Below are 71,691 nucleotides of genomic sequence, written 5' to 3'. Positions count from 1 at the left end.
CGTTCTGTGCCAAAATTTAAATCAATGTTCAGACACAAAATGCTGGAGTAACTCAGCGGGACAGGCAGCATCTCTGGGTAGAAGGAATGGGTGACGTTTCGGGTCGAGACCCTTCTTCAGACTTTACACCAGGTAGCGCCAAGGGGACCAGAATTCAGGATGTGGTGTGACAGAGGTTTAGCATTACAGTTTCAGAGAACGTCCAGATAAGAAAAAGTGTAGAGGGCAGAAGAGACACTTGGTGTGAGATTAGTGTTATTGCTCGTCAAATGGCTGGAGCAAATTTGGTCCCCGTTTCCTTGTTGTTTTCTCTACAACTCGAGCGTTGCTGTATGAGTCAAGATCATCACGTTGATGTCTCAGGTGAGATTAGTTATGAGAATCTCAGGACTAAACTTCCTCCACGTTGCGAAACACTTCGTGGAGAGAGAGAGAGACAGAGAGAGAGAGAGAGACACACACACACAGGTGGGGGGAGTGAGAGAGGTGGGATAGGATTAGGGGTCGCCAACTTCCTCACTCCCAAATAAGGGACAAAGGGTGACGTCACCGCCTGCCCGCGCCCCACGTGACCTCACCCGGCCAGCGGCCACGTGCTCCCGCTCCACCAATGGCGGCCGCCCGGGCCTGGGGGCGAGTTGCTATGCAACCTCCGTTAGGCGAACACACTCGGCCCCGCTCCCCGATCATACTATGTTGGCCTACACTGCTTGGGCCTACAGCGGCCCCCGGGCCTACACTGTCTGGGCCCAAAGGTGTTGGGGCCTACACTGTCTGGGCCTACTGCTGCCCCCGGCCTACAGTGTCCAGGCCCAAAAGTGTCGGGGCCTATAGCACCCCCCGGGCCTAATACGGGACAAGGGCGGTCCCCTACAGGACAAACCAATTTGGCCCAATATAAGGGATGTCCCGGTTAATACGGGACAGGTGACAACGCTAGATAGGGTAAAGATGGGGGAGAGAGCCCCAGACAGAGGTGGGGTAAACACACACATACACGCACACACATATACACACACACATACACACACACATACACACAGAGGTGGGGAGAGAGAGGGAGACAGGTGGGGAGAGAGAGACACAGAGGTGGGGGGAGAAACACACACATACACAGGTGGGAGAGAGAGAGAGAGTGGTGGGGGGGGAGAGAGAGAGGTGGGGTAGATACACACACATAAAGGTGGGTAGAGAGAGAGGGTAGGGGAAGATAAATGGCGGGAGTGAGGGAGTGATGCAGAGTCGTGTGGAGGGGGGAGGACGTGAAGAAGCGGTGTGGGGCGGTAATTAAAGAGGGAAGGCGCTTTGGGAGGGAGGAGAGTGAATGAAGGGAGGGAGCGAGAGGAAGAGGGGATAGCGAAACTTGTTGAGAGGAGGGGAGCGTAAAGACAAAGTAAAGAGTCGGCCCTCAGGATCGGCCACGGTGAAAGGCCTGGTGCTAGAGTGGATGTGGAGAGGATGTTTCCACTAGTGGGAGAGTCTATGACCAGAGGGCACAGCCTCAGAATGAAAGAGTGAAGTCAAGAGTGTTTTATTGTCATACGTCCCAGATAGAACAATGAAATTCTTCCTTGCAGCAGCACGACAGAATGTGTAAACATAGTGCACCGTGAACAACATAATAAACGAGAAGAAAAAAGTTCAATGTGTGTGTACATTGCACGGTGGCGCAGCGGTAGAGTTGCTGCCTCACAGCGAATGCAGCGCCGGAGACCCGGGTTCCATCCCGACTACGGGTGCTGTCTGTACGGAGTTTGTACGTTCTCCCCGTGGCCTGCGTGGGTTTTCTCCCAGATCTTCGGTTTCCTCCCACACTCCAAAGACATACAGGTTTGTAGGTTAATTGGCTGGGTAAATGTAAAAATTCTCCCCAGTGGGTGTAGGATAGTGTTAGTGTGCGGGGATCGCTGGGCGGCGCGGACTCGGTGGGCCGAAAGGGCCTGTTTCCGCGCTGTATCTCTAAACTAAATTAAAAACTAAACTCATATACAGTACCTAACCATACCTCCACGCACCTAACCATATTCCCCGCTAACAACTGCCAGCAGCAGAGCTAGTCTGTTTGCAATCTTAACGTGGTCATTCGTTAATGGGTACATAAACAGTTTCCTCAGTTATTATTCCAACTTCCACCACTAACTTCCCCAATTTTGCCCGTACCTCAGTTCATCTGCTGGGCCATTCTTAGTCACATGAGTGACCAAAAATTGTGGAATACATCTCTTCGAATTAAACAGGAACTAGGTGCAGGAGGAGGCCATTCGGCCCTTCGAGCACAATTCGGCCCAATTCTGAAAGCATTACAGTTATATTGTTTTGTACTGTATACGTATGACTCATATATGCCGAGATTTATCGAGTGGAATGTTTATATGTTATGCTGACAATGTTTGTTTAGGATCAGAGGTCAAATATGACTCACACGGAAGCTTTTTTTAAATCTCAGTTTTATCTTGCAAACTCTGCGAATTTAAAAAAAGCTAGAACGTTCATATCTTTAACAGACGTGCATTATAATTCTGCAGGTAGGAAAATAGCAATGAATAAGATTAATCTCTTGCAAGATTTTTTAAATGTATTGCTTTATGTGAAGACATCTGGTCACATGTGTGACATTTTGGTTCACCTTCCAAAGGTGGAAACCCATATCTAGGCTGTTACGGCTAGACTTGGGAAGTGGTACAATCAATAAAAATTTACAACTTAAGGGCCTGTCCCAGTTACGCAATCTTTAAGGCGACCGTCAAAGTCGTAGCAGATCGCCAAAATTTTATTTTACCCTATGACAATGACCGCGACAATGACCGCGACAATGACCACGACAATGACCACGACAATGACCATGACAATGACAACGACAATGACCACGACAGTGACCACGACAATGACCGCGACAATGACCACGACAATGACCACGACAATGACCACGACAATGACCACGACAATGACCACGACAATGACCACGACAATGACCACGACAATGACCACGACAATGACCACGACAATGACCACGACAATGACCACGACAATGACAACGACAATGACCACGACAGTGACCACGACAATGACAATGACCACGACAGTGACCGCGACAATGACCATGACAATGACCACGACAATGACCAAGACAATGACCGCGACAATGACCACGACAATGACCACGACAATGACCACGACAATGACCACGACAATGACCACGACAATGCCGAGTCAGGTCGATACAAGTTTTACTTTTTTTGTGAAACTAGCACCTGGCTAAGAGATGGCACCGTCTTCGGAAACATCGCAAAATCCCCACGCTTACCTGACCGTCAAACTGCCGCCTCCAATCTACCCGTCAAATGTCCTGATGGTAAATAAATTGGTTAAACAAAACTATCTTCTGGTATCTTCAAATGCTTTTTCTTAATTTAATATCATGTGCTTCTAAACACATCTGCGACAACCTAGCAAACCTGGGGACAGCGTGCGACAGACAGCGCCCGCAATAAGCTACGATACCTGGCGACAAGCCGGCTGTCGCCGAGAAATTTCTATCTGGAAATTTTTTCCGCGACGCGCCGAGATCCGCTACGATTCATTGCAGACTCCTCACGATCACGCCCGCGCGCGACACCCCGGCCAACGTTCGACAACAGCCTAGTCACCGGCAGTCGCCTTAAAATCGCCTAAGTGGGACAGGCCCTTTAAAGTTAGTGTTGGAATCACAGTCTTGGAGGGAGAAGATAGGGCCGAAATGGGTGCTGGTCATCTTAGACAGAGGTTTTAAAGGTGAGCAAAACATATTTCTGCCAGATACGCAGGTCGGGGAGCCATTTTGTGGAGCGGGAGCGCGTGGCCGCTGGCTGGGTGAGGTCACGTGGGGGCGCGGGGCGGTGACGTCACCCTTTGTCCCTTATTTGGGAGTGAGGGAGTTGGCAACCCTACTGATACGGGACAAGGGCGGTCCCGTACGGGACATACTAGTTTAGCCCAAAATACGGGTAATACAGGACAGTTGGCAACCCTAAATATTCCCCTCGTAAGATTCGACCAAACGCTCCCGGGAAGAGCCTAGTGAATTGTCGATGTTTGGAAGCTGTTCTGCTGTGCAAGAGGACACGAAGTGCCGGAGTAACTCAGCGGGTCAGGCAGCAACTCCGGACTACATGGGCAGGTGACGTTTCTGGTGTGGGTGGGGGGGACAACCCTTCTTCAGAAGATGTCGTCATCACCTCAACTCCATGAGTGAAATACACAGTGCTGTCTTTGAAGGTTCAGTTTAGCATAGACATACAGGTTTAGAGAAACCTTCGGCCCATCATGTGCAGGCTGAGCAGTGATCGCCCGTACATTAGTTCTATCCCACACACCAGGGACAATTTACAGAAGCCAATTAGCCTACACACCTGCACGTCTTTGGAGTGTGGGAGGAAACCGGAGCACCTGGGAAAAACCCACGCGGGTCACGGGGAGAACGTACAAACTCCGTACAGACAGCACCCGTAGTCGGGATCGAGCCCGGGTCTCTGGCGCTGTAGGGCGGCAACTCTACCACTGCGCCACCGTGATGCCCTTCCACGGCCTGCACAAGGTCTTCCATGCAGTAACGGCGAGAGACTCTGGTTCAATCTTCTGCATTTTCTCTGGTCCAATCTTCTGCAGGAACACTCGAGTTGGGGAGAGGAGCTGTTGCTTTTGCCACATCCGCCACAGGTGGTGCCGCGGTGCCAGTTTCCTGGCCCTGCCGATCCAAAATGTCACCCATTCCTTCTCTCCAGAGATGCTGCCTGCCCCTAGGGTTGCCAACTGTCCCGTATTAGCCAGGACATCCTGTACTTTGGGCTAAATTGGTTTGTCCCGTACGGGACTGCCCTTGTCCCATATTAGGTCCGGGGGGCGCTGTCGGCCCAGACGCTGTAGGCCCCGACAGTTTAGGTCCCAACAGTCTAGGTTTCCGACATTTTAGTTCCGGACAGTCTAGGTCCGGAGGCCCGGGCGCCGCCTAACGGAGGTTGCGTGGCAACCCGCCTCCCGGCCCAGGCGGCTGCCATTGGTGGAGCGGCAGCACGTGCCCGCTGGCTGGGAGAGGTCACGCGGGGCGCAGGGCGGTGACGTCACCTTGTCCCTTATTTGGGAGTGAGATAGTTGGCAACCCTACCTGTCCCGCTGATTTACTCCAGCATTTTGTGTCTCTCTTCAGTGTAAGCCAGCGTCTGCAGTTCCTTCCAACACATTTTGGCCCTGATCAATGGTCATTTTTGGAACTCAAGGGGATTGGAGTTCTGGTGACTCAGATACTGCCCGTGGTGGTAAATGGCTCCATAGCTCTAGGTCTACTTTCTAATTTACAATTTATTTTTAAAATACAGTTAATTCACAACATCACAATGGACAATAGGTGCAGGAGGAGGCCATTCGGCCCTTCGAGCCAGCACCGCCATTCAATGTGATCATGGCTGATCATTCTCAATCAGTACCCCGTTCCTGCCTTCCCCCCATACCCCCTGACTCCGCTGTCCTTAAGAGCTCTATCTAGCTCTCTCTTGAATGCATTCGTCACGGGGAGTGATGAAATGGATGATGCCTAAAATGTGGTGACTCTTGTGTACTTTACTTGTATTTTAGGATAGTTACTGGAGTAACCTTTGACTTGGCCTCCACAACCATCTGTGGCAATGAATTCCACAGATTCATCACCCTCTGACTATAGAAATTCCTCCTCATCTCCTTCCTAACGGTACGTCCTTTAATTCTGAGGCTGTGGTCTCTGATCCTAGGCCCTCCCACCAGTGGAAACATCCTCTCCACATCCACCCTATCAAGGCCTCTTTATAATCTCCCGGTCGGGCAATTCCCTCAGTCCCATTTCCTTGCTCTTTCCCCAAGAGCCTTGCTAAGTATTCTCTCTCTCGAGTGCGAGTCTACCTTCCTCTGGAACTTACCGATTACTTCTGTTTATACAAGCAGTGTATTTTATATCCTACCTTCCGAGTGCATAGAATAGAGATTCTTAATCCCTCTTATAAGTTCTGCCCCAAATTTAAATCAATGTTCAGACGCAAAATGCTGGAGTAACTCAGCGGGACAGGCAGTATCTCTGGGTGGAAGGCATGGGTGACGTTTCGGGTCGAGACCCTTCTTCAGACTGAGCGTCAGGGGAGAGGGAGACAGAGAGATAAGGAAGTGTAAGAGATCAAAAGGGAATGCAGATCAAGGAAAATGTAGAATAGACCATTGTTGAGTTTAGTTTAGAGATACAGCGAGGAAACAGGCCCTTCGTCCCATCGAGTCCGCACCGACCTGCGATCCCCGCACACTAGCACTATCCCACGGGATAATTTACAAAATATATCAAGCCAATTAACCCACAAACCTGCACGTCCAGAAGGTCCAATATGGAGGAGGCTTCCTTGCCCACATTTGACCAGAAGCCTTGAGAATTAATGAGGTCCAACCTCATGTAGAGGACCTCCGGGGCAGTGCCTCCTGTAGTTCATGCCTCTAGTAGAAACGTATAAAATGGTAAAAGGACTGGACAAGCTAGATAATTGAGATTATTAATCCCTCTTATACGAGCTGTGCCAAAATTTAAATCAATGTTCAGACACAAAATGCTGGAGTAACTCAGCGGGACAGGCAGCATCTCTGGGTAGAAGGAATGGGTGACGTTTCGGGCCGAGACCCTTCTTCAGACTTTACACCAGGTAGCGCCAAGGGGACCAGAATTCAGGATGTGGTGTGACAGAGGTTTAGCATTACAGTTTCAGAGAACGTCCAGATAAGAAAAAGTGTAGAGGGCAGAAGAGACACTTGGTGTGAGATTAGTGTTATTGCTCGTCAAATGGCTGGAGCAAATTTGGTCCCCGTTTCCTTGTTGTTTCTTCTACAACTGGAGCGTTGCTGTATGAGTCAAGATCATCACGTTGATGTCTCAGGTGAGATTAGTTATGGGAATCTCAGGACTAAACTTCCTCCACGTTGCGAAACACTTCGTAGAGAGAGAGAGACACACACACACAGGTGGGGGGAGTGAGAGAGGTGGGATAGGATTTGGGGTCGCCAACTTCCTCACTCCCAAATAAGGGACAAAGGGTGACGTCACCGCCTGCCCGCGCCCCACGTGACCTCACCCGGCCAGCGGCCACGTGCTCCCGCTCCACCAATGGCGGCCGCCCGGGCCTGGGGGCGAGTTGCTATGCAACCTCCGTTAGGCGAACACACTCGGCCCCGCTCCCCGATCATACTATGTTGGCCTACACTGCTTGGGCCTACAGCGGCCCCCGGGCCTACACTGTCTGGGCCCAAAGGTGTCGGGGCCTACACTGTCTGGGCCTACTGCTGCCCCCGGCCTACAGTGTCCAGGCCCAAAAGTGTCGGGGCCTATAGCACCCCCCGGGCCTAATACGGGACAAGGGCGGTCCCCTACAGGACAAACCAATTTGGCCCAATATAAGGGATGTCCCGGTTAATACGGGACAGGTGACAACGCTAGATAGGGTAAAGATGGGGGAGAGAGCCCCAGACAGAGGTGGGGTAAACACACACATACACGCACACACATATACACACACACATACACACACACATACACACAGAGGTGGGGAGAGAGAGGGAGACAGGTGGGGAGAGAGAGAGAGTGGTGGGGGGGGGAGAGAGAGAGGTGGGGTAGATACACACACATAAAGGTGGGTAGAGAGAGAGGGTAGGGGAAGATAAATGGCGGGAGTGAGGGAGTGATGCAGAGTCGTGTGGAGGGGGGGAGGACGTGAAGAAGCGGTGTGGGGCGGTAATTAAAGAGGGAAGGCGCTTTGAGAGGGAGGAGAGTGAATGAGGGGAGGGAGCGAGAGGAAGAGGGGATAGCGAAACTTGTTGAGAGGAGGGGAGCGTAAAGACAAAGTAAAGAGCCGGCCCTCAGGATCGGCCACGGTGAAAGGCCTGGTGCTAGAGTGGATGTGGAGAGGATGTTTCCACTAGTGGGAGAGTCTACGACCAGAGGGCACAGCCTCAGAATGAAAGAGTGAAGTCAAGAGTGTTTTATTGTCGTACGTCCCAGATAGAACAATGAAATTCTTCCTTGCAGCAGCACGACAGAATGTGTAAACATAGTGCACCGTGAACAACATAATAAACGAGAAGAAAAAAGTTCAATGTGTGTGTACATTGCACGGTGGCACAGCGGTAGAGTTGCTGCCTCACAGCGAATGCAGCGCCGGAGACCCGGGTTCCATCCCGACTACGGGTGCTGTCTGTACGGAGTTTGTACGTTCTCCCCGTGGCCTGCGTGGGTTTTCTCCCAGATCTTCGGTTTCCTCCCACACTCCAAAGACGTGCAGGTTTGTAGGTTAATTGGCTCGGTAAATGTAAAAATTCTCCCCAGTGGGTGTAGGATAGTGTTAGTGTGCGGGGATCGCTGGGCGGCGCGGACCCGGTGGGCCGTAAGGGCCTGTTTCCGCGCTGTATCTCTAAACTAAATGAAAAACTAAACTCATATACAATACCTAACCATACCTCCACGCACCTAACCATATTCCCCGCTAACAACTGCCAGCAGCAGAGCTAGTCTGTTTGCAATCTTAACGTGGTCATTCGTTAATGGGTACATAAACAGTTTCCTCAGTTATTATTCCAACTTCCACCACTAACTTCCCCAATTTTGCCCGCACCTCAGTTCATCTGCTGGGCCATTCTTAGTCACATGAGTGACCAAAAACTGTGGAATACATCTCTTCGAATTAAACAGGAACTAGGTGCAGGAGGAGGCCATTCGGCCCTTCGAGCACAATTCGGCCCAATTCTGAAAGCATTACAGGTATATTGTTTTGTACTGTATACGTATGACTCATATATGTCGAGATTTATCGAGTGAAATGTTTATATGTTATGCTGACAATGTTTGTTTAGGATCAGAGGTCAAATATGACTCACACGGAAGCTTTTTTTAAATCTCAGTTTTATCTTGCAAACTCTGCGAATTTAAAAAAAAGCTAGAACGTTCATATCTTTAACAGACGTGCTTTATAGTTCTGCAGGTAGGAACATAGCAACGAATAAGATTAATCTCTTGCAAGATTTGTTTAATGTATTTTTATGTGAAGACATCTGGTCACATGTGTGACATTTTGGTTCACCTTCCAAAGGTGGAAACCCATATCTAGGTTGTTACGGCTAGACAATAGACAATTCAATGTGATCATGGCTGATCATTCTCAATCAGTACCCCATTCCTGCTTTCTCCCCATACCCCCTGACTCCGCTATCCTTAAGAGCTTTATCTAGCTCTCTCTTGAATGTATTCAGAGAATTGGCCTCCACTGCCTTCTGAGGCAGAGAATTCCACAGATTCACAACTCTCTGACTAAAAAAGTTTTTCCTCATCTCTGTTCTAAATGGCCCTACCCCTTATTCTTAAACTGTGGCCCCTGGTTCTGGACTCCCCCAACATTGGGAACATGTTTCCTGCCTCTAACATGTCCAACCCCTTAATAATTTTATACGTTTCGATAAGATCCCCTCTCATCCTTCTAAATTCCAGTGTATACAAACCTAGTCGCTCCAGTCTTTCAACATATGACAGTCCCGCCATTCCGGGAATTAACCTAGTAAACCTAGGCTGCACGCTAGACTTGGGAAGTGGTACAATCAATAAAGATTTACAACTTAAGGGCCTGTCCCAGTTACGTGATCTTTAAGGCGACTCCCGGCGACTGCCAAACACGTAGCAGATCGCCGAAAATTTTCTTTTACCCGACGGCAATGACCACGACAATGACCACGACAATGACCACGACAATGACCACGACAATGACCGCGACAATGACCGCGACAATGACCACGACAATGACCACGACAATGACCACGATAATGACCACGACAATGACCACGACAATGACCACGACAATGACCATGACAATGACCACGACAATGGCCACGACAATGACCGTGACAATGACCACGACAATGACCACGACAATGACCGTGACAATGACCACGACAATGACCACGACAATGGCCACGACAATGCCGAGTCAGCTCGATACAAGTTTTACTTTTTTTGTGAAACTAGCACCTGGCTAAGAGAATACACCGTCTTCGGAAACATCGCAAAATCCCCACTCTTACCTGACCATCAAACTGCCGCCTCCAATCTACCCGTCAAATGTCCTGACGGTAAATAAATTGGTTAAACAAAACGATCTTCTGGTATCTTCAAATGCCTTTTCTTAATTTAATATTACGTGCTTCTAAACGCATCTGCGACAACCTAGCAAAGCTGGGGACAGCGTGCGACAGACAGCGCCCGCAATAAGCTACGGTACCTGGCGACAAGCCGGCTGTCGCCGAGAAATTTCTATCTGGAAATTTTTTCCGCGACGCGCCGAGATCCGCTACGATTCATTGAAGACACCTCACGATCACGCCCACCCGCGACACCCCGGCCAACGTTCGACAACAGCCTAGTCACCGGCAGTCGCCTTAAAATCGCCTAAGTAGGACAGGCCCTTTAAAGTTAGTGTTGGAATCACAGTCTTGGAGGGAGAAGATAGGGCCGAAATGGGTGCTGGTCAACTTAGACAGAGGTTTTAAAGGTGAGCAAAACATATTTCTGCCAGATACGCAGGTCGGGGAGCCATTTGGTGGAGCGGGTGCGCGTGGCCGCTGGCTGTGTGAGGTCACGTGGGGGCGCGGGGCGGTGATGTCACCCTTTGTCCCTTATTTGGGAGTGAGGTTGGGAGTGAGGGAGTTGGCAACCCTACTGATACGGGACAAGGGCGGTCCCGTATGGGACATACTAGTTTAGCTCAAAATACGGGTAATACGGGACAGTTGGCAACCCTAAATATTCCCCTCGTAAGATTCAACCAAACGCTCCCGGGAAGAGCCTTGTGAATTGTTGATGTTTGGAAGCTGTGCCGGAGTAACTCAGCGGGTCAGGCAGCAACTCCGGACTACATGGGTAGGTGACGTTTCTGGTGTGGGTGGGGGGACAACCCTTCTTCAGAAGATGTAGTCGTCACCTCAACTCCATGAGTGAAATACACAGTGCTGCCTTTGAAGGTTCAGTTTAGCATAGACATACAGGTTTAGAGAAACCTTCGGCCCATCATGTGCAGGCTGAGCAGCGATCACCCGTACATTAGTTCTATCTCACACACCAGGGACAATTTACAGAAGCCAATTAGCCTACACACCTGCACGTCTTTGGAGTGTGGGAGGAAACCGGAGCACCTGGGGAAAACCCACGCGGGTCACGGGGAGAACGTACAAACTCCGTACAGACAGCACCCGTAGTCAGGATGGAGCCCGGGTCTCTGGCGCTCTAGGGCAGCAACTCTACCGCTGCTCCATGGCCTGCACAAGGTCTTCCATGCAGTAACGGCGAGAGACTCTGGTCCAATCTTCTGCATTTTCTCTTCAGTTCGTCTACAGCTCCACCCACAACAGGAACACTCGAGTTGGGGAGAGGAGCTGTTGCTTTTGCCACATCCGCCACAAGGTGGTGCCGCGGTGCCAGTTTCCTGGCCCTGCCGATCCAAAATGTCACCCATTCCTTCTCTCCAGAGATGCTGCCTGCCCCTAGGGTTGCCAACTGTCCCGTATTAGCCAGGACATCCTGTACTTTGGGCTAAATTGGTTTGTCCCGTATGGGACTGCCCTTGTCCCGTATTAGGTCCGGGGGGCACTGTAGGCCCCAACGATGTAGTTTAGGTCCCAACAGTCGAGGTGTCCGACATTTTAGCTCCGGACAGTCTAGGTCCGGAGGCCCGGGCGCCGCCTAACGGAGGTTGCGTGGCTACCCGCCTCCCGGCCCGGGCGGCCGCCATTGGCGGAGCGGCAGCACATGCCCGCTGGCTGGGAGAGGTCACGCGGGGCGCGGGGCAGTGACGTCACCTTGTCCCGTATTTGGGAGTGAGATAGTTGGCAACCCTACCTGTCCCGCTGATTTACTCCAGCATTTTGTGTCTTTCTTCAGTGTAAGCCAACATATCATCATATCATCATATCATATATATACAGCCGGAAACAGGCCTTTTCGGCCCACCAAGTCCGTGCCGCCCAGCGATCCCCGTACATTAACACTATCCTACACCCACTAGGGACAATTTTTACATTTTACCCAGCCAATTAACCTACATACCTGTACGTCTGCAGTTCCTCCCAACACATTTTGGCCCTGATCAATGGTCAATTTTGGAACTCAAGGGGATTGGAGGTCTGGTGACTCTGATATTGCCCGTGGTGGTAAATGGCTCGGAGCTCTAGGTCTACTTTCTAATTTACAATTTATTTTTAAAATCCAGTTGATTCACAACATCACAATAGACAATAGACAATAGACAATAGGTGCAGGAGGAGGCCATTCGGCCCTTCGAGCCAGCACCGCCATTCAATGTGATTATGGCTGATCATTCTCAACAGTACCCCGTTCCTGCCTTCTCCCCATACCCCCTGACTCCGCTATCCTTAAGAGCTCTATCTAGCTCTCTCTTGAATGCATTCGCCACGGGGAGTGATGAAATGGATGATGCCTAAAATGTGGTGACTCTTGTGTACTTTACTTGTATTTTAGGATAGTTACTGGAGTAACCTTTGACTTGGCCTCCACAACCATCTGTGGCAATGAATTCCACAGATCCATCACCCTCTGACTATAGAGATTCCTCCTCATCTCCTTCCTAACGGTACGTCCTTTAATTCTGAGGCTGTGGTCTCTGATCCTAGGCCCTCCCACCAGTGGAAACATCCTCTCCACATCCACCGTATCCAGGCCTCTTTATAATCTCCCGGTCGGGCAATTCCCTCAGTCCCATTTCCTTGCTCTTTCCCCAAGAGCCTTGCTAAGTATTCTCTCTCTCTCGAGTGCGAGTCTACCTTCCTCTGGAACTTACCGATTACTTCTGTTTATACAAGCAGTGTATTTTATATCCTAGCATCCGAGTGCATAGAATAGAGATTCTTAATCCCTCTTATAAGTTCTGCCCCAAATTTTAAATCAATGTTCAGACGCAAAATGCTGGAGTAACTCAGCGGGACAGGCAGCATCTCTGGGTGGAAGGAATGGGTGACGTTTCGGGTCGAGACCCTTCTTCAGACTGAGCGTCAGGGGAGAGGGAGACACAGAGATAAGGAAGTGTAAGAGATCAAAAGGGAATGCAGATCAAGGAAAATGTAGAATAGACCATTGTTGAGTTGAGTTTAGTTTAGAGATACAGCGAGGAAACAGGCCCTTCGTCCCATCGAGTCCGCACCGACCTGCGATCCCCGCACACTAGCACTATCCCATGGGATAATTTACAAATATATCAAGCCAATTAACCCACAAACCTGCACGTCCAGAAGGTCCAATATGGAGGAGGCTTCCTTGCCCACATTTGACCAGAAGCCTTGAGAATTAATGGGGTCCAACCTCATGTTGAGGACCTCCGGGGCAGTGCCTCCTGTAGTTCATGCCTCTAGTAGAAACGTATAAAATGATAAAAGGACTGGACAAGCTAGATGCAGGAAAAATGTTCCTAATGTTGGGGAGTCCAGAACCAGGGGCCACACAGTCTTAGAATAAAGGGGAGGCCATTTAAAACTGAGACGAGAAAAAAACGTTTTCACCCAGAGAGTTGTGAATTTGTGGAATTCTCTGCCGCAGAAGGCAGTGGAGGCCGATTCACGGGATGAATTTAAAAGAGAGTTAGATAGGGCTCTAGGGGCTAGTGGAATCAAGGGATGTGGGGAGAAGGCAGGCACGGGTTACTGATTGTTGATGATCAGCCATGATCACAATGAACGGCGGTGCTGGCTCGAAGGGCCAAATGGCCTCCTCCTGCACCTATTTTCTATGCTTCTAAGTCTTTGGAGTGTGGGAGGAAACGGAAGATCCCGGAGAAAACCCACGCGGGTCACGGTGAGAACGTACAAACTCCGCACAGACAGCACCCGTGATCAGGATCGAACATGCTCTCTCTCTCTCTGTTTCTCTGGCGCTGTGAGGCGACCACGCCAGTTTGTCAATTGTCAGTGGTTTGCACTTTGTGCCCAGTTCAACATATTCCCGTTAGCTCACATGTACATGTACAAATTCACATAAAGATCCATGTACTCTTTGAACCATCCAATAACAACTGACCTCCATTAGCCCGACGTAAACAGAGAGAGAGAGAGAGAGAGAGCATGTCTATCATCATAGATTAGATCAGGGAGAGTTGTGTGAGTGCATCGTAACAGGGGCCATTTTCAGGAAGAAAGAGGAGAAATAATGGAGAAGGGTCTCGACCCGAAACGTCACCCATTCCTTCTCTCCTGAGATGTTGCCTGACCTGCTGAGTTACTCCAGCATTTTGTGAAAGAAATAATGGAAGTAGGGTTGCCAATTTCCTCACTCCCAAATACGGGGCAAAGGGTGATGTCACCCATCGAGCCCCACGTGACCTCACCCAGCCAGCGGCCACGTGCTCCCGCTCCACCAATGGCGGCGCGGGGCAAAATGGTGGACGTTTGGAAATCCAAAGCAAAATACCGAAAATGTTGGAAACACTTAGCAGGTCAGGTAGCGTCTCTGGAGAGACAAACAAGAATCAAAATGGAGGCTTTGTTCTCTCCCACCACAAATGCTGGCAATTCTGCAGAGCATTTCCAGCAATTACTGTTTTTCCTTTTGAAGTACGACGTTATCATATCATATCATATACATACAGCCGGAAACAGGCCTTTTCGGCCCTCCAAGTCCGTGCCGCCCAGTGATCCCCGTACATTAACACTATCCTACACCCACTAGGGACAATTTTTACATTTACCCAGCCAATTAACCTACATACCTGTACGTCTTTGGAGTGTGGGAGGAAACCGAAGATCTCGGAGTAAACCCACGCAGGTCACGGGGAGAACGTACAAACTCCATACAGACGGCGCCCGTAGTCAGGATCGAACCTGAGTCTCCGGCGCTGCATTCGCTGTAAGGCAGCAACTCTACCGCTGCGCCACCGTGCCGCCCAAATGTAATGTTGTATCCTTATTGTTTTGATGTGGTAATGCTTTATTCTTAATTGTTAACTGTATATTTGTGTTGTCATTTGTGAGCGGAGCACCAAGGCACATTCCTCGTATACGCACATACTTGGCCAATAAACTTATTAATCAATTAATTAATCAATTAATTAATTAATTAATTAATTAATTAATTAATTCATCCATGTGTCCGTAAACTGCAAGGGGCTCGATTGTAATCATGTATTGTCTTTCCTCGGGCTGGTTAGCGCGCAACAAAAGCTTTTCACCGCACCTCGGTCAGTACAGGTGACAATGAACTAAACCAAACTAAACCAGAGGGGGGAAAAGGCCCTTCGGCCCACCGGGTCCACTGATTGGACGGTTTCCATCCGTGCGTCTCAGGTGATTGGGTCACTTCTACCTCACCTGTCATTGATTGGATCCAATCCCATCCAGTCGTTAGGAAAAAAACTGCAGATGCTGGTCTAAATCGATGGTAGACACAAAATGCTGGAGTAACTCAGCGGGTCAGGCAGCTTCTCGGGAGAGAGAAGGAATGGGTGACATTTCGGGTCGAGACCCCTCTGAAGTAGGGTCTCGACCCGAAACGTCACCCATTCCTTCGCTCCTGAGATGCTACCTGTCCCACTGAGTTGCCCCAGCATTTTGTGTGTATCTTCAGGAAAATGGGAGTGGGATCAGGAAAGGGAGATGGACACAAAATGCTGGAGCAACTCAGCGGGTCGGGCAGCGTCTCGGGAGAAAAGGAATGGGTGGCGTTTCGAGTCGAGACCCTTCTCCCGACGTATTTCACACATCTTTGGGAGGTCAAGTCAAGTCAAGTCAAGTCAAATTTTATTTGCATAGCACATTTAAAAACAACCCACCGTTGACCAAAGTGCTGTACATCTGTTTAGGTACTAAGGAAAAAAATGGAAACATATCATGAAAATGAAACAAACATAACAGCACATACATAAACAGTTCACAGCGCCCCCTCAGAGGGCCTCAAACGCTAGGGAGTAGAAATAGGTTTTGAGCCTGGACTTAAAGGAGTCGATGGAGGGGGCAGTTCTGATGGGGAGAGGGATGCTGTTCCACAGTCTAGGAGCTGCAACCGCAAAAGCGCGGTCACCCCTGAGCTTAAGCCTAGACCGCGGGATAGTGAGTAGCCCCAAGTCGGCCGACCTGAGGGACCTGGAGTTAGAGAGGTGGGAGGAAACCGGGAGAAAAATCAGTGACCCTGCACCTCCTCAGACGGACATCCTTGGAATTGGGTCGCCAATCCTCAGGGACCATCTTGGAGTCAATAGGAATTGGAGTCTATTCTTCAGGACAATTGTGAGCAACTTTTGGGGAGAAAAGACAGTGAGGTGGCTCAAAAGTGTTTTAGCAGCCTCGAACGTACTGGGCGCGAAGAGGGGATGATGGTGGAGGAAGGACAGTTTGATTGTTTAGTTTAGAGATACGGTGTGGAATCAGGACCTTCTAACCTTCTACACACACCAGGGACAACTTGCAGAAGCTGCACATCTTTAGGATGTGGGAGGAAACCGGAGCACCCGGAGGAAACCCACGCAGGTCACGGGGGAGAACGTACAAACTCCGTACAGGCAGCACCCGTAGTCGGGATCGAACCCGTGCCTCTGGCACCAAGCCGATTAACCTACAGACCTGTAATTTCTTCACAAAATGCTGGAGTAACTCAGCACGTCAGGCAACATCTCAGGAGAGAAGGAATGGGTGACGTTTCGGGTCGAGACCCTTCAAGGGTCTCGACCCGAAACGTCACCCATTCCTTCTCTCCTGAGATACTGCCTGACCTGCTGAGTTACTCCAGCATTTTGTGAAGAAATACCTTCGATTTGTACCAGCATCTGCAGTTATTTTCTTACACAACCTACAAATCTGTCGTCGTTTGAGTGTGGAGGGAAGCCGTAGCATCTCTGAAGTCTAAACGAGCTCCCGGAGAAAACCCACGCAGGTCACGGGGAGAAGGTACAAACTCCATACAGACAGCACCCGTAGTCGGGATCGAACCCGGGTCTCTGGCGCTGCGAGGCAGCAACTCTGCCGCTGCGCCACTGTCCTGCGATGGGATGTTTAGTAACGCCAAGGATTGACAAAGTCTTGTGATCCCCCATAAGTGGATCATTCTCCATTTTAACACCAATACTCATGCTTGTAAGATGAAAACTGGAATGCTTGTGTATTTAGCTTCATGACCATAGAGGCCAACAACAAGAACCATCACAGAAGGAATTTTATGTGAAAGATATTTGTGGTAGTTACAAAATTATAAAACCACTAGACCGAGTGGACCGTTTGGGCCCAAACCTCCCCTGCATTGGTGCAGCACCCTCTCCTCACCCTTCCCCCCACCCCTCTCCCCCTCCCCTCCCCTCCCCCCTCCCCCCTCCCCCTCCCCTCCCCCCTCCCTCCCTCCTCCCCCTCCCTTCCCCCACCCCTCCCTCCCCATCCCCTCCCCTCCCCCCTCCCCTCCCCCTCCCCCTGCCCCCCACCCTCCCTCCACCCCCTCCCTTCCCCCACTCCCTCCCTCCCATCCCCCCTTCCCCTCCCCCCTCCCCCTGCCCCTCCCTCCCCATCCCCACTTCTCCTCCCCCCTTCCCCTCCATCTGCCTTAACCCCCTTATCCTCCCTCCCTCCCTCCCTCCCTCCCTCCCTCCCTCCCTCCCTCCCTCCCTCCCTCCCTCCCTCCCTCCCTCCCTCCCTCCCTCCCTCCCTCCCTCCCTCCCTCCTTCCCTCCCTCCCTCCCTCCCTCCCTCCCTCCCTCCCTCCCTCCCTCCCTCCCTCCCTCCCTCCCTCCCTCCCTCCCTCCCTCCCTCCCTCCCTCCCTCCCTCCCTCCTCCCTCCCTCCCTCCCTCCCTCCCTCCCTCCCTCCTTCCCTCCCTCCCTCCCTCCCTCCCTCCCTCCCTCCCTCCCTCCCTCCCTCCCTCCTTCCCTCCCTCCCTCCCTCCCTCCCTCCCTCCCTCCCTCCCTCCCCCTAGGAGATAGATTTAAACTTTAAAATGTGAATAACTTAAAAAATATAACACCGATTTCATTGAAACTTCTCCCATTAGCACCAAAGGGACGACGGTGAGTAAGGGGGGGGGGGGGGGGGGGGGGGGGCCCAAAATGGTTGCGCTATCTTGTACCGTTTTACCTGTAGTTCAGGAACAAACAAATAAACAAACGAGAGTTTTAGTACCTCGATAATTTAATCCTTTACTGTTTTGGCAAATAGAATATTTCATTAAGTGGAGCAAGGTGCTGTCTATACGGAGTTTGTATGTTCTCCCTGTGCTCGGATAGGTTTTCTCCAGTGCACTGGTTTCCTCCCACATTCGAAAGACGTGGGTTTGTAGGTTAATTGGCCTTCTGTAAATTATACCAGGTGTATCCCTGGGATGGCGGGACTGTCATATGAGGAAAGATTGGAAAGACTGGGCTTGTGTTCACTGGAATTTAGAAGGATGACATAGACAATAGACAATAGACAATAGGTGCAGGAGTAGGCCATTCAGCCCTTCGAGCCAGCACCGCCATTCAATGCGATCATGGCTGATCACTCTCAATCAGTACCCCGTTCCCTGCCTTCTCCCCATACCCCCTCACTCCGCTATCCTTAAGAGCTCTATCCAGCTCTCTCTTGAAAGCATCCAACGAACTGGCCTCCACTGCCTTCTGAGGCATAGAATTCCACACCTTCACCACTCTCTGACTGAAAAGGGATGAGAGGGGATCTAATAGAAACGTATAAAATTATAAAAGGACTGGACAAGCTAGATGCAGGAAAATGTTCCCAATGTTGGGGGAGTCCAGAACCAGGGCCACACAGTCCAAGAATAAAGGGGAGGCCATTTAAAACTGAGATGAGAAAAAATGTTTTCACCCAGAGAGTTGTGAATTTGTGGTATAAGAAAATAACTGCAGATGCTCGTACAAATCGAAGGTATTTATTCACAAAATGGGACCCTAGTGAGAGCCTCATCTATAATGGAAGAGGGGAAGCCCCGTTTCCTGAAGAATGAGGAAATCTCTGATGCCCTAGTGTGAAACACTTCATCCCGGGCGCAGATGCGGCGTAGACGGAGGAATTGGGAGTAGGGGATAGACTTTTTGCAGGAGACCGGGTGGGTAGAAGTGTAGTCCAGATAGCTGTGCGAGTCAGTAGGTTTATAGTAGATGTCAGGCACTAGTCTGTCTCCTGTGATGGAGATGGTGAGGTCCAGAAACGGGAGGGAGATCATTTTGTGAATTTGCGGGATTCTCTGCCACAGAGGGCAGTGGAGGCCAATTCACTGGATGAATTTAAAAGAGAGTTAGGTAGAGCTCTGGGGGCTAGCGGAATCAAGGGATATGGGGAGAAGGCAGGCACGGGTTACTGATTGTGGATGATCAGCCATGATCACAATGAATGGCGGTGCTGGCTCGATGGGGCCAAATGGCCTCCTCCTGCACCTACTTTCTACGTTTCTGTCGGAGAGAACTAGTGAGTGGGTGATCATTTGTCAGCATGGACTTTGATGGTGTCCAACTATATCTGGTTTGACTGGATAGGGTGCAAAACAACTGGCCCTCAGTACACGTGACAATAATAAACTTAAAACTAACCCACCATGTCCTCATGGTTGCTGGGTTTCAACTGAACTGGTACACCCTGCAGGCAGCCAAGCGAAAACATGCCAAACATAACATGCAAACAAGTCAAGGGTTTAAGCAAGCGACCATGGCAAACAATAAGAGTTGGGAAATATGGCGGAGGGAACATTAACTCTATCCTCTGCTGGTAAACCAACGGCAGTGGTCAAGTCAAAATACTTTACAATTGCTCGCCCAATCTCGCTGGTGTACTTTACAAGGCATTACAATGCCTCGAGTTTGAAAGTCATAAACTCATGGGCAGCACAGCGGTAGAGTTGCTGCCTTACAGCGCGTGCAGCGCCGGAGACCCGGGTTCCATCCCAACTACGGGTGCTATCTGTACGGAGTTTGTACGTTCTCCCCGTGACCTGCGTGGGTTTTCTCCGAGACCTTTGGTTCCCTCCCACGCTCCAAAGACCTACAGGTTTGCAGGCTGATTGGCTTGGTGTAAGTGTACATTGTCCCTTGTGTGTGTGTAGGATAGAGTTAGTGTGTGGGGATCGGTGGTCGGCACGGACTCGGTGGGCCGAAGGGCCTGTTTCCGTGCTGTGTCTCTCAACGAAACTAAACTAAATCATATTCCAATCCCTCCATTTACTCTCTCCGTTATAAGCTCTTCCAAATATCCTTGATACTTAAGGCTTCCTGCTGCCTTCAATAGTTCAATGGTCCCTTTATTGTCACATGTGCCAAGGTACAGCGAGATTCGTTTTTTTACATACAGATCAGTTCGATTAGATTTTTTATTTTAGATTTAGAGATACAGCGCGGAAACAGGCCCTTCGGCCCACCGAGTCCGCGCCGCCCCAGCGATCCCCGTACATTAACACTATCCTACACACACTAGGGACAATTTTTTACATTTACCCAGTCAATTAACCTACAAACCTGTACGTCTTTGGAGTGTGGGAGGAAACCGAAGATCTCGGAGAAAACCCACGCAGGTCATGGGGAGAACGTACAAACTCCGTACAGACGGCGCCCGTAGTCAGGATCGAACCTGAGTCTCCGGCGCTGCATTCGCTGTAAGGCAGCAATTCTGCCGCTGCGCCACCGTGCCATTATTAGCTACAGTAGGAGGTCAGATATGCGGGGAATTAAGGAAGATGGATCACACGCAGGCACAGGGGATTAGGTTAATCTGGCTTCATGTTCAACACAAACATTGTGGGCCAAATGGGAGACAGGCACAGAGTGCTGGAGTAACTCAGCGGGTCAGGCAGCATCTGTGGTGAGAAAGGGTGGGTGACGTTTCGGGTCGAGACCCTCCTTCAGACCCAAAGAGTGGACAAAAGAGCCTGTTCTATGTTCTAAGTTGCCTGGATCTCAGATGCATGGAGGTGCAGTAGAAAGGAAGTATGTTTTATACCGAGTTTGGGATACAGCTTGTTGTGGGGTTTAGAGAAGTTGTGGTGTACATTGGGCCCGGGACGAAGGACATGTGAGTTGCCATGAATGTATTACTTACCGGATTAAGAAAGTGAAGCCTGCCATATACTGTAGAGAATTGTCTGTGGTCATTGAAGGTATGAGTAGTGGTGTGTGTTATACATTAAATATGATATATATATTGGGCAGTGCCTACCCTTTGGTGTGCAGTTTTTCTTTTTAGTCTAGTTTGGAGACACAGTGTGGAAACCGGCCCTTCGGCCCACCGAGTCCATGCCGACCAGCGATCCCCGCACTCTAGCACAATCCTCCACACCAGGGACAACTTGCAATCGTTACCAAGCCAATTAACCTACAAACCAGTACCCCTCTGGAATGTGGGAGGAAATCGGAGATCCTGGAGAAAAACCCACGCAGATCACGGGGAGAACGTGCAAACTCCGTGCAGACAGCACCCGGATTGAACCGGGATCTCTGGCGCTGTGAGGCAGCAACTCTACCGCTGCGCCACCGTGCTGTATATCTTTGCTCACCATGCTTGCCATACCCAGATATGTCGTACACAGAATTTATTTCAATATTTTCACACGATATAAGTTGTTCCCTCTCCAGCCGTTATAATAACTCTTTACCTTTATTTGGTGGAACAGATTTGAGGACAAACAGGGGTCTAAACTGTTGAATTATTTTTTTTGCAGCCCTGATTCTGTTTCGTTTTGTTGCTTATTTTAGTTTAGGGGGGTAATTTATTTATTTATTATTATTTTTTCTTTTTCTTTTCTCTTTTTATCTTTAAAAAAAAAAATATATAAGTTTGCTTTTAACCTTTTATCTATAATTACATAGAGACTGGGAGGTCTATACCCTATATGTATTTTGAAACTGGAATTATATTTAGGTTACATATGTTGTTAATGTAATCCTGATCCCTATGTATCAATATCACTGCTATGCTTATCATTTTTGAAATTTAATAAAAAGATTTGAAAAGAAAGAAAATAATTTATTGCAGAGTTTTATGTATAGATTATGTTGTACAGAGAGCACATTTTACAAAAGACATGTTACCAACAAGGCAGAGTACAGATGGCAGACCTGTCATGTATAAGTAAAGCAGGTTTTACACAAGACTTATTATATATAAGAAATATTACAATAGTCAAGCTGCAGGCTCAGTATGTCTAAACCTAGGCATGGTGGAAGTGTCTCTAGGGTGAAGTTGAGCAGAGAAGTTTGAGAAAACTCTTAGTCTTCTCCATTTAATAAGAAATAAGCTGGAAACGACAGCTACCAGTTGGATTCGGATGTGTGACTAACAGATTTGGAATTAATGTTCATTAAATCATTGAAAGGTACAGTGTGGAAACAGGCCCTTCAGCCCACCGAGTCCACGCCGACCATCGATCACCCACTCTGTGTTGTCCCACTTACCAGGGGCAATTGTACAGAGGGCCAATTAATCTACAGACCCGCACGTCTTTGGGATGCGGGAGGAGACCGGAGCACCCGGAGGAAACCCACACGGTCACACGATGAGCATCCACACAGACAGCACCCGAGGTCGGGATCGAACCTGCGTCTCTGGTGCTGTGAGGCAGCAACTCTATTGCTGCGCCACCATGCCACTCCAGTTCAGATGGAGGGAGTAGTCAAGGGGGTGACCAGAAGGCTGGTTTTATCTCACTCCCACTTGGCCCTGTTATAATCTGCCAATATTGTGCCTTCCGTTTGAACTCGTGATGCCCACGGGAGGAATTTCACTGCTGCCGTTGCCCATTTCTTCAATCGTCTTGGTTTGGTCTGAGCCTGTTTGTTGCCCGACCTGATCGACACACCTCAACCGCATGGGCAAAGTCCTGAGCAACAGAGAGAGCCCAGTAGAAGGCAAACAAAATGGCTGCTGCCAGAGGGCTGGTGGCAGCACTGGAGAAAGATCTCGGCCACTCCCTCCACTCCGCACTGTCCTTTGAAACACCCACCCCCTTGGACTGAGGCAACTCAAAGTTTCCTTTGCTGGACTGAGGGAGAGGTTTTCCAAAGTTGCCTCTGGTGCTTCCAACGCCGTCCCCTCTCTGCATGTCGTTGACCGGAAATGGACCTGTGGACCGGCCACACCGTGGGTCTTCCCTAGAGGTCAAAGGTTACTGTAATCAGTTCCAACCCCCTGTCGCTCAGTCAGATTGGTTTAGGGTGCAGATGGGGAGGGTGGGCTCATCCTGGGGTGGGGGCTCTGGCGTGCTCACCCACACCCCGTGCCGGGGTGGGTAGTGGTGTTGCGATATGCGCCCCTCTCCCTCTCAGTCACCAGTCTTGTATTTGGTTGTGGAAACAGGATCAGCGTTGCCCCAGTCACTGTCCGAGTGCCTGCCAGGGTCTGGTGGATCCTCCTCTTCAACGCCTAGGGACCGTTTCTCCGTTATCTGTTTGACAGAGGATGAAACAAGGGGAAGCGCTATTCATTGTCACGTCACTAACTATATAAAACGTGATGATGTAATTGACTATACATAGTGTGATGACATCACTAACTATACGGAATGTGATGACATCACTAACTACACATAATGTGATGATGTAATTGACTATACGTAATGTGATGACATCACTAAATATACAGAACGTGATGTAATTGACTATATATATAATGTGATGACATCACTAACTACACAAAATGTGATGATGCAATTGATTATATATAATGTGATGCCACTATCTGTACATAATGTGATGATGTCATGAATTATACACTATGTGATGGCATCATTAACTCTACATGTTGTGATGATGTCATTGACTCTACATAATGTGATGATGTCATGAGTTATACACAATGTGATGCCATCAATAACTACATATTGTGATGATGTCATGAATTGTACACAATGTGATGACATCATTAACTCTACATAATGTGATGATGTCATGAATTATACACAATGTGATGACATCATTAACTCTACATAATGTGATGTCATTGACTCGACATAATGTGATGATGTCATTAATTGACACAATGTCATGATGTTATTGATGCCACATGATGTGATGATGTTGTACTTAATGTGTGGACACAACAGTCCGTGATGGATTCAGCACTCGTTGTTTGCAGCTTGTAGTTTAGTACCAATTAACATGGTGTGTCGGTACAAGGGAGAGGACATGCCCACAGTGGTTGGGGCACTCACAGAGGGCAGGGGACGGTGCCGTGTGTCGCTGTGCCACTTACCCGGTGCATCAGAGGCCTGTGTGGGGCCGTGGGTGGTGTGGGTCTGACGGCCTCTCGCGGGACAGCGCAGTAGGCCTCCAGGATGAGGAGGTCGCAGCTCCGGAAGCAACATTCCTCCACGATGCCCCTGTTCCGGCGACTCCGGCGGCTCATCCTGTTGACTGCCACCCGGGAAAATGGAGGCAATGAGCACAAGAGAAACAAACGGAATCACTCAGCCTCCTTGCCTTACGAGCTCTGCTCTGTATCTGACCCACACTGTCCCTGCACAGGCAGTGTTCAATGGGACAGTGTAGAGGGAGCTTCACTCTGTATCTAACCCGCCCTTGCCCTGGGAGTGTGTGATTGAACAATGTAGAGTTAGCTCCCTCTGTAGTAACCCATGTATCTGTGGAGCATGTGTTTGATGGGAGTGTAGAGGTGGTTTTACTCCATGTGTAATCCCTGCTCCACCTGCACTGGGAGTTTCTAGCACTGAAATTACCTTTCTATACCTGTACATGTTATTATCAGGAGAAAATAGTGTATTTTACACTTCTGATAAACTGAATGTGGGCGCTGCAGTAGAGTTGCTGCCTCACAGCGCCAGAGACCCGGGTTCCATCCTGACCACGGGTGCTGTCCGTATAGATTTTGTACGTTCTCCCTGTAACCTGCATAGGTTTTCTTTGGGATCTCCGGTTTCCACCCACACTCCAAAGACGTACAGGTTTGTAGGTTAATTGGCTTGGTATAATTGTAAATCGTCCCTAGTGTGTGTAGGATAGTGTTAGGGTGCGGGGATCGCTGGTCGGTGCGGACTCGGTGGGTCGAGGGGCCTGTTTCCATGCTGTATCTCCAAACTCTAAACTAAACTGGATTCTTCCAGGACATGTGCAATACTGGTTACACACAGCAGTGCTCCCTTTTGTTATCCCATTAAATACATACATTGGGGTTAGATGGGGAGTCAACTTGCTTCTACACAGTTCCATCAAAAGCTCCCAGGGTAGACACATTACCGTTTGGAATCAGAGTGAAGTCTGATTGATTCAGTTTGGAATCAGAGTGAGCAAAAGATACGGAAGCTCGAAAGCCCACACAACCAGACTCAGGATCAGCTACTTCCCCTCTGTTATCAGGCTTCTGAACGGTCCTTCCATAAGCTAGGGCACTGTCCGATTCACCTCTACCCCATTGCGGACATTGGACTTTGTCTATGAATCTATCTTCTCTTCTGCTCTAACTATTGTACTTGAGTTTGACTTCATTGTATTTATGTCGATGTTTATCTGATCTGATTGGAATCGCGTGCAAAACAAAGCTTTTCAATGTAGCTTATTCTGAAAATGAAAACATTTATCAGCTGGTCCACCTTATTCATGTAGATTATGTAGAATATGTACTATTGATCCTGCAACCCTCCGGAATTATAGAAAAAGGGAGTATTTGCTGACATGGAAAAGAGCGGTCTGATTCCAACCTGTGATGTATCTGTTCTGGGAGCTCTGGTGAAACAGTGGGTATTTGAAATACCCATCGCATATTTTTACAGCAGAGATTGATAGGTTCTTGATTGGTAAGGGTGTTAAAGGTCACGGGGAGAAAGTAGGAGAATGGGGTGGAGAGGGAAAAGCAGATTAGCCATGATCGAATGGCAGATCGGACTCGAGGGGCCGAATGGTCTAATTCTGCTCCTATGTCTTATGAGCTGATTAACTTATGACCCATGAGCGAATGTTGGAACGGACTCGATGGGCCGAATGGACTAATTGTGCTCCTACGTCTTATGATTTTATGACCTTGTAGCGTAAGAAAATAACTGCAGATACTGGTATAAATCGAAGGTATTTATTCACAAAATGCTGGAGTAACTCAGCAGGTCAGGCAGCATCTCAGGAGAGAAGGAATGTCCTTCTCTCCTGAGATGCTGCCTGACCTGCTGAGTTACTCCAGCATTTTGTGAATAAATGACCTTGTAGCAATGATTCCTGGGCCTAAACCATCGTCATATTTCCATCTGATGGTCGGGCAAGGATTTGGAGGTTGCAGATGAGAGCTTGCACAGAAATTGTCCCAAATGGTGGCTAATACTTTTGAGTACTCTGTTGTTTAGCTTTCCACGAAACGCCTTGCCCTGCAAGCTGGGAGCAGAGCCATGTAAACACGCCCCATTGAACCGACACCAGGTTATGTACACCTGGTCAGCACTTCCAGTCCCCACGTTACAGAGTGTAAATATAACCCAACAAATGCAAATATAACCCAAAAATAAATTTTAAAACTTCCAAAACACAAAAATAAATATATATAATATATAAAAGGTGCAAATTGACCAGCGTGTGTCAGTGTCTGAGATAGATTCACGGGATCATGAACTGCACGGAAACGGGCCCTTCGATCCATTAGGTCCATGCTGACTTTTTGCCCACCTTAGAACCATATCCTTCTAGCCTTGCTTGTTTCAGTGTCTGTCTAAATACCTCTTAACCATTATAATTAGGGGTTGCCAACTATCTCACTCCCAAATAAGGGACAAAAGGTGATGTCACCGCCCCGCGCCCCACCTGATCTCACCCAGCCAGCGGCCACGTGCTCCCGCTCCACCAATGGCGGTCGCCCAGGCTGGGAGGAGGGGTTGCTACGCAACCTCCGTTAGGTGGCGCCCGGGCCTCCGGACCTACACTGTCCGGACCTACAGTGTCTGGACTTACAGTGTCCGGACCTACACTGCCCGGGCCCACACTGTCCGGGCCCACACTGTCCGTGCCCACACTGTCCGGGCCCACACTGTCCGGGCCTACACTGTCCGGACCCATACTGCCCGGGCCCACACTGTCCGGGCCCACACTGTCCGGGCCCACACTGTCCGGGCCCACACTGTCCGGGCCCACACTGCCCGGGCCCACACTGTCCGGGCCTACACTGTCCGGGCCATCACTGTCCATGCCTGCACTGTCCGGGCCCACACTGCCCGGGCCCACACTATCCGGGCCCACACTGTCCGGGCCCACACTGTCCGGCTAATACGGGACTGTTGCAACCCTAATAGTAATTGTACCTGATTCCACCACCTCCACAGGTAGCAAGGCTCAGATATTAATTGAAGGACGGCACGGTGGCGCAGCGGTTGGGTTGCTGCCTTACAGCGCCAGACATCCCGGTTCGATCCTGACCATGGGTGCTGTCTGTACGGAGTTTGTACATTCTCCCCTTGACCTGCGTGGGTTTTCTCCGGGTGCTTCGGTTTCCTCCCACACTCCAAAGACGTACGGGTTTGTAGGTTAATTGGCTTGGTATAAAATGTAAATTGTCCCTAGTGTGTATAGGAGAGTGTTGATATGCGGGATTCGCTGGTCTCGGTGGGCCGAAGGGCCTGTTCCTGCACTGTATCTCTAAACTAAAACTAAACTGAGCTTTTCAATACAAAGGTAGACACAAAATGCTGGAGTGACTTAGTGGGACAGGCAGCATCTCTGGAGGGAAGGAATGTGTGACGTTTGTGTCTGTCTTCAGTTTCAACCAGCATCTGCCGTTCCTTCCTAAACTCTTCTGTATGAATAAATAAAAACCTACCCCTCAGATCACTTTTGAAACTTATTCCTTTCACCTTAAACCTATGCCTTTTTGTACAGCCAAGATGCAGTTGGGTAGAAATCCCATGGCAAGGACTGGGTCGAGTCAATGTAAGGACAAACAATGAGTGGATGGACACAAAATGCTGGAATAACTCAGCGGGACAGGCAGCATCTCGGGAGGGAAGGAATGGGTGACGTTTCGGGTCGAGACCATTCTTCAGACTGAAGATGCTGGAGTAATTCAGCGGGACAGGTAGCATCTCTGGAGAGAAGGAATGGGTGACGTTTCGGGTCGAGACGCATCTTCAGTCTGAAGAATCTCTTGTCTCCCTTTCCCCTGACTCTCAGTCTGAAGAAGGGTCTCGACCCGAAACGTCACCCATTCCTTCTCTCTCCCGAGATACTGCCTGACCCGCTGAGTTACTCCAGCATTTTGTGTCTACCTTCGATTTAGACCAGCATCTGCAGTTTTTTTCCTAACGACTGGATGGGATTGGATCCAATCAATGACAGGTGAGGTAGAAGTGACCCAATCGCCTGAGACGCACGGATGGAAACCGTCCAATCAGTGGAGGTGATGGCTTGGCGCGAGATATCGAAGGTAACCAATAGCAATTTTAGTTTAATTCGGGGACACAGCACGGAAACATGCCCTTCGGCCCAGCGCGTCTAAGCCAACCAGCGATCGCCCATTCACATTAGTCCTATGCTATCCCACTTTCGCATCCACTCCCGATGCATGAGGGGCAATTTCACAGAGGACAATTAAGTTACCAACCCCCGTTTGTCTTTGGAGCGTGGGAGGAAACCGGAGCACCCGGAGGAAACCCACGCGGCCACGGGGAGAACGTGCAAACTCCGTGCAGGCAGCACCCGAGGTCAGGATCGAACCAGGGTCCCTGGCGCTGTGAGACAGCAGCTCTACCGCTGCGCCACCGTGATTGAGAATGATCAGCCATGATCACATTGAATGGTGGTGCTGGCTCAAAGAGCCGAATGGCCTCCTCCTGCACCTATTGTCTATTGTCTATTGTCTGACCTATCTCTTCCTTATTTCAGATTTTAGTTACCCCTCCTCCCACGGGCTCACGTTTACCACCCTCCCCCCACCGACCCGCCCAAATGCCGCTTCACTCAATCACTCCTGAATACCATAAACTTTCCCCTTTGCCAGTGAATCCATCGGCACCTCACGCTGCCTCGGCAAGGCCAGCAGAGGACGAGTCTCACCCCAGTCACTATCCCACGGTCTAGGCTTAAGCTCAGGGGTGACTGCGCTTTTGCGGTTGCAGCTCCTAGACTGTGGAACAGCATCCCTCTCCCCATCAGAACTGCCCCCTCCATCCACTCCATTAAGTCCAGGCTCAAAACCTATTTCTACTCCCTAGCGTTTGAGGCCCTCTGAGGGGGCGCTGTGAACTGTTTATGTATGTGCTGTTATGTTTGTGTGCCATTGTATGTCCGTTTCTTAGTACCTGGACTGATGTACAGCACTTTGGTCAACGTGGGTTGTTTTTAAATGTGCTGTACAAATAAAATTGACTTGACTTGACTTGACTCTTCTCCCCTCTCCCATCAGGCAAGAGGTACAGAAATGTGAAAACGCACACCTCTAGATACAGGGACAGTTTCTTCCCGGCTGTTATCAGGCAACTGTTATCAGGGCGGCACGGTGGAGCAGCGGTAGAGTTGCTGCCTTACAGCGAATGCAGCGCCGGAGACTCAGGTTCGATCCTGACTACGGGCGCCGTCTGTACGGAGTTTGTACGTTCTCCCCGTGACCTGCGTGGGTTTTCTCCGAGATCTTCGGTTTCCTCCCACACTCCAAAGACGTACAGGTATGTAGGGTTAATTGACTGGGTAAAATGTAATTGACTGGGTAAAATGTAAAAAATTGTCCCTAGTGGGTGTAGGATAGTGTTAATGTGCGGGGATCGCTGGGAGGCGGGGACTCGGTGGGCCGAAGGGCCTGTTTCTGCGCTGAATCTCTAAATCTAAATCTAAAACTGAACCATCCCACCACAAACAGATAGCAGCCCTGAACTACCATCTGCCTCATTGGAGACCCTCGGACTATCGTTGATCGGACTTTATCTAGCACTAAACGTTACTCACGTTATTATCTCCATCCTGTATCAGTACATGGTGGGCGATTGATTGTAATCATGTATTGTCTTTCCGTTAACTGGTTAGCACGCAACAAAAGCTCTTCGCCGTACCTCGGTTCTCATGGCAAGAAACGAAACTCAAATTCAAACTCAGTTCTCGCCATTCCTTTCCAACTTTCTCTGCATCTTAACACTTATTTCATCCCTAAACTTCTGCTGAAAAATCAACTTCAATGTACCTCGGCACATGTGCTAATAATGAACGAAACTAAAATCATGAGAGGAACAGATTGGGTAGACGCACATGGTCTCTTGCCTAGAGTAGGGGAATCGAGGACCAGAGGACATAGGTTTAAGGTGAAGGGGAAAAGATTTAATAGGAATCTGAGGGGTAACTTTTTTCACACAGAGGGTGGTGGGTGTATGGAACGAGCTGCCTGAGGAGGTAGTTGAGGCTGGGACTATCCCATCGTTTAAGAAACAGTTAGACAGGTACATGGATAGGACAGGTTCGGAGGGATATGTATCATACGCGGGCAGGTGGGACTAGTGTAGCTGGGACATGTTGGCCGGTGTGGGCGAGTTGGGCCACTGAGTTACTCCAGCACTTTGTGTCTTTCTTCGGTATAAACCAGCATCTGCAGTTCCTCACTACACAGCCTGTAATGTTGATTGCTTCCCTCTCCACAGATGCTGCCTTCACTTACCCATCGGTGTAGTTTAGTTTAGAGGTACAGCGCGGAAACAGGCCCTTCGGCCCTCCACCGACCAGCGATCCCCGCACACCAACACTATCATGCACACACTAGGGACAATTTACAACTATTCCAAGCCAATTAACCAACAAACCTGTATGTCTTTGGAGTGTGGGAGAAAACCGACGATCTCACAGGTCACATAGAAAATAGAGACATAGAAAATAGGTGCAGGAGTAGGCCATTCGGCCCTTCGAGCCTGCACCGCCATTCAATATGATCATGGCTGATCACCCAGCTCAGTATCCCGTACCTGCCTTCTCTCCATACCAACTGATCCCTTTAGCCACAAGGGCCACATCTAACTCTCTCTTAAATATAGCCAATGAACTGGCCTCAACTACATTCTGTGGCAGAGAATTCCACAGATTCACCATTCTCTGTGTGAAAAAAACTTTCTCACGGGGAGAACGTACAAACTCCGTATGGACAGCACCCGTAGTCAGGATCGAACCCGGGTCTCTGGTGATACAAGCGCTGTGAGGCAGCAACTCTACTGCTGCGCCATCATGGTGGGCGGGCATTTCTTCCCTGAGCTGAACCGTTCTTGATTAGTGCGGGTGTCAGGGATTATGGGGAGAAGGCAGGAGAATGGGGTTGGGAGGGAGAGATGGATCAGCCATGATTGAATGGCGGAGTGGACTTGATGGGCCGAATGGCCTAATTCTGCTCCTATCACTTATGGCCTTACGGGCCAGTGTAGATACCGGGTTCTCCGTGTTGCACTGTGAAAGTTAAAGACGAGGTGGGGAGGCCTCTCACCAAAGTAGAAGCCCCGCTCGGCACAGACGAACTGCAGAGCGTCCACGAGCTCCGCCCCGCACAGCGTCTCGGCCATCCTCGCGCCGGAAGCCCCCAGGCAGTCAGTGAGAAGCAGTACCACACACAGAGACTTCACCACACCGCAGCAGCCAACCGCCTGTGGAAAGAACAGGGAAGATGGTCTCAGATCAGGAAGCAAATGGGCGGTCACGGTGGCGCGGCGGTAGAGTTGCCGCCTCACGGCGAATGCAGCGCCGGAGACCCGGGTTCCATCGCAACCACCGGCGCCGTCTGTGCGGAGTTTGCACGTTCTCCCCGTGACCTGCGTGGGTTTTATTTTCCGAGATAGACAATAGACAATAGGTGCAGGAGGAGGCCATTCGGCCCTTCGAGCCAGCACCACCATTCAATGTGATCATGGCTGATCATTCTCAATCAGTACCCCGTTCCTGCCTTCTCCCCACACCCCCTGACTCCGCTATCCTTAAGAGCTCTATCTAGCTCTCTCTTGAATGCATTCAGAGAATTGGCCTCCACTGCCTTCTGAGGCAGAGAATTCCACAGATTCACAACTCTCTGACTGAAAATGTTTTTCCTCATCTCAGTTCTAAATGGCCGACCCCTTATTCTTAAACTGTGGCCCCTTGATCTTCGGTTTCCTCCCACACTCCAAAGACGAGCAGGTGTGTAGGTTAATTGGCTTGGTAAATGTACAAATTGTCCCTAGTGGGTGTAGGATCGTGTTAATGTGCGGGGATCGCTGGTCGGCGCGGAAGGGCCTGTTTTCGCGCTGTATCTCTAAACGAAACTAAACTAAACTGCAGATGGTGGTTTACACCGAAAATAGACACAAAAAGCTGGAGTAGCTCAACGGGACAGGCAGCATCTCTGGAGAGAAGGAATGGGTGACGTTTCCTAGTCCCTCGTCACCTATTCCTTTTCTCCAGTCGAACGGTTTAGTTTAGTTTAGTTTAGTTTAGAGACACAACAGGCCCTTCGGCCCACCGGGCACCTGCACGTCTTTGGTGTGTGGGAGGAAACCGAAGATCTCGGAGAAAACCTACGCAGGTCACGGGGAGAATGCGCAAACTCCGTACAGACGGCGCCCGTGGTCGGGATCGAACCCGGGACTCTGGCGCTGTGAGGCAGCAACTCTACCGCTGCACCACTGATGGGAATGCTCTGAGAGCGGGCATGGGCAGGACGGGATGAATGGCCTCCGATGTACACTCCCCCTATACTCAGTTATCATCAGTTCATAAGTGATAGAAGCAGAATTAGGCCATTCGGCCCATCAAGTCTATTCCACCATTCGATCATGGCTGATCTATCTTTCCCTCCTAACCCCATTCTCCTCCCCATAACCCCTGACACCCGCACTAATCAAGAATCTATCCATCTCTGCCTTAAAAATATCCACTGACTTGGCCTCCACAGCCTTCTGTGGCAAAGAATTCCACAGATTCACCACCCTCTGACTAAAGAAATTCCTCCACATCTCCTTCCTAAAGGGGCGTCCCTTGACTCTCCCACTAGTGGAAACATTCTCTCCACATCCACTCTATCTGGGCCATCATGTTTAGTGATAATATATATAAGGACGATACTGGCAACATCACTTTTTAATGGACTCTGAACCATCCCACCACAACCTGAGAGTGGTTCTGAACTACTCTGAGCCCCTCAGGCTCTCTTTGATCAGACTTTACTGGCTTTACCTTGCACTGAACGTAATTTCTTTATCAGGTAGTGTAAGAAAATAACTGCAGACGCTGGTACAAATCGAAGGTATTTATTTCACAAAATGCTGGAGTAACTCAGCAGGTCAGGCAGCATCTCAGGAGAGAAGGAATGGGTGACGTTTCGGGTCGAGACCCTTCTTCAGACTGATGTCAGGTGGGGCGGGACAAAGGAAGGATATAGGTGGAGGATCGATTGTAATCACATGTTGTCTTTCCACTGGCTGGTTGGCACGCAACAAAAGCTTTTCACTGTACCTCGGTACACACGACGATCAACTAAACTCAACATTATTTCTTAATGTTTGCTAATGTGGGCACCGCTTCCAAAGGCAGCATTTTATTGGTACATTGGACGCTACAAAACAATGTTTTCGTTTCTTTACTTTTGGAGATACAGTGTGGAAACAGACCTTTCGGCCCATCGAGTCCCTGCTGGTTTAGAAGGATGAGGGGGGATCTTATTGAAACATATAAGATAATTAGGGGATTGGACACAATGTTCCCAATGTTGGGGGAGTCCAGAACAAGGGGCCACAGTTTAAGAATAAGGGGTAGGCCATTTAGAACGGAGATGAGGAAGAACTTTTTCAGTCAGAGAGTTGTGAAGGTGTGGAATTCTCTGCCTCAGAAGGCAGTGGAGGCCAGTTCGTTGGATGCTTTCAAGAGAGAGCTGGATAGAGCTCTTAAGGATAGCGGAGTGAGGGGGTATGGGGAGAAGGCAGGAACGGGGTACTGATTGAGAGTGATCAGCCATGATCGCATTGAATGGTGGTGCTGGCTCGAAGGGCTGAATGGCCTACTCCTGCACCTATTGTCTATTGTCTATTGCCCCGCTCACAAGTTGTGTGTTATCCCACTTTCCCATCCGCTCACTCCACGCTAGGGTCAACCTTACCGCTGAACCGCTGTGCACTGACAATGGACAACAGACAATAGGTGCAGGAGTAGGCCATTCGGCCCTTCGAACCAGCACCGTCACTGGTGAGGTTTCTAACCAGTGAAAGGTGAGAATGTGGAATTATAGACAATAGACAATAGGTGCAGGAGGAGGCCATTCGGCCCTTCCAGCCAGCACCGCCATTCAATGTGATCATGGCTGATCATTCTCAATCAGTACCCCGTTTCTGCCCTCTCCCCATACCCCTTGACTCCGCTAACCTTAAGAGCTCTATCTAGCTCTCTCTTGAATGCATTCAGAGAATTGGCCTCCACTGCCTTCTGAGGCAGAGAATTCCACAGATTCACAACTCTGACTGAAAAAGGTTTTTCCTCATCTCCGTTCTAAATGGCCTACCCCTTATTCTTAAACTGTGGCCCCTGGTTCTGGACTCCACCAACATTGGGAACATGTTTCCTGCCTCTAACGTGTCCAACTCCTTAATAATCTTATACGTTTCGATAAGATCCCCTCTCATCCTTCTAAATTCCAGTGTATACAAGCCTAGCCGCTCCAGTCTTTCAACATATGACAGTCCCGCCATTCCGGGAATTAACCTAGTAAACCTACGCTGCACGCCCTCAAGAATTCTCTTGTATTGGGGACATGAGGTGGCTATCACTGATTCATCAGACACATCAACCTGTCTTTCTGTCTCTCTATCTATTTCTCTCCCTCTCCCTCTCTCTCTGTCACTCTCTCTCTCTCTCTCTCTCTCTCTCTCTCTCTCTCTCTCTCTCTCTCTCTCTCTCTCTCTCTCTCTCTCTCTCTCTCTCTCTCTTTTAGTTTAGCTTAGTTTAGAGATACGGCGAGGAAACAGGCCCTTCGGCCCACCGAGTCCGCGCCGACCAGCGATCCCCGCACATTAACACTATTCTACACACACAAAGGGCAACTTACAATTTTACCAAGCCAATTAACCTGCAAACACGAAGGTCTTTGGCGTGTAGGTATAGGGTACAATCCGGGTGGAGTTGGCGGGAATGTGGGGAGAATAAAAATGGGATGAATGTAGAATTAGAATGTAGAATGTAGAATGTAGAATGTAGAATGTAGACTGATGAATGATGAATGTAGAATGTAGAATTAGTGTAATTGAGCTGTTGAAGGTTAGCACGGGCACAGTGGGCTGAAGGGCCTGATTCTGTACTGCATCTCTCTCTGACTCTATGACAAGAATAACCACTATTTGAGACTTTCTGTCCAAACACTCTCTTCTACCTGCACATGTCCGTTTAACCTCACTCCTGACATAGAAACATCGAAAATAGGTGCAGTAGTCTGCCATTCGGCCCTTCGAGCCAGCACCGCCATTCAATATGATCATGGCTGATCATCAAAAATCAGTACCCCATTCCTGCTTTCTCCCCATAGCCCTTGATTCCGTTAGCCCTACGAGCTCTATCTAACTCTCTCTTGAAAACATCCAGTGAATTGGCCTCCACTGCCTTCTGCGGCAGAGAATTCCACAGATTCACAACTCTCTGGGTGAAAAGGTTTTTCCTCATCTCAGTCCTAAATAGCCAACCCCTTATTCTTAAACAGTGTGACCCCTGGTTCTGGATCCCCCAACATCGGGAACATTTTTCCTGCATCTAGCCTGTCCAATCCCTTAAGAAATTTAAATGTTTCCATAAGATCATATCTGACTTTTGCTTGCGTTGAATTCTACTGCTACTTCAGGTTGGGATGACTGTTAGCTAGCACGCAACAAAGGCTTTTCCCTGCACCTCGATGCATTAACTGAATCAAACTGAACTGAACTGAGATGACATAAGAAAATAACTGCAGATGCAGGTACAAATCGAAGGTGTTTATTCACAAAATGCTGGAGTAACTCAGCAGGTCAGGCAGCATCTCAGGAGAGAAGGAATGGGTGACGTTTCGGGTCGAGACCCTTCTTCAGACTGAAGATAGTGTTACAGCTAAAGAGAAAGTGCAGATTATTTTTTAAAAGAGCAAGAGTTGCAGCGAGGTAGATTGGAAGATGGGGAATGCATCCTGATCAAGGGATATTGTTAGGAAAGTGGAAGAAGGCGGCACGGTAGCGCAGCGGTAGAGTTGCTGCCTTACAGCGAATGCAGCGCCGGAGACTCAGGATCGATCCTGACTACGGGCGCCGTCTGTACGGAGTTTGTACGTTCTCCCCGTGACCTGCGTGGGTTTTCTCCGAGATCTTCGGTTTCCTTCCACACTCCAAAGACGTGCAGGTATGTAGGTTAATTGGCTGGGCAAATGTAAAAAATTGTCCCTAGTGTGTGTAGGATAGTGTTAATGTGCGGGGATCGCTGGTCGGCGCGGACCCGGTGGGCCGAAGGGCCTGTTTCTGCGCTGTATCTCTAAATATTAAAAATATATATAAAATATAGAAGCGTCTGGGATGGCCGGAGACCATGCATCGGGGACACTCAAATGCCCGGCGTAAGTCGTACAAGGAGTGTACCACCTCCAAAGCTACCTGCTCTTATCAAGTAACTCCTACACCATCAGCCCGTGGTTCCACATCAGTCGCCCACAGCACTGATTTATTCACAAAATGCTGGAGTAACTCAGCAGGTCAGGCAGCATCTCGGGAGAGAAGGAATGGGTGACGTTTCGGGTCGAGACCCTTCTTCAGACTGAAGATAGTGTTACAGCTAAAGAGAAAGTGCAGATAATTTTTTTAAAGTGCAAGAGTTGCAGCGAGGTAGATTGGAAGATGGAGAAAGCATCCTGATCAAGGGATATTGTTAGGAAAGTGGAAGAAGGCGGCACGGTGGCGCAGTGCTGGAGTTGCTGCCTTACAGCGAATGCAGCGCCGGAGACTCAGGTTCGATCCTGACTACGGGTGCTGTATTGTACGGAGTTTGTACGCCCACAGCACTGAAATGGAAGCAAGTCATCTTCCATCTTGAAGGACTGTCCAGGAAGGTTAGAGACAGTGAAGGGTGATAGCAGATGCATTGTGCCAGAGTTTCCTATTTTGCAACTGAGGTGCAGAAGCTTGTAAGCGCGCACCACCAGACTCGGGGACAGCTACTTCCCCTCTGTTATCAGGCTTCTGGACGGCCCATCCACAAACCAGGGTGCTGTCCGATTCACCTCTACTTTATCGAAACGTATAAACTTATTAAAGGGTTGGACACGTTAGAGGCAGGAAACATGTTCCCAATGTTGGGGGAGTCCAGAACCAGGGGCCACAGTTTAAGAATAAGGGGTAGGCCATTTAGAACGGAGATGAGGAAAAACTTTTTCAGTCAGAGAGTTGTAAATCTGTGGAATTCTCTGCCTCAGAAGGCAGTGGAGGCCAATTCTCTGAATACATTCAAGAGAGAGCTGGATAGAGCTCTTAAGGATAGCAGAGTCAGGGGGTATGGGGAGAAGGCAGGAACGGGGTACTGATTGTGGATGATCAGCCATGATCACATTGAATGGCGGTGCTGGCTCGAAGGGCCGAATGGCCTACTCCTGCACCTATTGTCTATTGTCTATTGTCTACCCCATTTAGGATCGCACCGTGATGCAGCAGTAGATTTGCTGCTTCACGGCACCAGAGACCCGGATTCAGTCCTGACTACGGGTGCTACCCAGTTAGCAAAAAGACTACAATGATTACAATCGAGCCGTCCACAGTGTACAGATACAAGATGAAGGGAACAACGTTTAGTGCAAGATAAAGTCCGGTAAAGTCCGATACAAGATAGTCCGAGGTTCTCCAAAGAGGTAGATAGTAGTTCAGCACCACTCTCTGGTTGTGGTGGGATGGTTCAGTTGCCTGATAACAGCCGGGAAGAAACTGTCCCTGAATCTGGAGGTGTGCGTTTTCACACGTCTGTACCTCTTGCCTGATGGGAGAGGGGAGAAGAGGGAGTGGCCGGGGTGAGACTGGTCCTTGATGATGCTGCTGGCCTTGCCGAGGCAGCGCGAGGTGTAGATGGAGTCGATGAAAGGGAGATTGGTTTGCGTGACGGTCTAGGCTGCGTCTTCGCTGATTCCAGAGAGATAGACAATAGACAATAGGTGCAGGAGGAGGCCATTCGGCCCTTCGAGCTAGCACCGCCATTCAATGTGATCATGGCTGATCATCCACAATCAGTACCCCATTCCTGCCCTCTCCCCATACCCCCTGACTACGCTATCATTAAGAGCTCTATCTTACTCTCTCTTGAAAGCATCCAGAGAATTGGCCTCCACTGCCTTCTGAGGAGAGATAGACACAGAGTGCTGGAATAACCCAGAGGGTTAGGCAGCATCTCTGGAGAACATGGATTGGTGACATTTCGGATCATTAAAAAAATACCAGCAATCTTATATCTAACTCCCCAAAACCCCAACCCAAACCATCCAATGTTGAATTACAGCCAAACTCTGAGGTAAACTGAGGCCTCCCCGACGGGCCGCAGGGCCAGAAGCCTTCCCGACGGGCCGCAGGGCCAGAAGCCTTCCTGACAGGCCGCAGGGCCAGAAGCCTTCCTGACAGGCCGCAGGGCCAGAAGCATTCCCGACGGGCCGCAGGGCCAGAAGCCTTCCTGACAGGCCGCAGGGCCAGAAGCCTTCCTGACAGGCCGCAGGGTCAGAAGCATTCCCGACGGGCCGCGTGGGCAGAAGCCTTCCCGACGGGCCGCAGGGCCAGAAGCCTTCCAGACGGGCTGCGGCTGTGGACTGGGAATGCGGCCAGAAGGAAACACGGTCGGAGGGGATCGCGGCCGGAGGACTTTATCGAGGAGCCATGATCTCGAGGCCTCCCGGATCGCCGCGTGGAAGCCCGGGTCTCGTGGGTCAGAGCCTGGGTTACCGGAGCGACCGACGGAGCCAGCAGCTGGGGCCCGGGTCGGCGCCAAGGAGGCGTGAAGTGGGCATCGACAGCGGTGAGACAATAGACAATAGACAACAGGTGCAGGAGGAGGCCATTCAGCCCTTCGAGCCAGCACCGCCATTCCATGTGATCATGGCTGATCATTCTCAATCAGTACCCCGTTCCTGCCTTCTCCCCATACCCCCTGACTCCGCTATCCTTAAGAGCTCTATCTAGCTCTCTCTTGAATGCATCCAGAGAATCGGCCTCCACCGCCTTCTGAGGCAGAGAATTCCACAGATTCACAACTCTCTGACTGAAAAAGTTTTTCCTCATCTCCATTCTAAATGGCCTACCCCTTATTCTTAACCTGTGGCCCCTGGTTCTGGACTCCCCCAACATTGGGAACATGTTTCCTGCCTCTAACGTGTCCAACCCCTTAATAATCAGGGGCCTGGGTGATGGTGAAGCCTCGCGGGTCGACCCGCGGTCAATGATAGTGTGGAGGACGGCCGTGAGGGGGGGGGAGGGAGGGGAAGAACAATGGAGGACCCGGCGTGGGGGGGGACCGCTGTGGGGGGGGGGGGTGTGGACTAAAAGGGGGAGCCGGCTTTCTTTGTAACTTTGTCAGCGCCGGAGGTGGCTTTTGGGTCACTCTTTGGGTCTGAAGAAGGGTCTCGACCCGAAACGTCGCCCATTCCTTCTCTCCGGAGATGCTGCCTGTCCCGCTGAGTTACTCCAGCATTTTGTGTCTACCTTCGATTCAAACCAGCATCCGCAGTTCTCTCCTGCACGGTATTATCTAATCTGTCCGGTACGATACGATACGATAGAACTTTATTGATCCCAGGAGGGTAATTGATCTGCCAACAGTCATATAAACACAAAATACACAAAACACCAAATACATGAAACATGAAAGTAAAGTGATGAGTGGAAAGGATTGGGGGACGTGAAAAGATTGGGGAGGGGGGTGTCAGTCTCAGTCTACCCCAGGACAGAAGGGGAGGGGGGGGAGTTGTGCGGTTTGATAGCCACAGGGAAGAAGGATCTCCTGTGGCGTTCTGTGCTGTATCTTGGTGGGACCAGTCTGTTGCTGAAGGTGCTCCTCAGGTTGGCCAGCGCGTGTCATGGAGGGGGATGGGCTGTATTGTCCAAGATGCTCCGCAGTTTGAGGTGCGCCCTCCCCTCCGAGACCACCTCCTCCCTTGAACCCAACTCCAACTCCGCCCCCAGGCCGGAGCCAGCCTCCCTGACGAGTTTCCATGCAAAACAAAGCTTTTCGCTGTACTTTGGTGCACATGATAATAATAATCCTAAGAATAAACCTCTCCCTAATGATTATAATGCATATCTCTGCATATCGCTGGGCGGTCACGGTGGCGCGGCGGCAGAGTTGCTGCCTTACAGCGAATGCAGCGCCGGGTTCGATCCCGACTACGGGCGCCGTCTGTACGGAGTTTGTACGTTCTCCCCGTGACCTGCGTGGGGTTTTCTCCGAGATCTTCTGTGTCCTCCCACACTCCAAAGACGTGCAGGTTTGTAAGTTAATTGACTTGGTAAATGTAAAAAAAATTGTCCCTAGTGTGCACAGGATAGTGTGTTAGTGTGCGGGGATCGCTGGTCGGCGCGGACCCGGTGGGCCGAAAGGGCCTGTCTCCGCGCTGTATCTCTAAACTAAACCAAACTAACCTAAAGTAGTATAACTGCAGATGCTGGTACAAATCGAAGGTATTTATTCACAAAATGCTGGAGTAACTCAGCAGGTCAGGCAGCATCTCGGGAGAGAAGGAATGGGTGACGTTTCGGGTCGAGACCCTTTTTCAGACTGATATTAAGTGCTAGATTAACTCAGCGGGTCAGTCAGCATCTCTGAAGAATGTGGATAGGTGACTTTCTTCCAGTCTGAAATGTCGCCTGTCCATGTTCTCCAGAGATGCTGTCTGACCCGCTGAGTTACTCCAGCACTTTGTGTCATTTTTTCTCTAAAACATCTGGTTGGATATTTTGAGGGAATAATATAGTGGAAAAAGAATTGTCAAACAATGCTTCATTGTGAGCATTTAAGAATCCTCCATAAAACTGTGTACGTCGGGCATGGTATGTAAAAAGGAGCTTTTATTCTAAACTCTGTGTCTTATTTTGTAAGCCAGCATCTGTAGTTCGTTCTTTCTAGGTTTCTCGGAAGATATTGTCATGAATCAAAGGTGGAAAGTTCGAGGTTTTCCATGGCTCTCAGCGTCTGAATTTCCACACAAAATGCTGGAGTAACTCATCGGGACAGGCAGCATCCCTGGAGAGAAGGAATGGGTCCGACGTTTCGGGCCGAGACCCTTCTTCAGACCCTTCTAGGACCAGAGGGCACAGCCTCAGAATAAAAGTTTGTACCTTTAGAAAGGACATGAGGAGGAATTTCTTTAGTCGGAGGGTGGTGATTCTGTTAAATTCCTCGCCACAGAAGGCTGTGGAGGCCAAGTCAATGGGTATTTTTAGATCCAGTCTGAAGAAGGGTCTCGACCTGAAAAGTCACCCATTCCTTCTCTCCAGAGATGCTGCCTGACCCGCTGAGTTACTCCAGCATTTTGTGTCTTTCTTCGGTGTAAACCAGCACCTGCAGTTGCTTTCCTACACGTTTGAATAGCCACTGCAGTGGGGGAGTGTAGCGCTGGTGGAGATTCCATCTTTCAGATGTGGCATTAAACAATAGACAATAGACAATAAGAGCAGGAGGAGGCCATTCGGCCCTTCGAGCCAGCACCGCCATTCAATGTGATCATGGCTGATCATTCTCAATCAGTACCCCGTTCCTGCCTTCTCCCCATACCCCCTGACTCCGCTATCCTTAAGAGCTCTATCTAGCTCTCTCTTGAATGCATTCAGAGAATTGGCCTCCACTGCCTTCTGAGGCAGAGAATACCCACAAACCCGGTGTCCATTTGAAAATCAGATGTCTAGTAACACAAAGGCAAGAAGTCCCCACTACAACCTCTGAGGTTATTCTGAACTGTTTACTCCAGGTCGGCACGGTGGAGCGGCGGCAGAGTTGCTGCCTCACAGCGCCAGAGACCCGGGTTCGATCCCGACCACGGGCGCTGCCTGTACGGAGTTTGTACGTTCTCCCCGTGACCTGCGTTTGGTTTTCTCCGAGATCTTCGCTTTCCTCCCACACTCCAAAGACGTGCAGGTTTGTGGGTTAATTGGCTCGGTATAAATGTAAACTTGTCCCTAGTGTGTGCAGGATAGTGTTAGTGTGCGGGGATCACTGGTCGGTGAGAACTCAGTGGGCCGAAGGGCCTGTTTCCACGTTGTATCTCTAAACGAAACTAAAGAACACTCCCAAGTACATATCATATTTAATCTATAACACACACCACTATTGCAAACCCTTCAATGACCACAGACAATCTAATTCGATCTAAACTAAATTAAACTATATTAAACTATAGTAAACTAAGTCCCCAACCTCGCCAAACAACCTCTGATGTTATTCTGTACTGTTTACTCCATCTTATCACTGTTTATATGAGCTTGCTATGCACAAATACTGCTGTATGCAGTCCATAACTTTGGCAAAAGAACCGAGAGAGGGGGGGGGGAGAGAGAGGAAAGAGAGAGGGGGGAGAGAGAGGAAAGAGAGAGAGAGGGAGATTATATATTTTTTAACATTGCCATGACTTATGGTGCAGAAAAGGACAGAGAAAGCAGATTTAACAGGATTTCTCTGAGGGAAAGTGGGGAATTGCTTGAAATTTTGCAAGGATTTGGGAGAGGAGTGGGAGAATGGGGCAATAGACAATAGACAATAGGTGCAGGAGGAGGCCATTCGGCCCTTCGAGCCAGCACCGCCATTCAATGTGATCATGGCTGATCATTCTCAATCAGTACCCCGTTCCTGCCTTCTCCCCGTACCCCCTGACTCCGCTATCCTTAAGAGCTCTATCCAGCTCTCTCTCGAATGCATTCAGAGAATTGGCCTCCACTGCCTTCTGAGGCAGAGAATTCCACAGATTCACAACTCTCTGACTGAAAAAGTTTTTCCTCATCTCAGTTCTAAATGGCCTACCCCTTATTCTTAAGGGGGCTGATTAACAAGGCACTTTCAGTGAGCTAGCATAGCCAGGATGGTCAGAATGGCCGCAGTTGTTCTGGAAGCTCAAACGAACTTTGCACAAAATACCGTGAGATTAGCTTAGTTTCCAGATACTGCTTGGGAACAGACCGTTCAGGCCACCGAGTCCAGGGCAACCATCAACCATCCGTTCATACATGAGTTCTACGCTGTTCCATTTCCTTATCCACTCCATGCACACCAGGGGTATTTTTTTACAGAAGCCAATTAACCTACAAACCCGCACGTCTTTGGGAGTGTGGGAGGAAACCAGAGCACCCGGAGAAAACCCACGCGGGTCACGGGGAGAACGGACGTACAAACTCCACACAGAGAGCGCCCGTCGTCAGGATCGAACCCGGGTCTCCGGCGCTGTGAGGCAGCAACACTACCCGCTGCACCGCCACTGCACAGATGCACAGATGCAGGGTAAAGGTGTCAGCGTGTTTGTTGCAAAGCTCCAGAGACGTGGAAATCGTTGCACTGAATGTGTGACGTTGTCGAGTTGTTGAAGTTGAAGTGTCCTGACTTACCTTGAACATGTCCGGGCAGGTGGGGCCGGAGTCCTGGTCGGGCCCGGTACAGCTGGGGGAGACCAGCCTCACCATCATGGTGCAGTGTCCTGGGACAGCAGTGACCAGCCAGGTCCACAGTGCAGGCACCCACACTGACCCAGCACACACCACAGCCAAGGCTAACACAGCCTGACCTCAGCACTTTGTTCCACTGTGCACGTGTGTGTGTATGTGTCTTTGTATATATGTGTGTGTGTGTGTGTGTCTTTGTATATATGTGTGTGTGTGTGTGTGTATGTGTGTATGTGTCTTTGTATATATGTGTGTGTGTGTCTTTGTATATATGTGTGTGTGTGTGTGTGTGTGTGTGTGTGTGTGTGTGTGTGTGTGTGTGTGTGTGTGTGTGTGTGTGTGTGTGTGTATGTGTATGTGTCTTTGTATATATGTGTGTGTGTGTGTGCGTGTGTATGAGTGTGTGTGTGTGTATGTATATGCCTGTGTGTGTGTCTTTGTATATACGTGTGTGTGCCTGTGTGTGTATATATGTGTCTTTGTATATATGTGTGTGTGTATGTGTGTGTGTGTGTGTGTGTGTGTGTGTGTGTGTGTGTGTGTGTGTGTGTGTGTGTGTGTGTGTGTGTGTGTGTGTGTGTATGTGTGCATGTGCGTATGTATGTGTGTGTGTATTGTGTTTGTGGGTGTGTACATGCCCGTGTGTGTGTGTATGTGTTTTTGTATATATGTGTGTGTATATATGTGTGCATGCGTATGTGTGTGTGCGTGTGTGTGTATGCGCCTGTGTGTGACTTTGTATATATGTGTGTGAGTATGTGTGTGTGTGTATGTGCATGTGTATGCGTGTGTGTATGTGTGATTGTGTGTGTGTGCCTGTGTGTGTGTGTGTGTATGTGTCTTTGTATATATGTGCGTGTGTGTGTGTGTGTGCGTATTTGTGTGTGCGTGTGTGTGTATGCGTGTGTGTTTGTGTGTGTATATGTGCCTGTGTGTGTATGTATGCATGCATGTGTATGTGTGTGTGTGCGTGTGTGTATGTGTATGTGTCATTGTATATATGTATGTGTATGTGTATATATGTATATGTGAGTGTGTGTATATGCCAGTGTGTATGTGTGTGCTTATGTGTGTTTACTCTGTATGTGTGTGTGTATGTGTGTTTACTCTATATGCGTGTGTTTATGTGTATGTATGTATGTGTATATGTGCGTAGGAAAGGATTGCAGACGCTGGTTTAAACCGAAGATAGACACAAAATGCTGGAGTAACTCAGCGGGACAGGCAGCATCTTGGGAGAGAAGGAATGGGTGACGTTTCGGGTCGAGACTCGTCTTCAGACTGATGTCAGGGGAGAGGGCGGGACAGAGATAGAATGTAGTCAGAGACAGTAAGACTGGTGGGAGAACTGGGAAGGGGAGGAGATAGAGAGAGAGAGGGGGAAAGCAAGGGCTATTTGAAGTTAGAGAAGTCAATGTTCATACCGCTGGGGTGTAAGCTGCCCAAGTGAAATATGAGGTGCTGTTCCTCCAATTTGTGCTAGGCCTCACTCTGACAGGGGAGGAGGCCCAGGACAGAAAGGTCAGATTGGGAATGGGAGGGGGAGTTGAAGTGCTCAGCCACCGGGAGATCAGGTAGATTAAGGTGGACTGAGCGGAGATGTCCAGCGAAACGATCGCCGAGCCTGCGCTTGGTCTCGCCGATGTAGAGAAGTTGACACCTGGAGCGGCGGATGCAGTAGATGAGGTTGGAGGAGGTGCAGGTGAACCTCTACCTCACCTGGAAAGGCCGTCTGGGTCCTTAGATGGAGTCGAGGGGGGAGCTAAAGGGACAGGTGTTGCATCTCGTGCGGTTGCAGGGGAAAGTGCCCGGGGATGGGGTGGTTTGGGTAGGAAGGGACAAGTTGACCAGGGAGTTGCAGAGGGAACGGTCTCTGCGGAAAGCTGTGTGTGTGTGTGTGTGTGTGTGTATATGCGTGTGTGTGTGTGTGTGTGTGTGTGTGTGTGTGTGTGTGTGTGTGTGTGTATTCGTGTGTGTGTATATGTAGAACTACAGATGCTGGTTTATACCAAAAATAGATGCAAAGTACTGGAATAACTCAACGGGTCAGGCAGCATCCCTGGAGAAAGATGATGGGTGATGTTTTGGGTCAGGACCCTTCATGACTTGACCCGTCTGACCCGCTGAGTTACTCCAGCACTTTGTGTCTATCTTTGGTATAAGCCAGCATCTGCAGTTATTTATTTCTACGACTTGTAAATTGAGTTGGATGGGTATTAAAACATAGAAACATAGAAAATAGGTGCAGGAGGAGGCCATTTGGCCCTTCGAGCCAGCACCGCCATTCAATATGATCATGGCTGATCATTCTCAATCAGTACCCCGTTCCTGTCTTCTCCCCATACCCCCGGACTCCGCTATCCTTAAGAGCTCTATCTAGCTCTCTCTTGAATGCATTCAGGGAATTGGCCTCCACTGCCTTCTGAGGCAGAGAATTCCACAGATTTACAACTCTCTGAGTGAAAAAGGTTTCCCTCATCTCTGTTCTAAATGGCCTACCCCTTATTCTTAAACTGTGGCCCCTGATTCTGGACTCCCCCAACATCGGGAACATGTTTCCTGCCTCTAACGTGTCCAACCTCTTAATAATCTTATATGTTTCGATAAGATCCCCTCTCATCCTTCTAAATTCCAGCGTATACAAGCCTAGTCGCTCCAGTCTTTCAACATACGACAGTCCTGCCAGTCCGGGAATTAACCTAGTAAACCTACGCTGCACGCCCTCAATAGCAAGAATATCCTTCCTCAAATTTGGAGACCAAAACTGCACACAGTACTCCAGGTGCGGTCTCACTAGGGCCCTGTACAACTGCAGAAGGACCTCTTTGCTCCTATACTTAACTCCCCTTGTTATGAAGGCCAACATTCCATTGGCTTTCTTCACTGCCTGCTGTACCTGCATGCTTCCTTTCAGTGACTGATGCACTTGGACACCCAGATCTCGTTGTACGTCCCCTTTTCCTAACTTGACACCATTCAGATAATAATCTGCCTTCCTATTCCTACCACCAAAGTGGAGTTGCCTTCTGCAGCACTTCCTCAGAGCTCCAGTGGGTGTCAGCCTAGAGTCATCCACACAGCCGAGGCTCTAAAGCCCCTGTCCCGCTCAGGCGATGTTTTAGGCGACTACAGGCGACTAGGCTGTTGCCGCCCGGTTGCCGGGGTGTCGCCTGTACGGTCGTGAGTCGTCTCCAAAGAGCCGTAGCGTTTTTCTGGTCGCCGCTGGATTTTGAAATGTTTAAGCATTTTCAGCGACTGTGGGTTTGACGCCAATGATCGTAGCTTGACGTCTCCTGACGGGGGCGCTGTCGTAGGTTGTCGCCGGTGCTGACTTTGGTAAATTCCATTGGCGACTGCCCACGTCAACCGGACAGGCCCCCTAATAAGTCATCCACATCACATCTTCAAGGGGTGGGCCATTTAGAACGGAGATGAGGAAAAACTTTTCCAGTCAGAGAGTTGTGAATCTGTGGAATTCTCTGCCTCAGAAGGCGGTGGAGGCCAATTCTCTGAATGCATTCAAGAGAGAGCTGGATAGAGCTCTTAAGGATAGCGGAGTCAGGGGGTATGGGGAGAAGGCAGGAACGGGGTACTGATTGAGAATGATCAGCCGTGATCACATTGAATGGCGGTGCTGGCTCGAAGGGCCGAAGCACCTATTGTCTATTGTCTATTCATTTGTGTCAAATTTGTCACATCTGCAACTGCACAGGGAGATTCAAGTCCACCTCACTTTACCGAAAGGTTTACCATGCTCCTATCCAAAAGGCTCCTCAAGACCACATGCATCTGCCTCCACCACCACTCGCCACAGCTCTTTCCAGGCACCCCCCACCCCTCTCTGTAAAAAACAGCCCCTGCACGTCTCCATTAAACATTGCCCCCCCCCCTCACCTTAAAGTTATTCCCCCTAGTATTTAATATTTCAATCCTCGGAGAAAGGTTCTGACTGTTTGGAGATACAGCGCGGAAACAGGCCCTTCGGCCCAGCGCGTGCGTACCGACCAGCGATCCCCGCACATTAACACTATCCCACACGCACGAGGGACAATTTTTACATTGACCAAGCCAATTAACCTACAAACCTGCACGTCTTTGGAGTGCGGGAGGAAACCGAAGATCTCGGAGAAAACCCACGCAGGTCACGGGGAGAACGTACAAACTCCGTACAGACAGCGCCCGTAGTCGGGATCACAGAGGATCTGACATGGACAACACACATTGCCGCACTGGTGAGTAAGGCAAGGCAGCGCCTTTACCACCTTAGACAGCTGAGGAAATTCAGAGTCTCTCTGAGGATCCTTCAGTGCTTCTACTCTGGGGCTGTAGAGAGCATCCTGTCCGGCAACATCACAGTCTGGTTTGGGAACAGCTCTGCCCAGGACAGGAAGGCCCTGCAGAGAGTAGTGCATTCGGCTGAACGCACCATGGGAACTACACTCACCCCCCTGCAGGACCTATACATCAGGAGGTGCAGATCCAGAGCCAGCAACATTATGGGGGACCCCTACCACCCCAGCAATGGACTGTTCCAGCTGCTACGGTCAGGCAAACGCCTCCGCTGTCACGCTGTGAAAACGGAGAGGATGAGACGGAGTTTCTTCCCACAGGCCATCAGGACTGTTAACTCTCACATCACCAGGGACTCATTTAATTTACTGTATTAATTGTGCTAAAAAATAAATATATTCTATTCTGTTTTGTAGTTTAGCACAATCCGCAGGCGTGGCCACTTTCATTTCACTTCACATCTTGTATATGTATGTGACAAATAAACTTGACTTAGAAACATAGAAACATAGAAAATAGGTGCAGGAGTAGGCCATTCGGCCCTTCGAGCCTGTACGCACTGCCATTCAATATGATCATGGCTGATCATCCAACTCAGTATCCCGTACCTGCCTTCTCTCCATACCCCCTGATCCCTTTAGCCACAAGGGCCACATCTAACTCCCTCTTAAATATAGCCTCGACTTGACTTGACTTGACTTGACCCGGGTCTCCGGCGCTGCAAGACAGCAACTCTACCGCTGCGCCACCCTTATCTACACCTCTCATAAATTTATATACTTCTCTCGACCTCCAGCGTTTCAGAGAAAACACTCCAAGTCTGCCCAACCTCTCCCTGTAGCTAATCCCCTCCAACCCAGGCATTATTCTGGTAAATGGACACGACATGCTGGAGCAACTCAGCGGGAACAGGCAGCATCTCTGGAGAGAAGGAATGGGCGACGTTTCGGGTTGAGACCCTTCTTCGGACTGAGAGTCAGGGGAGAGGGGAGACACAGGCACGTGGAAGGGTAAGGGGTGAAAAAGCCTTTCGACCCGAAACGTCGCCCGTTCCTTCTCTCCAGACACGCTGCCCGTCCGGCATTTTGTATCCATCTTTGGTGTAAACCAGCATCTGCAGTTCCTTCTGTTAAACCTCTTCTGCGCCCTTTGCAAAGCCTCCACACCCTCCCTGCAAGGAGCGACCAGAAACGCGCGCAATAGTCCAAATGCAGCCCGGCCAAACCCCGATAAAGATGCATCAGGACTCCCTGACTCGGCCAGTGCATGCTATTTAGGAACGCACTAGATGCTGGAGTAACTCAGCGGGTCAGGCAGCACCTCGGGAGAGAAGGAATGGGCGACGTTTCGTGGTCGAGACCCTTCTTCGGACTATTTAGGAGCAGTCAGATTGAGGCAGGTGAATAAGACCTCTCCACAAAGCCAAGACAAATAGGAACGAAAAGCAGCTCGTGTTTCTTTTCTTGACATCTTGCGTTTGTCCTAAAGCCATTTGGAGTTAACGAGGCATTTTGTTTTTGCTTGTAACCAATTTGTACGCGGCGCACAACCACAAACAGCGGTGAGAAATCAAATCTTGCGTCAGTGATATTAGATGAGTGATAAAAACCAGCCCCAGGCCACTGCCAAAAGTCCCCTGGTCCCGAACATCAAACTGTAGTTTAGCTTAGCGTTTGACAGCGCTGGGCCTGTGCTCGCTGGTGTTTAAAAGGATGAGGAGGGGAGGGGGGAAACCTCATTGAAACTTACCGAATAGTGAAAGGCCCTGATCGAGTGGATGTGGGGAGGATGTTTCCACAAGTCAAGTCAAGTCAAGTCAATTTTATTTGTACAGCACATTTAAAAACAACCCACGTTGACCAAAGTGCTGCACATCAGTTCAGGTACTAAGAAAACGAACATACAATGGCACATAAACATAACAGCACATACATAAACAGTTCACAGCGCCCCCTCAGAGGGCCTCAAACGCTAGGGAGTAGAAATAGGTTTAGAGCCTGGACTTAAAGGAGTGGATGGAGGGGGCAGTTCTGATGGGGAGAGGGATGCTGTTCCACAGTCTCGGAGCTGCAACCGCAAAAGCGCGGTCACCCCTGAGCTTAAGCCTAGACCGCGGGATAGTCAGTAGCGCCAAGTCGGCCGACCTGAGGGACCTGGAGATAGAGTGGTGGGTTAGAAGATGTTTGATATGGGGGGGGGGTGGGGGGGCAAGCCCGTTTAGGGCTTTGTATGTTTATAGGAGGAGCTTGAAGTTGAGTGGGAGAGTCTAGGACCAGAGGGCACAGCCTCAGAATTAAAGGATGTTCCTTTCGGAAGGAGATGAGGAGGAATTTCTTTAGCCAGAGGGTGGTGAATCTGTGGAATTCTTTGCCACAGACGGCTGTGGAGGCCAAGTCAGTGGATGTTTTTAAGGCAGAGATAGATAGATTCTTGATTAGTACGGGAGTCAGGGGTTACGGGGAGAAGGCAGGAAAATGGGGTTAGGAGGGAAAGATAGATCAGCCATGATGGTGGAGTAGACTTGATGGGCCGAATGGCCTAATTATGCCCCTTTCACTTATGACCTTAGCTTTGTTTGTTTAGTTGAGTTTAGTTTATTGTCGTGTGTACCGAGGTACAGTGAAATTCCTTTGTGTGTACAGTTCAGTACAAGTATCACGATACATAAGCACTTAGATGCATCTTAGATAAGCATCACTGATACCATACAAGTGTAACAATAGACAATAGGTGCAGGAGGAGGCCATTCGGCCCTTCGAGCCAGCACCGCCATTCAATGTGATCATGGCTGGTCATTCTCAATCAGTACCCCGTTCCTGCCTTCTCCCCATAACCCCCTGACTCCACTATCCTTAAGAGCTCTATCTAGCTCTCTCTTGAATGCATAGTACACTGAAACAACTGCCATCCAGTCAGCGGAAAGACTAGACGTGATTATAATCGAGCCGCACACCGCGTACAGATGCAGGATAAAGGGCATAATGTTAGTGCAAGATAAAGCTCAGCAGAGTCCAAGTACAGATTGTCCAAGGCTCTCCAATAAGGTAGATTGGAGGTCAGGACCACTCTCTAGATGGTGATGGGATGCATGAATGAATAATTTATTGTCATATGTGACAAGCCACAGTGAAATTCTGAGCTTGCACAAGGTATGCAAATAGTCGCCCATAAAGGGCGCAGACAAGGTTACAAGGTTCATCCCCCCAACCTCCACCCTCATGGCGGTCCACCATGCCGGGCCCTCCATTGTCCCGTCCCCCCCACGACCCCCTCCCCCCTCTCACGGCGGCCCCCCACACCGGGTCCTCCATTGTTCCTTCCCTCAGCAAGGCCACGTCCTCATTTCCACGTGGTCCGTCCTCGACCGTCGGCCATCATCGACCGCCGCGCCGACCCCTCCACCATTGCTGCCGGGTCCTCTCTCCGGATGCCTCTGTAGCGCCAACCCGGGCCCCAGCCGCGGGCTCCCCAGACCTGGGCCCCAGCCACCGGCCCCACACCTGGGCCCCAGCCACGGGCTCCCCAGACCTGGGCCCCAGCCACCGGCCCCACACCTGGGCCCCAGCCACGGGCTCCCCAGACCTGGGCCCCAGCCACCGGCCCCACACCTGGGCCCCAGCCACGGGCTCCCCAGACCTGGGCCCCAGCCACCGGCCCCACACCTGGGCCCCAGCCACGGGCTCCCCAGACCCGGGCCCCAGCCACCGGCCCCACACCTGGGCCCCAGCCACGGGCCCCAGCCACCAGCCCCTCACCTGGGCCCCAGCCACGGGCTCCCCAGACCTGGGCCCCAGCCACCGGCTCCCCAGACCCGGGCCCCAGCCATGGGTTCTGTCGAACTTCTACCATCGGGCAGACGATAGTGAGAATAGGAATGGAGTGAGGTGGAGGATAAATACGTGGCTGAGGAACTGGTGCAGGGAGCAGGGTTTCAAGTTTCTGGATCATTGGGACCTCTTCTGGGGGAAGTATGACCTGTACAAAAAGGACGGGTTGTATCTGAACCCGAGGGGAACCAATATCCTGGCGGGGAGATTTGCTAAAATAACTGCGGAGACTTTAAACTAGTACGGTTGGGGGGAGGGACTCAAACACAGATAGCTAATAGGCAGTGTGTGAGGCAGGAGGCAGAAAAGGGAAACACTCAGACCCAATATGTAGGAGAGAAAGAAGGGAAAAGAAATAAACTGAGAATAAGAAATGATGGGTCCCTTAAATGTGTATATTTTAATGCTAGGAGCATTGTAAGAAAGGTGGATGAGCTTAGAGCCTGGATTGACATCTGGAAGTATGATGTTGTGGCGATCAGTGAAACATGGTTGCAGGAGGGTTGCGATTGGCAATTAAATATTCCAGGATTTCATTGTTTCAGATGTGATAGAATCGGAGGGGCAAGAGGTGGGGGTGTTGCATTGCTTGTCAGGGAGGATATCACAGCAGTGCTTTGGCAGGACAGACTAGAAGGCTCGATTAAGGAGGCTGTTTGGGTGGAACTCAGAAATGAGAAAGGTTTAGCAACACTTATAGGGGTGTATTATAGACCGCCAAATAGGGAACGAGAATTGGAAGAGCAAATATGTAAGGAGATAGCAGATATTAGTAGTAAGCACAGAGTGGTGATTGTGGGTGATTTCAATTTTCCGTATATAGACTGGGAATCACATTCTGTTAAAGGGCTGGATGGTTTGGAGTTTGTAAAATGTGTGCAGGATAGTTTTTTGCAGCAATACGTAGAGGTGCCTACCAGAGAAGGGGCAGTGTTGGACCTCCTGTTAGGAAATGAGATGGGTCAGGTGACGGAGGTATGTGTTGAGGAGCACTTTGGGTCTAGTGATCATAATGCCATTAGTTTCAATATCATTATGGAGAAGGTCAAATCTGGACCAAGGGTTGAGATTTTGGATTGGAGAAAGGCTAATTTTGAGGAGATGAGAAAGGATTTAAAAGGAGTGAAATGGAAATTGTTGTTTTATGAAAAGGATATAATAGAGAAATGGAGGATATTTAAAGGTGAAATTTTGAGAGTACAGAGTCTTTATGTCCCTGTTCGGTGGAAAGGAAAGAATAATAATTTGAAAGAGCCGTGGTTTTCCAGGGAAATTGGACACTTGGTTCGGAAAAAGAGGGAGATATACAATAAATATAAGCGGCAGGGAGTAAATGAGGTTTTTGAGGAATATAAAGAATGTAAAAGGAATCTTAAGAAGGAAATTAGAAAAGCGAAAAAAAGATATGAGGCTGCTTTGGCAAGTAATGTAAAAGTAAACCCCAAGGGGTTCTACAGATATGTCAATAGCAAAAGGATAGTGAGGGATACATTTGGTTCATTAGAGAGTCAGAGTGGATGTTTCTTTTTTGTGTGTTTTTGGGGTTGGGTGGTTTGAGTGCCTGTTTGATGTTTTTATTGTTGGACTGTGTTTTTGGGGGTTTTGGGGTGTGTGATTTGAATGCCTATTTAATGCTTCTATTGTTGGACTGTGTTTTGGGGGGTTTTTTGGGGTTGGGTAATTTGGGTGCCTGTTTAGTGCTTTTATTGTTGGACTGTGGGTGATTGAATTAACATTTTGTTCAAGATGGCCGCGCCGTTGTGTTTGGCTGCCTGCCACTGTATGTTTCTTTTTTTTCCTAGTCAGATGTGCAGCACTTTGGTCAACGTGGGTTGTTTTTAAATGTGCTATACAAATAAATTGACTTGACTTGACTTGACAGCTATGTGCTGAGCCGGAAGAAATGGGGGAGATATTAAACAATTTCTTTTCTTCGGTATTTACCGAGGAGAAGGATATTGAATTATGTGAGGTAAGCGAAACAAGTAGAGTAGTGATGGAAATTAGGAGGATTAAAGAAGAGGAGGTACGGACACTTTTGAAGAATATAAAAGTGGATAAGTCTCCAGGTCCTGATAGGATATTCCCTAGGACATTGAGGGAAGTTAGTGCAGAAATAGCAGGGGCTATGACGGAAATATTTCAAACGTCATTAGAAACAGGGATGGTGCCGGAAGATTGGCGCATTGCGCATGTTGTGCCTTTGTTTAAAAAAGGTTCTAAAAGTAAACCTAGCAATTATAGACCTATTAGTTTGACGTCTGTGGTGGGAAAATTAATGGAAAAGATACTTAGGGACAATATATATAATTATTTGGATAATCAAGGCCTGATTAGAAACAGTCAACATGGATTTGTGCCTGGAAGGTCATGTTTGACTAATCTTCTTGAATTTTTTGAAGAGGTTACCAGGGAAATTCATAAGGGCAAGGCTGTGGAGGTTGTCTATATGGACTTCAGTAAGGCATTTGACAAGGTTCCACATGGAAGGTTGATTAAGAAGGTTAAATCGTTGGGTATTAATAGTGAGGTTGCAAGATGGATTCAACAATGGCTGAATGGGAGATACCAGAGGGTAATGGTTGACAATTGTATGTCAGGTTGGAGGCCAGTGTCTAGTGGAGTGCCCCAAGGATCTGTGTTGGGTCCACTGTTGTTTGTCATTTACATTAATGATCTGGATGATGGTGTGGCAAATTGGATTAGTAAATATGCAGATGATACTAAGATAGGTGGAGTAGTTGATAGTGAGGTAGATTTTCAAAGTCTACAGAGAGACTTGGGCCTTTTGGAAGGGTGGGCTGAAAGATGGCAGATGGAGTTTAATGCTGATAAGTGTGAGGTGCTGCATTTTGGTAGGACAAATCAAAATAGGACGTACAGGGTAAATGGTAGGGAATTGAGGAATGCAGTGGAACAGAGGGATCTGGGAATAACTGTGCATTGTTCCCTGAAGGTGGAATCTCATGTGGATAGGGTGGTGAAGAAGGCGTTTGGTATGCTTGCCTTTATAAATCAGAGCATCGAGTATAGAAGTTGGGATGTAATGTTGAAATTGTACAGGGCATTGGTGAGGCCGAATCTGGAGTATGGTGTGCAGTTCTGGTCGCCAAATTATAGGAAGGATGTCGACAAAATGGAGAGGGTACAGAGGAGATTTACTAGAATGTTGCCTGGGTTTCAGCACTTAGGCTACAGAGAGAGGTTGAATAGGTTGGGTCTTTATTCTTTGGAGCGTAGAAGGTTGAGGGGGGACTTGATAGAGGTTTTTAAAATTTTGAGAGGGACGGACAGAGTTGACGTGGGTAGGCTTTTCCCTTTGAGAGTGGGGAAGATTCCAACAAGGGGACATAGCTTCAGAATTGAGGGACAAAGGTTTAGGGGTAACATGAGGGGGAACTTCTTTACTCAGAGGGTGGTGGCTGTATGGAATGGGCTTCCGGTGGAAGTGGTGGAGGCTGGCTCGATTTTATTATTTAAGAGTAAATTGGATAGGTATATGGATAGGAGGGGATTGGAGGGTTATGGTCTGAGTGCAGGTAGATGAGACTAGGTCAGGGAGAATGGTCGGCGTGGACTGGTAGGGCCGGACAGGCCTGTTTCCATGCTGTAGTTGTTATATGTTATATGTTTACAATTTACGATACAAGGCCTTCTACGCCCGCACCTCCAGACTCAGGAACAGCTTCATCCCCAGGGCCATAGCCGCCATGAACCGGTCCTGCTGAGCCGGATGGTCACATCGCACAGTGAACCGGCACAGATCTACTTGCACTTTATTCTGTCTTAAAACTGTTCTAATTTGTTTCATTGGGTTGTTTAAATTAATATTGACTAGCTAATTAATTTATTGCATCGTATGGGAGGCGCATTCCCAATCTCGTTGTACCCCTGGACAATGACAATAAAGATATATTGTATTGTGTTGTATTGTATTGTTCAGTTTTTCTGATAACTGCCGGGAAGAAACTGTCCCTGAATCTGGAGGTGTGCGTTCTCGCACTTCTGTACCTCTTGCCCCGGTGGGAGAGGGGAGAAGAGGGAGTGGCCGGGGTGAGACTGGCCCTCGATGATGCTGCTGGCCTTGCCGAGGCAGCGCGAGGTGTAGATGGAGTCGATGTAACTGATGAAGCTTGAAGCTTGAAGCAGGAAAATTAAAAAAGGGAAGCGGTGGAAACTCCCAGCTGGGCAGGCAGCATCCGTGGAAAGAGATGCAGAGTCGGTGATTCCGTTCGAAGACCCTCCGTCAGTTCCGCTTCTCCTTCCACAGATGCTGCTCGACCTGTTGAGTGTTTCCGCACCTTGCCTCTGCTCAGCCTGGCGCCGTGAGTTCCTTCTCCCCAGCTGCCCTGACCCGCTGAGTTACTCCAGGGTCTATCTTCGGTCGGTGTAAGTAGGCATGCAGGTGCAGCAGGCAGTGAAGAAAGCGAATGGTATGTTGGCATTCATAGTGAGGGATTTGAGTATAGGAGCAGGGAGGTTCTGCTGCAGTTGTATAGGGCATTGGTGAGACCACACCTGGAGTATTGCCTACAGTTTTGGTCTCCTAATCTGAGGAAAGACATTCTTGCCATAGAGGGAGTACAGAGAAGGTTCACCAGATTGATCCCTGGATGGCAGGACTTTCATATGAAGAAAGACTGGATAGACTGGGCTTGTACTCGCTGGAATTTAGAAGATTGAGGGTGGATCTTATAGAAACTTACAAAATTCTTAAGGGGTTGGACAGGCTGGATGCGGGAAGATTGTTCCCGATGTTGGGGAAGTCCAGAACAAGGGGTCACAGTTTAAGGATAAGGGGGAAGTCTTTTAGGACGGAGATGAGAAGGTTTTTTTTCACACAGAGAGTGGTGAATCTGTGGAATTCTCTGCCACAGAAGGTAGTTGAGGCCAGTTCATTGGCTATATTTAAGAGGGAGTTAGATGTGGCCCTTGTGGCTAAAGGGATCAGGGGGTATGGAGAGAAGGCAGGTACGGGATACTGAGCTGGATGATCAGCCATGATCATATTGAATGGCAGTGCGTACAGGCTCGAAGGGCCGAATGGCCTACTCCTGCACCTACTTTCTATGTTTCTATGTTTCTATGTTTCCCCTCCATCTGTTGCACTTGAGTTCGGCTTGACTGTATTCATGCAGAGTAACGTCTGAGAGGACGTACAAACTCCGTGCAGGCAGCACCTGTGGTCAGGATCCAACCCGGGCCTCTGGCGCTGTGAGAAACATGGAAACATGGACAATAGGCGCAGGAGTAGGCCGCCTGGCCCTTCGAGCCAGCCCCGCCGTTCAATGTGATCGTGGCTGATCATCTTAAACCAGTGCCCCGTTCCTGCTTTCTCCCCATATCCCTCGATTCCCTTCGCCCGAAGAGCTCAATCTAGCTCTCGCTTGAAAACATTCAGACTCTGAAAGGCCGCTGGCGTATCTGGCTGGCTCGCGTTCCAGGCCCCCACGTCAAAAAAAAACATGCCCCCTCGCATCTCCTTTTAAACTTTGCCTCTCTCACCTGAAGCCCCCCCCCCCCCCGCCCCCCCCCCCCGCCCCCCCCCCCCCCCCCGCCCCCCCCCCCCCCCCCCCCCCCCCCCCGACTGCCCGGGCAGTCACTGCCTCTCAGCGCCAGAGACCCACGTTCCACCCCGACCGCGGGCGCTGTCTGTGAGGAGTTTGCACGTCCTCGCGAGGCAGAAGCCCCTACCCGCTGCGCCACCGCGAGGGCAGAGAGGCGGGGAGGGGAGGACGTGGGGGCGAGGGCGAGGTCGAGGGTGGCAGAGCGAGGGTTAACGAGAGGCCGCGGCTGCAACGAGAATGTGGCTGATTAATTGACAGAGACTCTCTCTCTCTCTCTCCGTGGAGGGAGGGAGGGAGGGAGGGAAGGAGGGAGGGAGCGAGGGAGGGAGGGAGGGAGGGAGGGAGGGAGGGAGGGAGGGAGGGAGGGAGGGAGGGAGGGAGGGAGGGAGGGAGGGAGCGAGGGAGGGAGGGAGGGAGGGAGGGAGGGAGGGAGGGAGGGAGGGAGGGAGGGAGGGAGGGAGGGAGGGAGGGAGGGAGGGAGGGAGCGAGGGAGCGAGGGAGGGAGGGTGGGAGGGAGGGTGGGAGGGAGGGAGGGAGGGAGGGAAGGAGGGAGGGAGGGAGGGAGGGAGGGAGGGAGGGAGGGAGGGAGGGAGGGAGGGAAGGAGGGAAAGAGGGAAAGAGGGAGGGAGGGAGGGAGGGAGGGAGGGAGGGAGGGAGGGAGGGAGGGTGGGAGGGATGGAGGGAGGGAGGGAGGGAGGGAGGGAGGGAGGGAGGGTGGGAGGGAGGGAGGGAGGGAGGGAGGGAGGGAGGGAGGGAGGGAGGAGGGAGGGAGGGAGGGAGGGAGGGAGGGAGGGAGGGAGGGAGGGAGGGAGGGAGGGAGGGAGGGAGGGAGGGAGGGAGGGAAGGAGGGAAGGAGGGAGCGCGGCTCATTGGGACGGGCAGGTCTGGACTAGCTTTGAGGGCGTGGAAGCAGCCAGCCAGAGTCTGCCTGGGACTCCAGGAAACGCTCGGTCAGAGAGGGATCAGTCGGGGAGGGGAACCTGTCGCTGGCGGAGGTGCCGCTGGGCGCTGGGGGCCTGGGCAGGCGATGGAAAAGCCGCGCTCGCCGGGCGCGGGGAGGCCCGCCTCGAGGGGCCACCGCCACCACGGCTCGCCGGAGACCGTCTCCAACGGCCGGCGCAACGAGAGGGAGAGGAACCGGGTGAAGATGGTCAACCTGGGCTTCGTCAACCTGCAGCGCCACGTGCCGCCAGGAGGGGCAGGCCGGAGGATGAGCAAGGTGGACACCTTGCGCTCGGCGGTGGACTACATCCGCCGCCTGGAGGTCCTCCTGAGGGAGCAAGGGCCCGGCGGCAAGCAGCGACTTCCAACGCCCACCCCGGACACCGGCTCCACCTCCGCGTCCCCCACCACATCCTCCTCCTCCTCCTCCTCCTCCTCCTCCTACACCTCTGAAGACACCTCCAGCGACTCCGTCTCTGAGCACGACTTCACCGCCTACAAGGGGTGGCTGGGCATCGAATGAGCAGGTAAGGGGGCTCTCTCCCAATTTGAGGAAGGACGTCCTTGCTATTGAGGCAGTGCAGCGTGGGTGCACCAGGTACCTGTGGAATTCTCTGCCTCAGAGGGCAGTGGAGGCCAATTCTCTGAATACATTCAAGAGAGAGCTGGATAGAGCTCTTAAGGATAGCGGAGTCAGGGGGTATGGGGAGAAGGCAGGAACGGGGGTACTGATTGAGAATGGTCAGCCATGATCACATTGGCTCGAAGGGCCGAATGGCCTCCTCCTGCACCTATTGTCTATTGTCTATTGTTAATCCCCGGGATGGCGGGACGGACATATGAGGAAAGATTGGAAAAGACTAGGGTTGTCTTTCGTCTTTCACTGGAGCTTAGAAGGATGAGAGGGGATCTTATTCTTGAGTCTGAAGAAGGGTCTCGACCCGAAACGTCACCCATTCCTTCTCTCCTGAGATGCTGCCTGACCCGCTGAGTTACTCCAGCATTTTGTGAAATGGATAGAGCTCCAGGGGCTAGTGGAATCAGGGGGTATGGGAGAAGGCAGGCACGGGTTACTGATTGTGGATGATCAGCCATGATCGCAATGAATGGCGGTGCTGGCTCGAAGTGCCGAATGGCCTCCTCCTGCACCTATTTTCTATGTTTCCGTGTTTCCTCTCCCCAATCTACAAAGAGTTGGAGGTCCAGATTGATGGCCAAGATGCCGCACAGAACGCCACACAAGATCCTTCTTCCATGTGGCTATCAATCTGTACAACTCCTCCCTCCATCTGTCATGGGGGAGACTGACACCCCCTCACCACCACACCCCAATCTTTGCACCTCCCCAATCCTGGGCTTTCCACTCTTCACTTTAATTTCACGTTTCACGCACCTTGTTGTGTTTTACGTCCGTTTTTTAGTTTGGTTTAGTTTAGTTTAGTTTAGTTTAGAGACACAGCGCTGTGAAAGGCCCTTCGGCCCACCGAGTCCGCGCCGACCAGCGATCCCCGCGCGCTAACACTATCCCACGCACACCGGGGACAATTCACATAGACGCCAAGCCAGTTAACCTACAAACCCGCACGTCTTTGGAGTGTGGGAGGAAACCGAAGATCTCGGAGAAAACCCACGCAGGTCACGGGGGGGAGAACGTACAAACTCCGCGCAGACAGGTCGGGATGGAACCCGGGTCTCCGGCGTGGTAAGGCAGCAACTCTACCGCTGACCAACTTACCTCCTGGAAGAAAAAAGTTCTATCGTATCGTGTCGTAAGCCTTATTGCCCCCATCCCAACCTTTTCCGCCAGACCCCTGCCAACTCCTTGTTCTTCTTTCACCACCTGCCAAGCCTCAGTGGACTTGGAAGATGGACACCCAGGCAAACTGAACCATCCCATCACAGGCAGGGAGCAGTCCTGCACTTCTATCTGTCTCATTGGCGACCATCGCACTATCTTTGATTGAACTTTACTGGCTTTACCTTGCACTGAACGTTCTTGCTCTTATCACGTACACAGATACGAAATGCAATTCGATTGTAATCGTGTATTGTGTTTCCGCTGACTGGTCCACAACGCAACAAAAGCTTTTCACTGTACCTCGGTACACGTGACAATAATCTAAACTGAAGACAGACACAAAGTGCTGGAGTAACTCAGCGGGACAGGCAGCTTTCTCTGGAGAGAAGGAATGGGTGTCGTCTCGGGTCGAGCCCAGCGTTTGCAGTTCCTTCCCACACAATAAACTAAACTGAACTGAAACTGAACTAACCTGAAGTGAAAACTGAACTGAACTGAACTAACCTGAACTGAAGGTATCACAAAATGCTGAGTAACTCAGCGGGTCAGGCAGCATCTAGGAGAGAAGGAATGGGTGACGTTTCGGGTCGAGACCCTTCTTCAGACTGATAAACCTGAACTGAAACTGAACTGAACTGAGATAAGGAGTGTCCGGGCCTACAGTGTCCGGGCCTACAGCGGCCCCGGGCCTGCAGTGTCGGGCCTGCAGTGTCCGGGCCTACAGTGTCCGGGCCTACAGCGACCCCCGGGCCTGCAGTGTCCGGGCCTACAGTGTCCGGGCCTACATCGCCCCCGGGCCTGCAGTGTCCGGGCCTACAGTGTCCGGGCCTACAGCGACCCCCGGGCCTGCAGTTTACGGACCTACAGCGCCCCCCAGGCCTAATACGGGACAAGGGCGGGTCCCGTACGGGACAAACCAATTTAGCCCAAAATAAGGGATGTCCCGGCTAATACGGGACAGTTGGCAACCCGAGCAGTAACTCTACCACTGCGCCACCATGCCACACCTAAGCTTTTGTATCTTCTGACTGAGGGTGTGGGGTGTAAAGGCTGCTTTCCTGAGGCAGTGGGAAGTGTAGATGGAGTTAATGGTGGGGAGGCAGGTAAGTGCGATGGATTGAGCTACATCCACTAATCTCTTGAGTCATTGAGTCATGCCCTGTGGAAGCAGGCCCTTCGGCTAATTTGCTCACACCGACCAACATGCTCACATGCCCCAGCTGCATTAGTTGCACCTGCCCGTGTTTGATCCATACCCCTCCAAATCGGTCCTATCCATAGAAACATGGAAAAATAGAAAATAGGTGCAGGTGGAGGCCATTTGGCCCTTCGAGCCAGCACCGCCATTCAATATGATCATGGCTGATCATTCACAATCAGTACCCCGTTCCTGCCTTCTCCCTACATCCCTTGATTCCATTAGCCCTCAGAGCTAAATCCAACTCTCACTCGAAAACACCCAGTGAATTGGCCTCCACTGCTTCTGTGGCAGACAATAGACAATAGACAATAGGTGCAGGAGGAGGCCATTCGGCCCTTCGAGCCAGCACCGCCATTCAATGTGATCATGGCTGATCATTCTCAATCAGTACCCCGTTCCTGCCTTCTCCCCATACCCCCTGACTCCGCTATCCTTAAGAGCTCTATCTAGCTCTCTCTTGAATGCATTCAGAGAATTGGCCTCCACTGCCTTCTGAGGCAGAGAGTTCCACAGATTCTTAAACTGTGTGACCCCTGGTTCTGGACTCCCCCCAACATCGGGAACATTTTCCCTGCATCTAGCCTGTCCAAAAACCTGCAGGTTTGTAGGTTAATTGGCTTCGGTAAAAATTGTAAATTGTCCCGAATGTGTGTTGGATGGTGTTATTGTGCGGGGATCGCTGGTCGGCATGGAGTTGGTGGGCCGAAGGGCCTGTTTCCGTGCTGTATCTCTAAACTAAACTAAGAAAAAGAAAGAAAAGGAGTGAAATGTGAAGCCGGAAGAAAAGATATGGTTGGAAGTCAAGTCAATTTTATTTGTATAGCACATTTAAAAACAACCCACGTTGACCAAAGTGCTGTACATCAGTTCAGGTACTAAGAAACGAACATACAATGGCACACAAACATAACAGCACATACATAAACAGTTCACAGCGCCCCCTCAGAGGGCCTCAACGCTAGGGAGTAGAAATAGGTTTTGAGCCTGGACTTAAAGGAGTCGATGGAGGGGGCAGTTCTGATGGGGAGAGGATGCTGTTCCACAGTCTAGGAGCTGCAACCGCAAAAGCGCGGTCACCCCTGAGCTTAAGCCTAGACCGCGGGATAGTCAGTAGCCCCAAGTCGGCCGACCTGAGGGACCTGGAGATAGAGTGGTGGGGCAGGGGTGAAGCAGGAGGAGAGTTTTTATTGTCGAGGAGTTTCCAGGCTCGTACTATATTCCTTGGAGCGCAGGAGGATGAGAGGTCGATCTTACACAGGTGCATAAGATCATCAAAGGAATAGACAGTATTTATTCACAAAATGCTGGAGTAACTCAGCAGGTCAGGCAGCATCTCGGGAGAGAAGGAATGGGTGACGTTTCGGGTCGAGACCCTTCTTCAGACTGAAGAAGGGTCTCGACCCGAAACGTCACCCATTCCTTCTCTCCCGAGATGCTGCCTGACCTGCTGAGTTACTCCAGCATTTTGTGAATAAATACCTTCGATTTGTACCAGCATCTGCAGTTATTTTCTTATACTAAAGGAATAGACAAGGTAAATGCACGATCTTTTACCCAGAGTAGGGCAATCGAGAACGAGAGGAAGTAGGTTGGAGGTGAGAGGGGAAGGATTTAATGGGCACCTGATGGGAGCAATGTTTCGACATAAAGAGAGGCAGGTGTATGGACGAGCTGCCAGAGGAGATAGTTTAAGAAACATGGATAGGAAAGGTTATAGAGACATGGACCAAGCTCGGGCAGATGGAAGTAGTGTAGATGGGGCAGGTTGGCCGGCGGAAAGGAAGTTGTGCTGTCCGTACGGAGTTTGTACGTTCTCACCGTGACCCGCGTGGGTTTCCTCCGGGCGCTCCGGTTTCCTCCCACGCTCCAAAGACCAACAGGTTTGTAGGTTACATAGTATAAGAAAATAACTGCAGATGCTGGTACAAATCGATTTATTCACAAAATGCTGGAGTAACTCAGCGGGTCAGGCAGCATCTCGGGAGAGAAGGAATGGGTGACGTTTCGGGTCGAGACCCTTCTTCAGACTGATGTCAGGGGGGCGGGACAAAGGAAGGATATCGGTGGAGACAGGTTAATTGGCTTCGGTAAAGATTGTAAATTGTCCCTAGTGTGTGTGTGGGATTGTGGTGGTGGGCGTGGAGTGCAAGAGAAAGTGAGATAACATGGTACGAGCGATCTTTAGTGGGACTTTACTGGACTTTATCTTGCACTAAACGTTATTCCCTTTATCCTGCATCTGTACACTGTGGAAGGCTTGATCGTAATCATGAAGAGTGTCAGGGCACGCAACAACAAATCTTTTCGCTGCACTTAGATGCACCTGACAGTAATAAACTAAACTAGACTGATAACTAACTCATCTAAGCTAGTATAAGTTGGTGGCCGATGGACTGAAGGGCCCAGTTCCACTCTGCGCCTTTCAATCAGTTCACCACACCATTAAAACCCAAAAAAGTGCTGCATTAACTCACCTGAAGTCTCACCTGTTCAGCACTGCCTTCAGTCACTGACTGTCACCTCACCTTCTTTTTCCGTTTCTCTTCGGTTACTTATTTATCTATTTATTTTCTTTTATGTTTTAGTAAACCTTGTAAAGCGTCTTTGAGTGTTTAGAAAAGCGCTATGTAAATGTAATGCATTATTATTATTATTATTATTATTATTACCAGTAGTTTATTTGGAGAATTAGTGCCTGCGTGAGACTGATAGACTGAGGCACCTGAGAGGGCAAGGATGCAAATCACTGAATGTATTGTACATTAATTGTACAATGCTTCGTATTGTGCTAAGGGGCGGTCACGGTGGCGCAGCGGTAGAGTTGCTGCCTTACAGCGCTTACAGCGCCAGAGACCGGGGTTCCATCCCGACTACGGGCGCCGTCTGTACGGAGTTTGTACGTTCTCCCCGTGGCCTGCGTGGGTTTTCTCCGAGATCATCGGTTTCCTCCCACACTCCAAAGACGTGCAGGTTTGTAGGTTAATTGGCTTGGGTTTGTATACTCGTTCTGAGTGTAAATTGCCCCTAAATGCGTGTAGGATGGTGTCAGTGTGCGGGGATCGCTGGTCGGTGCGGGGCGGGTGCGGGCCGAAGGGCCTGCTTCCGCGCTGCATCTCCAAACCTAAACTAACTAAACCAATGACACGCAGCTTGACTTTACCAAGCATCAGATTTCATCGCCAAAGGGACTGAAGTGGAAACGCAGAGAGAAATCTGACTGACGATGCATGTGAAAGTGGTTAGAGTGTGCGGAGATGTGTACATAGTTGCTGTTACTACATTATGAAGAGCACTCCGGGCAGATGCAAAAAATTAATTCACTGAGATGGAACAAGAAAGGCAAGATTCTAAAAGGTAAACAGGTCGGGTTAGTTTTCTTGAAAAGAAAAGACTGAAGGAGGTCTTTAAAATTGTGTGCACAAAGAGACTGCTGATGCTGGAAACATTTTTTTTCCCTCTTCACATACCTAAAGAAGCTTTTACTATCCTCCTTTATATCCTTGCCCTAGTGTGTGTAGGGAATTGTAAGGGTAAAAAGACCCTAATGGGAGTTATCTACAGGCCCCAAACAGTAGCCTCGACATAGGGTGCAAGTTGAATCAAGAGCTAAAATTGGCATGTCGCAAATGTAATGCCACGGTGGTTATGGGAGATTTCAACATGCAGGTAGACTGGGAAAATCGGGTTGGTACTGGACCCCAGGAAAGGGAGTTTGTGGAGTGCTTCCGAGATGGATTCTTAGAGCAGCTTGTACTGGAGCCTACCAGGGAGAAGGCAATTCTGGATTTAGTGTTGTGTAATGAACCGGATTTGATAAGGGAACTCAAGGTAAAGGAGCCATTAGGAGGTATTGACCATAATATGATAAGTTTTAATCTACAATTTGAGAGGAGAAGGGAAAATTGGAAGTATTGCAATTGAGCAAAGGGGATTACAGAGGCATGAGGCAGGAGCTGGCCAGATTTGACTGGAAGGAGGCCCTAGCAGGGAAGACTGTGGAACAGCAATGGCAGGTATTCCTGGGAATAATGCAGAAGTTGCAGGATCAATTTATCCAAAGAGGAGGAAAGATTCTAAGGGGAGTAAGAGACACCCGTGGATGACAAGGGCAGTCAGGGACAGCATAAAAATAAAAGGGAAGAAGTATAACATAGCAAAGAAGAGCGGGAAACCAGAGGATTGGGACTCTTTTAAAGAGCAACAGAAGATGACTAAAAAGGCAATACGGGGAGAAAAGATGAGGTACGAGGGTAAGCTAGCCAATAATATAAAGGAGGATAGTAAAAGCTTCTTTAGGTATGTGAAGAGGAAAAAAATTGTTAAGACAAATGTGGGTCCCTTGAAGACAGAAACAGGTGAATTTATTACGGGGAACAAGGAAATGGCAGACAAGTTGTACCAGGTACTTTGGATCTGTGTTCACTAAGGAAGACACAAACAATCTCCCAGATGTTCTAGTGGCCAGAGATCCTAGGGTGACGGAGGAACTGAAGGAAATTCACATTAGGCAGGAAATGGTGCTGGGTAGACTGATGGGACTGAAGGCTGATAAATCCCCAGGGCCTGATGGTCTGCATCCCAGGGTACTTAAGGAGGTGGCTCAAGAAATCATGGACGCATTGGTGATCATTTTCCAATGTTCTATAGATTCAGGATCAGTTCCTGTGGATTGGAGGGTAGCTAATGTTATCCCACTTTTTAAGAAAGGAGGGAGAGAGAAAACAGGGAATTATATACCAGTTAGTCTGACATCAGTGGTGGGGAAGATGCTGGAGTCAATTATAAAAGATGAAGTATTGGCACATTTGGATAGCAGTAACAGGATCAGTTCGAGTCAGCATGGATTTACGAAGGGGAAATCATGCTTGACTAATCTTCTGGAATTTTTTGAGGATGTAACTAGGAAAATGGACAAGGGAGAGCCAGTGGATGTAGTGTACCTGGACTTTCAGAAAGCCTTTGATAAGGTCCCACATAGGAGATTAGTGGGAAAATTAGAGCACATGGTATTGAGGGTAGGGTACTGACATGGATAGAAAATTGGTTGACAGACAGAAAGCAAAGAGTGGGGATAAATGGGTCCCTTTCACAATGGCAGGCAGTGACCAGTGGGGTACCGCAAGGCTCGGTGCTGAGATCGCAGCTATTTATAATATACATTAATAATTTAGATGAAGGGATTAAAAGTACCATTAGCAAATTTGCAGATGATACAAAGCTGGGTGGCAGTGTGAACTGTGAGGAAGATGCTATGAGGTTGCAGGGTGACTTGGACAGGTTGTGTGAGTGGGCGGATGCATGGCAGATGCAGTTTAATGTGGATAAGTGTGAGGTTATCCACTTTGGTGGTAAGAATAGGAAGGCAGAGTATTATCTGAATGGTGTCAAGTTAGGAAAAGGGGACGTACAACGAGATCTGGGTGTCCTAGTGCATCAGTCACTGAAAGGAAGCATGCAGGTACAGCAGGCAGTGAAGAAAGCCAATGGAATGTTGGCCTTCATAACAAGAGGAGTTGAGTATAGGAGCAAAGAGGTCTTCTGCAGTTGCACAGGGCCCTAGTGACACAAAGCTGGCTGGCAGTGTGAACATGTTCCTGATGTTGGGGAAGTCCAGAACCAGGGGCCACAGTTTAAGAATAAGGGGTCAGCCATTTAGAACGGAGATGAGAAAAACGTTTTCACCTGGAGAGTTGTGAATCTGTGAATTCTCTGCCTCAGAAGGCAGTGGAGGCCGATTCTCTGGATGCTTTCAAGAGAGAGTTCGATACAGCTCTTAAGGATAGCGAGTGGAGGGGTCTGGAGAGAAGGCAGGAATGGGGTACTGATTGTGGATGATCACAGTGTATGGTGGTGCTGGCTCGAAGGGCCGAATGGCCTACTCCTGCACATATTGTCTATTGTCTATTGTCTGAACTGAACTAAAAAACTAAACTACTTTCAATAAACACCAATATATATTTTTTAAATATCACAATTCCATAGTTTCTTCATTCCAAATACACTTTGCCCTCTCAATCACAAAGTAAAGAAGCGGGCTCCGGTTAAAATCTTTCCCCTCTCACTTTAAGTGAACCCCTCTTGTTTTAGAATCCCCTCCCTTGGGAAAAAGACAGTGAGCGTTCAAATTAACGATGCCCCTCATGGTCTTGTGCACCTCCATAAAGTCACCCCTCGGCCTATTAATCTCCAAAGAAAAATAAGTCCCAGCCTGTCCAACCTCTCCCTATCTCCCTACCTTGTAAGCCCAGGTAACATCTTCGCGAATCTCTCCTGCACCCCTTTCCAACTTAATGACAGAGAATTTGGGCGGCTCGGTGGAGCAGTGGTAGAGTTGCTGCCTTACAGCGTCAGAGGCCAGGCTTCGGCCCACCAGGTCCGCACCGACCACCGGTCCCCACACCCTCACACACTCCTCCACACAATAGGATCATTTACACACACACCGAGCCAATTAACCTACAGACCCTGCACGTCTTTGGAGTGCGGGAGGAAACCGGAGCACCCGGAGAAAACCCACGCAGGTCACGGGAGAACATACAAACTCTGTACAGGCAGCGCCCGTAGTCGGGATCGAACCCGGGTCTCTGGCGCTGAAAGCGCTGCAAGGCAGCAACCTGAACTTAGATACTCCCTTAGATATTTCCCTGATGCAATACATTAATATATCCTTCTCCTCAATGTGTCTGTGGTTACCTTGAGTTCATAAGTCATTGGAGCAAAATTCGGCCATTCAGCCCATCGAGTGTACTCCGCCATTAAATCATGGCTGATCCATCCACCGGGCAGCACGGTGGCGCAGCGGTAGAGTTGCTGCCTTACAGCGAATGCAGCGCCGGAGACTCAGGTTCGATCCTGACTACGGGCGCCGTCTGTACGGAGTTTGTACGTTCTCCCCGTGACCTGCGTGGGTTTTCTCCGAGATCTCCGGTTTCCTCCCACACTCCAAAGACGTGCAGGTGTGTAGGTTAATTGACCGGGTAAATGTAAAAATTGTCCCTAGTGTGTGTAGGATAGTGTTAATGTGCGGGGATCGCTGGGCGGCGCGGACTCGGTGGGCCGAAGGGCCTGTTTCCGCGCTGTATCTCGGTGGGCCGAAGGGCCTGTTTCCACGCAGTATCTCTAAATCTAAAATCTAAATCTAAATCTTCCCCTCTCAACCCCATTCTTCTGTCTTCCCATAACCTTTAACACCCGTCCTAAGGTCAGATTCACCGGCTCACCAACCTCGGACTAAAAAGGAAATTCTTCCTCGTCTCCTTTCCGAAGGTACGTCCTTTTATTCTGAGGCTGTGCCCTCTGATCCCGGACTCTGGCACATCCTCTCCACACCCAACTACTACTTGCCTCAGCTGCGCCGCGCGGAAATACATTCCCCATTCTCTGGCTAAAGTCATTCCTCCATTCTGATTCCCTCACATTTACACCAGTGATCAGTGCAGAACGTCTGGTGGCGATGGTCTCCCGAGACCAACATTTGTTACCTATCCCAATTGTAGCTGACATTAGATTTGTTATTGACACGTGCACTGAGGAACAGTGCAAAGCTCTGTTTTGCATGCTTCTAGTTTAGTTTAGTTTAGTTTAATTTAGTTAAGTTTAGTTTAATTTTGTTTAGTTAAGTTTAGTTTATTTTATTTTTGTTTTATTTAGTTTATTTTTGTTAAATTTAGTTTAGTACTAGACCAAGTGGATCCATTGGGTCCAAACCTCTCCTGCATTGGTACAGCCCCTCCACTCTTCCCCTCCTCCCTCCCTCCCTCCTTCCCCCTCCCTCCCTCCTTCCCTCCCTCCCTCCCTCCCTCCCTCCCTCCCTCCTCCTCCCTCCCTCCCTCCTCCCTCCCTCCTCCCTCCCTCCCTCCCTCCCTCCCTCCCTCCCTCCCTCCCTCCCTCCCTCCCTCCCTCCCTCCCTCCCTCCCTCCCTCCCTCCCTCCCTCCCTCCCTCCCTCCCTCCCTCCCTCCCTCCCTCCCTCCTCCCTCCCTCCCTCCCTCCTTCCCTCCCTCCCTTCTCCCTCCCTTCCCCCTCCCTCCCTCCCTCCATCCCTCCCTTTCTCCCTCCCCCCCACTCCATCCCCCTCAACCCCCCTTTTCCTCCCCCCTGCCTCCCTAGGAGATAGATTTAAACGTTAAAATGTGAAGAAAACTTTAAAATATAACACCGATTTCAATGAAACTTCTTCCATTAGCAGCAAAGGGACGACGGAGAGTAAGGTGGGCCTAACATTGTTGCGCTATCTTGTACTTTTTAGGCTGTAGTTCTGGAACAAACAAACGCACAAACGAGAGTTTTAGTATACAGAGAGTTTTGTTTAGTTTAGTTTGGTAACTCAATTTCACTGTACCTTAATTGGTACATGTGACAAGTAAATTGAATCTTGATCTTGAATCTAGTTTAGTTTAGTTAAGTTTACTTTAGTTAAGTTTACTTTAGTTAAGTTTTATTTAGTTGAGTTTAATTAAATTGAGTTTAGTTTAGTTTAGAGATACAGCGTGTAAACAGGCCTTTGGCCCACCGAGTCCGTGTCTACCAGCGATCACCTGTATACTGGATCTATCTTAAGGGCCTGTCCCACGTAGGCGATATTTTAGGCGACTGCTGGCGACTGTCATAGTCGTAGCAGGTCGAAGAAAAAATGGAGACTGGACCCTCCCTCCCCCCCACGACAATGTCCACGACAAGCTACAAACAACCTACCACCTAGTCGACGTCAAGCTACGGCAAGCCACCGACAACCGGCGACCCAATCGTCGCGAGTAGGACGTCCACCTACGACCGCACCTACGACAACCTACGACCACACAGGCCGCAACCTACGGCAACCGAAGTCAACCTACGTCCACCCGCGACAAGCTACGACCGTGTCGGCGACAACTGAAGACAACTCACGCATTTTGGCCTCCGGTTTTGGTGCCGGTACCTGTCGCCGGTTGACGTGGGCAGTCGCCAATGGAATTCACCGAAGTCAGCACCGGCGACAACCTACGTCACCTGGCGACAACCTACGACAGCGCCCCCTTCAGGAGACGTCAAGCTACGATCATTGGCGTCAAACTCACAGTCGCCGAAAATGTTGAAACATTTCAAAATCCAGCGGAAACCAGAAAAACGCTGCGACTCTTTGGAGACGATTCACGGCCGTACAGGCAACACCCCGGCAACCGGTGGTCTAGTCGCCTGTAGACAATAGGTGCAGGAGGAGGCCATTCGGCCGTTCGAGCCATAACCGCCATTCAATGTGAGCATGGCTGATCATTCTCAATCAGTACCCCGTTCCTGCCTTCTCCCCATACCCCCTGACTCCGCTATCCTTAAGAGCTCTATCTAGCTCTCTCTTGAATGCACTCAGAGAACTGGCCTCCACTGCCTTCTGAGGCAGAGAATTCCACAGATTCACAACTCTCTGACTGAAAAAGATTTTCCTCGTCTCCGTTCTAAATGGCCTACCCCTTATTCTTAAACTGTGGCCCCTTGTTCTGGACTCCCCCAACATAGGGAACATGTTCCTGCCTCTAACGTGTCCAACCCCTTAATAATCTTGTACGTTTCGATAGATCTCCTCTCATCCTTCTAAATTCCAGTGTATACAAGCCTATAGTCGCCTAAAAAATCGCCTGAGTGGGACAGGGGTTTACACATCAGGAACAATGTACAGAATCCAATGAACGTGCAAACTCCACACAGACAACGCCCGTGGTCATGGATGGAACCCGGGTCTCCAGTGCTGTGAGGCAGCGACTCCTCATTGAAATTTCCAATTGAAAGCGGACACCAGGAAGCCGTTCAAATCCTTTTCGTTTCGAAACTGCAAGAACTACTGTGTGGGTTTGGACTGAGGCCACAGAACTCAAAGAGCAGTTATTATAATCTGGGTAGAAATCTTGCACGCTTCAAAACAAAATTAACCACAGGGAAATCATTTGTCTCCATGGTTGCGTGATTGCACAACTGACAAGGAGGCGGGACCCCACCAACGACAGATCACGCAAGAGAAGATTACAGGAGATGGACACAAAATGCTGGGGTAACTCAGCGGGCCGGGCAGCATCTCCGGAGAGCAGGAATGGGTGACGTTTCAGGTCGAGACCCTTCTTCAGACTGCCCGCTGGGTGTAAGCTGCCCAACAGAAATATGAGACGCTGTTCCTCCAATTCGCATTTAGCCACACTCTGACAATTCACAGATTCTAGGGTGGCGCGGCGGTAGAGTTGCCGCCTCACAGCGCCAGAGACCCGGGTTCCATCCTGACCACGGGTGCTGTCTGTACGGAGTTTGCACGTTCTCCCCGTGACCTGCGTGGGTTTTCTCCGGGTGCTCCGGTTTCCTCCCACTCTCCAAAGACGTGCAGGTTTGTAGGTTAATCGGCTTCTGTAAATTACTCCTCGTGTGCGCGACATAGAACTAGTGTATGGGTAATCGGTGGTCGATGTGGGCCGAAGGGCCTGTTTCCATGCTGTCTCTCTGAACTAAACTACACAAAACTAAACTAAACTAAACTAAACTAAACTAAACTAAACTAAA

General features: G+C 49.9%; 2 protein-coding genes across 2 annotated transcripts; one reads left to right on the top strand and one right to left on the bottom strand.

Annotated features, from left to right (window-relative positions):
- Nucleotides 1-21,976: 21,976 nt before the first annotated feature.
- LOC144611285 (insulin-like growth factor) lies at nt 21,977-43,669 on the bottom strand. Its single transcript, XM_078430326.1, has 4 exons — nt 43,497-43,669; nt 31,403-31,559; nt 24,221-24,381; nt 21,977-23,414 (listed from the first exon to the last, which is right to left on the bottom strand). The coding sequence occupies exons 1-4, from the start codon at nt 43,572-43,574 to the stop codon at nt 23,292-23,294; spliced, it is 519 nt and encodes a 172-aa protein (XP_078286452.1). The 5' UTR covers nt 43,575-43,669; the 3' UTR covers nt 21,977-23,291.
- Nucleotides 43,670-58,253: 14,584 nt separating this feature from the next.
- On the top strand, nt 58,254-58,699 carry LOC144611379 (achaete-scute homolog 2-like). The gene has a single exon (XM_078430451.1). It carries the CDS (start codon nt 58,262-58,264, stop codon nt 58,697-58,699), a length of 438 nt encoding a protein of 145 aa, XP_078286577.1. The 5' UTR covers nt 58,254-58,261.
- The last annotated feature ends 12,992 nt before the right edge of the window (nt 58,700-71,691 follow it).

The sequence above is a fragment of the Rhinoraja longicauda genome, chromosome 40, assembly GCF_053455715.1.
Source record: "Rhinoraja longicauda isolate Sanriku21f chromosome 40, sRhiLon1.1, whole genome shotgun sequence".
NCBI classification, from domain to species: Eukaryota; Metazoa; Chordata; class Chondrichthyes; order Rajiformes; family Arhynchobatidae; genus Rhinoraja; species Rhinoraja longicauda.
The sequence above is the reverse complement of the archived record's forward strand: the minus strand, read 5'-3'. Positions and strand labels throughout refer to the sequence as shown.

Bases quoted from the DNA above. Each gene is read 5' to 3' on its own strand.
- LOC144611379 (XM_078430451.1), top strand. From the start codon at position 58,262: ATGGAAAAGCCGCGCTCGCCGGGCGCGGGGAGGCCCGCCTCGAGGGGC.
- LOC144611285 (XM_078430326.1), bottom strand. From the start codon at position 43,574: ATGATGGTGAGGCTGGTCTCCCCCAGCTGTACCGGGCCCGACCAGGAC. The intron at 31,560-43,496 runs GTAAGTCAGGAC...TTCTTTCCACAG, and splicing joins CCTGCCCGGACATGTTCAAG to GCGGTTGGCTGCTGCGGTGT. The intron at 24,382-31,402 runs GTGAGAGGCCTC...CCCGGGTGGCAG, and splicing joins CGAGCGGGGCTTCTACTTTG to TCAACAGGATGAGCCGCCGG.